The 67,833-nt window shown below is 40.8% G+C and overlaps 4 protein-coding genes and 3 non-coding genes across 10 annotated transcripts; 6 read left to right on the top strand and 1 right to left on the bottom strand.

The window, feature by feature from the left end:
• The first annotated feature begins 14,515 nt into the window (after positions 1–14,515).
• On the top strand, positions 14,516–16,168 carry LOC111965056 (CD83 antigen-like). The gene is made up of 5 exons (XM_023989035.2): positions 14,516–14,855; positions 14,949–15,085; positions 15,233–15,467; positions 15,631–15,731; positions 15,868–16,168. The coding sequence occupies exons 1-5, from the start codon at positions 14,516–14,518 to the stop codon at positions 16,018–16,020; spliced, it is 966 nt and encodes a 321-aa protein (XP_023844803.1). The 3' UTR covers positions 16,021–16,168.
• A 26,826-nt stretch (positions 16,169–42,994) lies between these two features.
• LOC111965055 (CD83 antigen) lies at positions 42,995–47,007 on the top strand. The gene is made up of 6 exons (XM_023989034.2): positions 42,995–43,188; positions 43,520–43,647; positions 45,130–45,364; positions 45,534–45,637; positions 45,739–46,030; positions 46,583–47,007. Exons 1-5 carry the CDS (start codon positions 43,152–43,154, stop codon positions 45,889–45,891), a joined length of 657 nt encoding a protein of 218 aa, XP_023844802.1. The 5' UTR covers positions 42,995–43,151; the 3' UTR covers positions 45,892–46,030; positions 46,583–47,007.
• A 2,566-nt stretch (positions 47,008–49,573) lies between these two features.
• Positions 49,574–49,645, top strand: trnae-cuc (transfer RNA glutamic acid (anticodon CUC)). Its single transcript has one exon. It is a non-coding gene; the product is annotated as a tRNA-Glu (tRNA).
• Positions 49,646–50,666: 1,021 nt separating this feature from the next.
• Positions 50,667–50,748, top strand: trnas-aga (transfer RNA serine (anticodon AGA)). Its single transcript has one exon. It is a non-coding gene; the product is annotated as a tRNA-Ser (tRNA).
• Positions 50,720–55,255, top strand: cfap418 (cilia and flagella associated protein 418). 2 transcript variants are annotated; one of them, XM_023989031.2, is made up of 6 exons: positions 50,720–51,091; positions 51,372–51,468; positions 51,774–51,829; positions 52,273–52,341; positions 52,835–52,930; positions 54,477–55,255. In XM_023989031.2, the coding sequence occupies exons 1-6, from the start codon at positions 50,910–50,912 to the stop codon at positions 54,634–54,636; spliced, it is 660 nt and encodes a 219-aa protein (XP_023844799.1). In that variant the 5' UTR covers positions 50,720–50,909; the 3' UTR covers positions 54,637–55,255. The 2 variants fall into 2 exon arrangements, with proteins under 2 accessions (XP_023844799.1, XP_023844800.1); XM_023989032.2 differs by having other exon boundaries at positions 50,723–51,091; positions 52,276–52,341.
• On the top strand, positions 51,920–52,001 carry trnas-aga (transfer RNA serine (anticodon AGA)). The gene has a single exon. It is a non-coding gene; the product is annotated as a tRNA-Ser (tRNA).
• Positions 55,256–55,897: 642 nt separating the features above from the next.
• On the bottom strand, positions 55,898–67,358 carry LOC111965053 (T-cell differentiation antigen CD6-like). Of its 3 annotated transcripts, none has more exons than XM_070443965.1 (14): positions 67,288–67,358; positions 67,077–67,183; positions 65,890–65,970; positions 64,419–64,718; positions 63,829–64,143; positions 60,973–61,032; positions 60,684–60,830; positions 60,069–60,182; positions 59,826–59,942; positions 59,537–59,683; positions 59,217–59,300; positions 58,932–59,066; positions 58,629–58,730; positions 55,898–56,048 (listed from the first exon to the last, which is right to left on the bottom strand). In XM_070443965.1, exons 2-14 carry the CDS (start codon positions 67,126–67,128, stop codon positions 55,906–55,908), a joined length of 1,797 nt encoding a protein of 598 aa, XP_070300066.1. In that variant the 5' UTR covers positions 67,129–67,183; positions 67,288–67,358; the 3' UTR covers positions 55,898–55,905. The 3 variants fall into 3 exon arrangements, with proteins under 3 accessions (XP_070300066.1, XP_070300067.1, XP_070300068.1); XM_070443966.1 differs by having other exon boundaries at positions 60,684–60,827; XM_070443967.1 differs by lacking the exon at positions 59,826–59,942.
• Between the last annotated feature and the right edge of the window lie 475 nt (positions 67,359–67,833).

The following is a 67,833-nucleotide window of genomic DNA, read 5'->3' as shown; positions in this document are numbered from 1 at the left end:
CTGCTACTAGACCTTAGATGCTGCCTTTGATAGCCATCGATCACCACATTCTTTTGGAGAGACTGGAACCAAATTGGTCTACACGGACAGTTCTGGCCTGGTTTAGATCTTATTGTCGGAAAGATATCAGTTTGTCTCTGATGGTTTTGTCCTCTGACAAATCAACTGTGTACATTTCGGTGTTCCTCAAGGTCCGTTTTAGGACCACTATTTTTTTCACTATATATTTTACCCTTTGGGGATGTCACTTCGAAAACATAATGTGTTACTTTCACTGCTATGCGGATGACACACAGCTGTACATTCAATGAAACATGGTGAAGCCCAAAATTGCCCTCGCTAGAAGCCTTGTTTCAGACATAAGGAAGTGGATAGGCGGGTGAAACTTTTCTACTTTTTAACTCGGAACAAAACAGAGATGCTTGTTCTCGTCCGAAGAAAACAAGTCTTCTGGTTAATCTGACAATTAATTCTTGATGGTTGTAAAGTCGTCTCAACATAAAACTGTGAAGGACCTCGCGTTACTTCTGGATCCTGATTTCTCTTTTGACGACATTCAAGACTGTTTCAAGGGACAGCTTTTTTTCCTCTACGTTAATTGCAAAAATCAGAAATTTTCTGTCCAAACCAACAGGATGCAGAAAAATTAATCCACTGCTTTTGTTACTTTAGGTTAGACTACTGCAATGCTCTACTTTCCGGCTACCGGATTAAGCACTAATATAACTCAGTTGGGGTGCTAAATACGGCTGCCTGAGAATCCTGACTAGGCCAAGAATTTGATCAATATACTCATGGCTAGTTCCCTACACTGCCTTCCTGTTAAGGCAAAAGGCAGCATTTCAACAAGTTTTTCCACTGTTACCGTTAAAACGTTCGGGCTTGCTCCTACCTATCTTTCGGAGTTGGGTCTCTGCGCGTACTACCACACGCACGCTACGGTCACACGACGCCCACCCGGCACTCCTAATTGGTCCCTAGAATTCTCAAACACAATAGGCTGACGAAGGGCTTTCTGTCCTATAACTCATTTTATGGAATAGTTGCCTACCACTGAGGACGCAGACCTCGGTCTCAACCTTGGTACGTCTTTCATGAAGACATTATCTCTTCAGTAGGTCATATGAATGAAGTGTTCGGCCACAGGATGTGAAGGGTGACGGGAAGGCTCTGAGCAACCGAACCACCACTTGCTGTCTCTGCTGGCCGTTCCCCTCTCTCACTGGTTCCTCTGCCTCTAACCCTATTACAGGGGCTGAGTCACTGGCTTACTGGTCTCTTTCATGCCGTCGCCTAGGAGGGTGCGTCACTTGAGTGGTAGTTACTGGACGTGAATCTTCCTGTCGGTTGGCGCCCCCTGGTTTGTGCGTGGTGGAATCTTTGTGGGCTATACTCGGCCTTGTCTCAGGATTGAAGTTGGTGGTTGAAGATATCCCTGTAGTGGTGGTGGGGCTGTGCTTTGGCAAAGTGGGTGGGTTATATACCTTCCTGTTTGCCCTGTCCGGGGGTATCATCGGATGGGGCCACAGTGTCTCTGACCCCTCCTGTCTCAGCCTCCAGTATTTATGCTGCATAGTTTATGTGTCGGGGCTAGGGTCAGTTGTTATTATCTGGAGTACCTTCTCCTGTCTTATCCGGTGTCCTGGTGTGAATTTAAGTATGCTCTCTCTAATTCTCTCCTTTCTCTCTTTCTTTCTCTCTCTCGGAGGACCTGAGCCCTAGGACCATGCGTCAGACTACGGGCATGATGACTCCTTGCTGTCCCCAGTCCACCTGCCTTGCTGCTGTTCCAGTTTCAACTGTTCTGCCCTGCGCTATGGAACCTGACCTGTCACCGGACGTGCTACTGTCCCAGACCTGCTGTTTCAAACTCTCTAGAGACCGCAGGAGCGTAGAGATACTCTCAATGATCGCTCTGAAAAGCCAACTGACATTTACTCTGATTATTATTTGACCAGCTGGTCATTTATTGACATTTGAAACATCTTGGCTGGAGTCCGTCACTCCTCAGCAGGCCAGGCTTGGTCCTGTTTGTGGGCGAGTCCCAGAAAGAGGGCCAATTATCTACAAATTCTATCTTTTGGGATGGGCAGAAAACAGTTTTCAACCAGCGATTGAGTTGTGAGACTGCTGTAGAGCTCATCACTCCCCCTAACTGGGAGGGGGCCAGAGACAATTACTCGATGCCGACATCTTTCTAGATGATTTACACGCTGAAGCTATGTTGCGCTTGGTGACCTCTGACTGTTTCATCCTAACATCTTTGATGCCGACGTGGATGACAATATCTCTATACTCTCTACACTCGCCAGTTTTAGCTTTAGCCAGCACCAAATAATTTTGTAAAGTATCACAAGCACATGTACTGTGTGTTCTGAAATACTGTTTTAGATAAAATGTTCACAGACATAACATTGATCAATATAAACGTTTTAAAAAAACGTTTTCATATTAAAAATAACACATGGAAATGTGTTATATAAATTCCAAATACTGCATAATAAATAATCTGGCAATGATTTGAAGCACAGCACAAAATGTCTGTCGATTAAATGAATGAACTATATTCATAAATAACTCACATGAACAAGATGTTAAACTCTATCACCTCTTAACTGACATTTTCGTCATTGTCAATCCTCATTGAGAATCATCCCAACACAGGCCGGAAATATATCCCTGTAAACTCAAGCATATCACACACGTGTTCTTAACATTTTTACTTGTGTGTGTGTTGGCAATCAAAACCCTGATACAAAAGCGTCACAATGTTTGGAGACAATTCTTTTTAATGCATCACCACCACATCACAGGACAGATTAGAAAATGAGCAGAGCATGAAAATGGGTGATTATCTCTCATCAAAAGCCTTATGGTATACAACTATGCTACGAAAGTACACACACGACATCAACGGACAAGAAAATAAACCTCATTAAAATGTTTGTGTGTTAAATGGTTGTCAGTTCATATAAAAGTGTTTGGTTTTATGGGCTGGAGGGAGGTAAGAAGTATTATAATTACCAAGTGTTAAACACTATTGTACAGTACAGCTCTGGTGAAATCAATTGAGTCACATGTCTCTAAGCTTATTCTCTGATCTAGGGGTGAGTAGGTATAGCTATATTTGTACCAATACAAAATGGTCCAAGGCAAAGTATTATGGTTATTTAAAAGGAGACTACTTTAAAATACATATTTTTAATCTCGCAAAATATATTCCTTAATTTGATGGGACATAAACACATACAATTTGACATTGGTCCCAAGGCATAGTGAAGTACTGCCATCTTGTGACAACAAAGGGTCCATGGGAGAGATGATTGGCTTGTAACGGACAAGTTCACAGCATGTTTTTCTAGCTAATTGTACATTCATACTTTGTCATTTGTGCTTTTTAGAATTAATAGGTAATAAATAGCTTAATAAATATATTTCATAAACAACACTGTCTACATGGCACAGCATGAGTCAGTGCAGTTTATACTGTAGGTGGTCAGCAGCAAGAAACATTCTGTTGAATTTTGTGTTTTGTCAAAAAACACTATGGCTTTCTTTCTTCCTCTCTTAGGTGAAACTACATGATGTAAACATCACCCATCCTACAGGTACACTTGGTTTAGGTAGCAGAGTATTGAGACAAAAAGGTAGAAAAGTGCATAGAAGACATCAATGAGACTAAAACATGCAATTAGTCTGGACATGGCAGCAGAAGCCTTATTCTTCCTTTAAAAAGCAATAAAAGGTCCTGAGTAGATAGATGTTTATAATACTATTTGTTTAACTTTGATGTTAGCTGGTGTAGTGTGTCCCACCAACTACAAATGCCCAACTGTTCTTCATTGGCAGGATAAAGGATGTCATCTGGGTTCTTTGTTGGTTCTAGATTGTTGGTCCCCAATGTGAGAGCCCCCTCAGACCACATCTACAGTACAAATTGTATGATCATAAGGATCAGGAATGTCCAAAGTCCTAAAATATAAACAAACAGAAGACAGTTAAGTAATAAGTTATTTTGTTTATTTAAAAATCTCTCATTGTAGTTAGAACATCAGGCATTTTCCTGTAGCATCAAAACTTGTTTTTGATAGTAATAGAGCTCTGATCTATATTATAATAAGCTAATGATTATAAGCTTCAAAAGAAGTGCATCGTCCTCCCACATGATATTGTCCACTTTATATTCCGCTGTGTTTTGTATTTTTGTTAAGTAGTTCCAAACAGAGTCTGATCTCGAGACCACATACAGATGTAGGATCTTAATTTGAGCCAGTTTGCAACAGCAGTAAAATAATCCTGCAGCAACAGGAAATGTGAATTATTATGTGGATTATAATTAATGGACATTTTTTGTAAGGGTTGATGAATTCTTCGTTAGGGCAAATCAAATCTGGAAATAAAACTTTAGAATACTTTTTGAACTTTGAATACACAAGTCTCAGCAACAAAGGAGTGATCAAATTAAGATCCTACATCTGTATTGAGAGTCTCGGTCTTGTCTCGGTGTCACATACATTTTTACTTCGTCTTGATTCTGTCTCGGACAGTGAGGACTCATCATATCTTGCTGAGACCAACCGAGACCAGCAGAGTGAAAAACTCTGATAAATAATTATCAGCTCCCACTCGCCAGGCCAAATAACCACACTCCTTTCATGACACATTAATATCTTATTGCCTATTGAAACCTGGGCTTTCTACTTTACTCATAACACTAATGTCCTTTACCTTCATAGAAATGTATCCTCAAATATTGTCGCGCTTGTCAGAAATTATTCGCTGGTAGGGAAGAGTATGGGACATTGTTTGAAAGTTGCATGCTCACTATTAGTAAGGAGAAACGGAGGGAAGTTGTAACATATTTTGTCTTTTCATCCATTATAGACCTGTTTTGTTTGTGCTAATTTGTAGTGGCTCTATTTGCTGTCAGACTATATATTTTTTTACCATTCTGAATGTCTAAAGAATACATATCAACACAGAAATAATGGACATTTTGAGCTTTTATTATGCTGGAGATTTGACACAATTAATGGTCTTGAATTGGACTCGCATTTTTCTGGTCTTGGTATCAGACCCCTAACCCCCCTCCTGGTCCCGGTCTTAACTTGGTCTCGCCTCACCTCTGGTCTTGGTCTTGACTCAGATTCGATTTGTCTTGGTTTTGAATTGGTCTCGATTTAGGTGGTATCAAACACAACACTGGTTTGGAATGGCACAGTTACTATTGCATCTTGTCAATGCAATTATGTCATTTCACTGCCAAGGCAAAGCCTAGGCCTATAAAAGTGCAGGTCCAGCTACTCAGTGGGTATAACAATAAGAGGCCACTAAAGGGACGCCCAAGAGAAGATGACAGTGATGAGGTGGTAAGTCGTAAGGTGCGTACTGCGCGCCAGGCTGCCACCACGGCCGTGTCCAAACAGAGAGTCTCACGCCTACGGACTGGACATTCCAAATTACCATGGCAATTATGCATCATAATACTAATATTAATGCAACATGCAGCCAGCAATCTGCAGTATCCAAGGTACAGTATCCTATCAACTGCACTGCAGCACTTAGTCTATGGAAGGCCTGTGTGGAAAATCTTCAACGGCTTATCTCATGACCCGTAGTCCTGTTTTTCCCAACTCTTAAACTAAGCCTCAAATCCTTTTAAATAATGGAGGTCAAATAAAGCAAGGTACATCATTATGCATCACAAAATTAATTTTCTATTGTAGGCTACTGTTTAAACAGATATGGATAACATGGTTTAAGCCTGACGAAACATGTGCCAGCGACACAAGCAGCAGCGGGAATATCGCACATCTCGCTGACTTCTGTAACGGTCCAGAAAGCAAGTGCCTACAAAAACAGTAGCCTCCAACAAGTTGCTCCGGAGTTGAGAAGGTTGATAGCCTATACATAGGCTATTTGTTTTGCAGGAGGGGGGGAATTGCATTAAATCAATATACTAATTTGCAATGATTTACCGCCCTTAAGGGCAGGGTGCCGCTAGTATGTATTTTTTGATAACAGTGCCACTTATTTGTGCAATCAAAATGTAATCCATTATATAAAAAAAACATACTTTACCATAATGTGCGATATGATTGTTTGCAGTGTTAGTGGTTGTCATAGAGACAGCTGGTCTGCTTATCGCTGATGGAGCAAAAAGAGTGACATGAGCAATATGATGACAACAACGCTTTATATGAACATCAATGGTAGGTTGTGTTATACACCAATAACATCAGGAGCAACCATACCTGAGAAGTGAAGCCTGGTCTCTTCATAAACCCCATCCTGTGAAAGAGAAAGAAAGGGGTAAATATTTAGAAATGTTTACTAGGTCGGCACTTCGCAGGCAGTAACAGAGGAGAGGAAGGTGAATTGTATGAGTTGACCTACCTTGGTGGAGCAACCAATAGTTAATGTGACATCGGCACAGTCACTGAGGATGACTTTGCCAAAGAACACGTCCTTGCATGGAAAACTGCATTCACCTTGGCCATTTTTGTAGTAGGCAATGGGCTGTAGCAAAAAAATTATATTTCACGTCATGTCTCAATTGAAATGGCCCCTGCCCCTCTGCATACTCTTGATGATACTATCAATGGTGAGATGTAAAAAAATAGTGCTAATAAAAATGTCTGACTTCACATTGTATCTACTTGTCATAATCACATTTACAGTACCAGTCAAAAGTTTGGACACACCTACTCATTCAAGGGTTTTTATTTTTACTATTTTCTACATTGTAGAATAATAGTGAAGACATTAAAACTATGAAATAACACATATGGAATCATGTTGTAACCAAAAAAAAGTGTTAAACACTTTATATTTATATTAAACACTTTATATTTGAGATTCTTCAAAGTGCCACCTTTTGCCTTGACAGCTTTACACAGTCGTGGCACTCTCAACAAGTAGTCACCTGGAATGCATATCAATTACCAGGTGTGGCTTGTTAAAAGTTAATTTGTGGAATTTCTTTCCTTCTTAATGCATTTGAGCCAATCAGCTGTGCTGTGACAAGGTAGGGGTGGTATACAGAAGATAGCCCTATTTGGTAAAAGACCAAGTCCATAATATGGCAAGAACAGCTCAAATAAGCAAAGAGATACGACAGTTCATCATTACTTTAAGACATGATGGTCAGTCAATACGGAACATTTCAAGAACTTTTAAAGTTTCTTCAAGTGCAGTCGCAAAAACCATCAACCGCTATGTCGTGTCTTTGGCATCATTAAACTGAAGACTTATTTATCAAATAACTCTAATTATTACGCGATTAAACTGATTAATCACGTAACTATAATTAACTAGGAAGTCGGGGCACCAAGGAAAATATTCAGATTACAAAGTTATAATTTTCCTAATACAACTTTTCAGATATTTTAATCTTATCAATTAGTCTTCTTAATTAATGAATTATTTAACCTCACGTTAGTCTCATTCCAAATGTCGTAAATTGTTGGTTATCTGCACGAACCCAGTCTTCACTATGAATCATCCATACATCAATTGTCTTAAATCATTTATTTACTAACTAAGTAATTCACAGAAATGCATAAACAAACAGTAAATAGTTACAAGGAAATGATAACAGAGTTTCCCTAGTGGGAAAAACCTGTATCGCGGCTTGGTGGACAAAAAGGGAAGTGGGGGTCAACTGAGATGAGACACTACAAAGTTGATAATTATAACAATTGAAATGATAATCCTTTGCACATGAACGCTTACTCATTCGGGAACAATTACAATCAATATATATATTTACGCTCTGTGTGTCGTCGGGATCTCTGTTGAAAAGTTTGTTTCTGTTGGAGAGTCTGTCCGCCCTCTCTCTCTCTGTCGTGGTTAGAATAGATGTTTCGGCGGTTGTCGGTCTTCGGTTCAATGATATCGAATTCCTAGCTGCAGACTAGTAATTAATATCAAAGACTTTTTCTTATTCCGTCGGTATCGATAGTCTAAGAGTTTAACCACGTGGGATTGTTAAAAGATTCAGCAGTCTGGTCTCAAACCTTGGCCCTCTCGTTATCGAGGTAAGCTGGTCTGCAACCTTTGTCCTCTCGTAATTGAGAGAAACATGGTCTGTTGAGAAATTCTCAAGGTGGGGGTTTTATTCGGAAGAGCAGAAAAAGGCTGTCTCATGACGCCAGGTCCTAACTGTGTTCATGGGGGCGTGCCAGTGACTTAAGTGAAACTTTACACAGAAATACAATTCTCTCACATTACATCATTACATAGCATCCCATAATTTCACAAATAGTTTAATCTTTCCTCATTTATCCTGTACAACAATTAGATGTAAGCCTCATATCTGAGGCTATTGTATAAACAGCGTTATGGTAATGTTGCCGTATTGTCTCCCATGAGTTTCACAAAATTGTACCAAACTGACCAGTTCGTAGCTGGATTCTTCACCGATCTTTTATACCTTCTCTAGAAAATAAATGTTGTTCGGACCTCAAGTTCTGTGAGGTGGAAGAGATTCCTTTGTTCTCTCTATGAAACTTCACTCTCTCTCTATACTGTGGCCATGAGGAGATAATCTCCTCCAGGAATTTACGACCTCTCTGACCACAGCAGCCTGGGTGTAGGAGACAGGGGGTTAGGGGGATGGTGCATAGAAAAGGGCTGGTGCARRGGGGGGGGGGGGGGGGGGGGTAGTGCTCGCTGTACCCAAAGAGGGCAACGTCATGACAGCTATGATGAAACTGGCTCTCATGAGGACTGCCACAGGAAAGGAAGACCCAGAGTTACTTAAGGATAAGTTCATTAGAGTTAACTACACCTCAGATTGCAGCCCAAATAAATGCTTCACAGAGTTCAAGTAACAGACATCTCAACATCAACTGTTTAGAGGAGACCGCGTGAATCAGGCCTTCATGGTCGAATTGCTGCAAAGAAACCACTACTAAAGGACACCAATAATAAGAAGAGACTTGCTTGGGCCAAGAAACACGAGCAATGGACATTAGACCGGTGGAAATTTGTCCTTTGGTCTGAGGAGTCCAAATTTGAGATTTTTGGTTTCAACCGCCGTGTCTTTGTGAGACGCAGAGTAGGTGAACGGATTATCTCTGCAGGTGTGGTTCCCACGGTGAAGCATGGAGGAGGTGGTGTGATGGTGTGGGGGTGCTTTGCTGGTGACAGTGATTTATTTAGAATTCATGGCACACTTAACCAGCATGGCTACCACAGCATCCTGCAGTGATACACCATCCCATCTGGTTTGCACTTAGTGGGACTATCATTTGTTTTTCAACAGGACAATCACCCAACACACCTTCAGGCTGTGTAAGGGTTATTTGACCAAGGAGGAGAGTGGTGGAGTGCTGCAGCAGATGATCTGGCCTCCACGATCACCTGCCCTCAACCTAATTGAGAATGCTTTGAATGAGTTGGACCCCAGAGTGAAGAAAAAGCAGCCAACAAGTGCTCAGCATATGTGGGAAGTCCTTCAATAGTGTTGGAAAAGCATTCCAGGTGAAGCTGGTTGAGAGAATGCCAAGTGTGCAAAGCTGTCAAGGAAAAGGGTGGCTAATTGAAGAATCTAAAATATATTTCGATTTGTTTAACACTTTTTTGGTTACTACATGATTGCATATGTGTTATTTCATAGTTGTGATGTCTTTACCATTATTCGACAATGTAGAAAATAGTAAAAATAAAACCCTTGAATGGGTGAGTAGGTGTCCAAACTTTTGACTGGTACTGTATAATAGATTACCTTTTTGACAATGGTCCAGCTCTGATCACATTGGGGATCCACTGCTCCAAATGGTGCTTCAAATGTGTTTGTACCCTCTTGACATGTGTAGGAAACTAGCTTATCCACAACAGGGGCTGTGAACACAGCAACTGAAAAGTGAATAAATAAAGACATGAGTGAAATTGGGAATCCACTTTACGCCAAGAAAGGATGTCAACCCAGATCCACTGTATTATGCAGCATATGAGGCAAAGTGTCAGTTTAAAAGGTCCAGTGCAGTGAAAAACATGATTCACCTGTGTTTTATATGTATGTCCATACTATGAGGTTGGAATAATACTGTGAAATTGTGAAAATTATGATAATGCCCTTTTCGTGTTTGAAAATACGGAATGAAATTGGTGGGATGGCGTTTTGGCCTGGGTGGTGACATCTAGGCAGTAAATTAATGACTAGACCATTAAGAAAGAGAGTTCCAAACCTCTCTGCCAATAACAGCTAGTTTTCCATTCCCCACTCCGACCACTCCCAGAAATTGCTCTTTGTTAAGAAGCTATTTTTGTTTCTTTTTGGCCCTTTTAATGGAAAATAATCACAGTAAGGTACTTAATTGTTACCCAGAAATTATTTGATATTGAGATAAAACAGCTGCATTGGACATTCAGAGATGGTCACTATAGTGTGATGACCTTTCCTGAGACCTTAAAACATGTGTTAGCTCCCCCAAGCTAAGCCATAAGTTCAAAGGGCTAACTTAGTCATGTGAAAACAACTTAGGCTCAAATACCAGTTGCATATCAGCACATGGGTACACACGGAAAAGTGACGTTTTTCAATGAAATTCACGCAAGTGGGGAAAAGCGGGATATGGAAGCAATCTTTCTCCATTTAAAGCTGCCAAGCCTGATTTCAAGCAATAACACACATAGTAATTTTTGTAATTATAACTGGATTATAGCTCCCATCCAAATGTCGTGTATTATACATACTCCTTGGCCAGTTAATTAGGTACACCACCCGGTTCGCTTCTACAGACAGTGTGTCACATGGCCGTGGCTTGCTGTATAAAGCAGGCAGACAGGCATTCAGTTACTGTTTGATTGAACGTTAAAATGGGCAAAACAAGTGACCTAAGTGCTGAGGAGCAAAATTTATTTTATGCATAATTGTTTTGTTTTTGCTCAATCTGATTGGGTGGGCCTGGCAGGGCCTGGCTCCTCAGTGCCCACGCCTGTACTGGTGTGGGGAATGATTTCCTGGCACACATTAGGTTCCTTGATACCAATTGAGAAACAATTGAACACCATGCCCCAAATAATTCAGGCTGTTCTGGAGGCAGAGAGGGGTCTGACCCGGTTCTAGATGGGTGTACTAATAAACTGGTCACTGAGTGTACACAGTATTCATGTCATTGTCATCAGTCAACTCTACTACACTCAAATGTTACTTCCACCATTGAAATCTAGCAATGGCTAACTATCCTACCAGTCTGTCTTAAAGGTCAACTGCCCTTTAAAACCAACTTCTCTGGTTTTAAACAGCCTATGTGGCATTGATAGTACTCAGAAACATTCATTCGTGTCAAAATTGACAAAAGTGTAAATAGGATAATTTGTGTCATAAAGTCAGTCTCGTCCAACAAAAGTTTTGTAAGTGAGTTTGTCACCACTTACTCATGGGTTGAGTATAGATTATGGTCATGCCCACTTGCCCAGTGCCCACTCACACAAGAGAAGCAGCTGTACTGATTGCGCTCCATTAGCTGTGCACACTCTATCCAATCATAGCAGCCAGAACCTCCAGACAGTGAGACAGACCTGCCCATTACACAGCACCTCAGACTTGTTTACATAAGACAACACATCGCCAATGTTATGCTGAAATAACCCTTGGCCCTAAGCCCTTTATGGAGTGGCGCTTTCTGATGTGTTTGATAGTATCAATCACTTGAGTCTGCCACTTTATTGGGCAAAATTAGAATTGACACGATCAGAGCGCACTTGTATCCCAAGTGCAACTTGTTAATATTCCAAAACCCATTTGCGAGCATCTTGTGTCCCCCCCGAGACCTGTTTTGTAACATGATTCCCTATGAAACACTGCCAGACAGACTTACACTCTGGTAATAGTGAGAAATGTGTAAATATATATATATATATATATATATATATATATATATATATATATATATATAAAACGGCACCGAAGCACACACATCGCCACTAGCTAGTGACTTGATAAGCTTACTGTGTGCCTGCTAGCTACTACTTGCTAGCTTAATTGACAAACACAGAGTTGAAACTTAGCTAGCTAGCAAGTGATTTTGGGCACTGATAAACAGTGTGTAGCTTGTGCTTTATTGATGATAGTTTGACAGTTTGCGGATTATGAAATTGTATACATTTTATTGTTCTCAAAATCAGTCCTGAGCATGCAGCCAGACTTTCCCTACCCAATAGACTGTATGCAGTGCACAGACTAGTTTTTCATGCAACAATTTTACTTGAAAAATACTGCACCAAACAGCTTAGCTAGATTCAAAATTGTGTAACTAAGACCTCTGCAAAAGCATCTAAATTAATTACAGATTTCTTGATTTAGCTTAGATTAATTATGACTGTTTTAAGGAAGTGCCTATTTTGAGGAAGTGGCTGTGTTGATGCTACAGTGCCTTAGGAAAGACAAACAGTACCTACCAGGGTATGATATGCAAACATAACACACCCACATCAAACCACACCGCAAAGACAACTCTTGTATGGCTTTAGTCATGGCCGCTAGCATTTCATAATGAGCTATCTTCAAAACGAGACCAAATCAGGTAGTACAGTCACCATTTAACGAGTCTTGGAATGCTAATTGCATACCCTGCACATAAATTGTAGTTTTTTAAGGGTTATGCAGTTGGTTGATAACGAATATCACCAACATATGTTGTATTGGACATTTCAAACAACATTCCCAGTTAATGAGAAAACAGTCATGGTGTTTAATTTAAAGATGCAATATGCAGAAATCGCTCCACCATTTCCTGGTTGCTAAAATTCTAATAGTTCACCTAATTTTTGTTAATGTGACAAAACAAGCAGCCATTGTGTAGAAAATAATTTTAACATCTAAACCGCTGTGAAATATCAAATCACATTTTATTTGTCACATCTGCTGAATACAACTGCTGTAGCCCTAAGGTAGACCTTACCGTGAAATGCTTACAAGCCCTTAAGCAACAATCCAGAGTAAAAAAATAAATAAAAAATAAATAAAAAGGAAGAACATTTTCTAAATCAAATAAAGGAAAACTAGTCTGTACCCCAGTAGGGCATGGCCATTGTGAAATGCCATTCCGTTATTGAAATTAGGAGTATCTCCATTTAACGTTGCCATTGTAGTCCTTGCGAACAAAAATGTGATACCTTTTTTTGAAAAACGCATCACACGGAGAGGAAGTGGTTAATAGCTAATAATCCTATGTGATGTTTTTGCTTAAACTGATATTTGTATAATTCGTATCAGTGAATATCTCTAAATGTAACCAAACATATCCAAAATGGGGACATGACAACCACTTTGCACTGCTTGACAAGACACATACCAACCATGTCTGTTGATATCTTGTAATTGAACAAATTTGAAATAAGACACTTTTTGTACTTAAAAAAAAGTTCGATACAAACGAAAAAAATACCTCTTCGGCACCTCATGTATTTTTCGGATGCTTATACCTTGTTATGGAGGTGCCGAATAGGCATTTTTTCGGTTGCTTGTGTTTTTGGATATTACATACCGGCCGTGTCTGCAGCCTTCAGTAGGCCTAAATGACAATAGTTGCTAATCGAAACTCCTTATTTGGTGAGTAACGATCGTATTTTTATAGTATTAAACTTGAAAGGCTGGTGAATGCCAAGTTGAATGGCTGCTTCCTGGGTATAAAGGAGATTTGGCATTTAAACAATGTAATTCTGGTTCAGGGGATTCCTGGCTCTGGCTCGGGGATTCCCTATAATATTTTATGATGCGCAATCAGCCAGGGGAGTTTAGGGGATTTTCAGGCAATGGCCAACCGTGAATTTCTCTTTCAGTTTGCAGAAATAAGTTATCTTTATATGTAGGCTATTATGATTTTTTTCTAATCAAATCTGAACGCCTGCTCTTCTACACTACAGATAAACCCGCTTAACGCCAGCAGGCAGACACATAACAAAAAGCGTTACACAGGGATGCTGGCCCATGCTGACTCTAATGCTTCCCACAGTTGTCAAATTGGCTGGATGTCCTTTGGGTGGTCGACCATTCTTCAAACACATGGGAAACTGTTGAGCGTGAAAAACTCAGCAGCGTTGCCGTTCTTGACAAAAACTGGTACACCTAGCACCTACTACCATACGCCGTTCAGAGGCACTTAGTCTTGGCCATTCACCGTCTAAATGGCACACATACACAATTCAAGCCTCAATTGTCTCAAGGCTTAAAAAACGTATTTGACCAATCACCTCCCCTTCATCTACACTGATTGAAGAGGATTTAACAAGTGGCATCAATGAGGAATCATAGCTTTCACCTGGTCAGTCTGTCATGGAAAGAGCAGGTGCTCATAATGTTTGTACACTCGGTGTAAAGTCTTGCAGTGACAACTGTAATTTTACGTTTGCTTAAGTTGAACAATGTATGAGAAACATAGCCTACCCAAACACATCAGGAGAGTGCCGCGACGTATCAGCATGATGATCAAGATAACAAATTGCAGTCGAGCCTGTGAAGAGAGTACACGCGCAACTGAGAGGCTCGCCCCTTATTCCAAATGATATGCCCACACGTACTGTGACTGAGCACCTTCAATTTAGCGAAATGTCGGGGATCCGTTCAGTACGAAAGAACGGTGTTCAACGTACTGTACTGACCGGCATGATTATGGGGACCCAGAGGGAGATTGTATGGTGCTACGAGTTTTGCGATTTCAAATGGTCACATCCAGGCCACACCCACCAAACAAACAGAACTCAAGACGGCCTCGCTATGGGAAATCCCCAGCCTTGTAGTTTCACTTTCATTTGGCTTTATATAAACTGCCACTCTTCTGTTCTCGATCATCATCTTCATTGCTGTAGTTCTACAAATATGTTTTTTCAACTCGTCTGGATTCTAGGTATGTTGTCATTTATTTTTTTCAACGAGTTTGATATTAGTCCAGCTGGACAGGCTCACCTGAAATTATAATTGATTTTGTGTTTTTCTATAGCTGCCTCCGTGCAATGTGGGCTCACACAGAATATGCTTACCCAGGAAGTGAAGTCAGTTTGTGGAGAGGACTCAATTCTGAAATGTAAAGCAATATGTAAGCCTGGGGTCCAATACCGGGCGGTGAGGTGGTATAAGGTAAGCTTTCAATTATTGTGATAGCACACTGTGTTTTGAACCATCTGACCAAATTCTATACAAGTGTAATATAAGCAAAAAATATACAGCACTGGTCCCAGACCAGCTGTTAAGGGCATAGAGTAACCTCAMACCCTCTTCTCCCAGCTGGRTGAGGAGCCCTCTAATAAGGAGTCTGGTCTATTGATGAAGAGGCTATCACCTAACAGCACCACCCTATGGTACGCAGGCCTGGAGCGTRAAGTGGAACTTTTGGCTGATGATTCTTTCGAYATCTTGCTGCCCAATGTAACGGCTGTTGATAGCGGGAGGTACAAGTGTCTCCTGGCAGCACCTGTAGGAGAGCAGAACCAGGAGGGCCAGGTTCACCTCAGAGTGACAGGTGAGTGTGTTCTACTCTCATTGTGTGCTTGTTTTGGTATGTAGACCTACTGAATACTGAATGTGAGTGTTTTAAATTGGACCCAGAGAGTTCATCTATGCTGCTAAATATTTAAAAAATGTTTCCAGTGATGCTCAAAGATTTGTGGATAATTTTTTTGTAGGTTGCCTTGAGTCCACAGACCAATCAGAAGAAAGGGATACCATTCTAGTTCTTTCCATTGTGGGGATTGTGGCGGCATTGCTGATATTCACCATCAGCTATGTGAGTTACAACACTGCCAGCTGTTCCTCTGACTTATTTGTTTTTTAAACAGATGAAAGAAACTAACATTTTATGGTGATGGTTTCCATGTATTTAATTTTCCTTATTTACTTAATAATGCTAATCTTTACCATAGGTCATCCTAAGGAATATGTTATTGCAAAGGAGTAAGAAGTATCCACAAGAACCACTTCTAGATGCACCCCTTGAGAAGAAAGATTTAATGTTGATCTACACTCCGGGGCCAAACTGGTCGAGACAGGGTTCCATAAAACATGTCTGTGTGTGAGAGCCTGTTCTGCTAGTTTGGGCTCATTGTATACTTGAATGTTAAGAGGAAATGCAGAGAAAGACTAGGGCACGTTTGAAGCTGTGCAAGGAGCCTAAGAGTTATGTCTACTTTCCAGGATAATAATTCATTTTTAGAGCAGATGGAGGCAGACAACCCTCTGGCCGGTCCTGTAGAACTAAGATGTTTAGGCTTTTCAAAGAAATGAAACAGAAACAGTAGCCTATACCCTTTCACTCAGGCAGCAAAAAACAGCAGTACAGCCAGGCTAGGGCAGCAGTTCATCAGCAACGAGTGCCTGTCTGCAACATCCACGTGCCTGTGATGCGCAAGGAGCAGGGCCTGGTGAAGGGACGCCACGATCTAAGCACCAAGATCTAACCCCAACAAGGAACTTCAGGAAAGGGAGAAGGAATTAATTCATGATAAGGGGTCATTCTGCAGGGTCACTCCATGGCAATGTTGGGGTTAATACCATTTGCATATCAGTCAACCCAGTCAATTGAAGTTGACATTGATGTTGAACTTGAAAATGACCAATGTGTACTGCATGGCATTTCATGCCTAATTAAATTCCTGTATTGAAATGGAATTGATCTGAGCACTGTTTCATGGGGCTCACCCGTGTTGGAAGAGTTTGGTGGGACACGCTGGACTCTGCAAAGAGAGATGAAACCAACCAAGACTGCATTCCATCTGAGCCAAGCAAATCTCTCAATGAACTCTACTGTTCAGGCATTATTGATACGTTTTTGTGAGGCCAAAACAGTATTTTATTAATCTTGTATGCAGAACCAAAAAATACTATTTTCCTCCAAGCATTATGAAAGTGGGCTTGGGTGAATATTTCGTTTTTGAACATGATCAGCAATTCTGTGTATACATTGAAAATAAAGAAGTCGTAAATAATTTTGTAACGTACTGTATCTGATGTACATGTGCTATGGTTCTTAGATAAATGTTCTTTAACTTTTTCTTAAGACGAGTCCTCACTTTTTTAGTCACCACAGTAGTGATGTTTCTCTTAGATAAATTGATTGTTACTCAGAATAGTTCATGTTATTAAGATAAATAATTTACCCTACCATTTTACAGAGGCTTACAAACTAGATACATAACTATTTTTCTGCATAGTATACTGTTTGAGGTGCTAAATGTCTAGTGAAAAAATCTCTACTTATTTCACACAATGCATTCTGTAATATTTTATACTAGTTTTTTATTTATTTTATTTCACCTTTATTTAACCAGGTAGGCTAGTTGAGAACAAGTTCTAATTTGCAACTGCGACCTGGCCAAGATAAAGCAAAGCAGTTCGACACAACAACACACAGTTACACATGGTACATATACTGTACCTTGATATTAGTAATTTCCATCACCTGTCAATGTTGTAATGTGCACATTTTAAAAGGGATGATCACAATAGCTATTGGTAAATACATAAGTATCACTAATCTTTTGAGTGACAACAATTCTGTGAAGTCTCTGTCATTGTGATCGACAATCACATTACCCCAAACACATTACAAAGTAATAACATCATACAGCATACAGCATAAAATGGAAGCCAGGTTACATTCGATCTAAATCAGTGGTGGAAAAAGTACCCAATTGTCATACTTGAGTGAAAGTATAGATACCATAATAGAAAATGATAAAATAATGTATATGTTGAAAGATAATGATAAAATAATTCCACTCTGAAACCTTATAACTGTATGAAATTGATTAGAATCATAAAATTATAATCTGATGATATGTGTAGTTTTAGTCAGAATTAGGTTAAACAATGTATCTGTATAGTGGAAAAACACAGACTGTCTGAGCAAGGCGTAGTTTAGGATTTGAACTTGTATGTGTGTGCCGAAGAAGAAAAAAAACGAGAACAGTTCAACTGTGTTTGGACCGACCTGGCTAGGCCTCTGAGGAACCTATGATAGCATAGGGAGTACTTTTCAAGGTTTCCCTAATCTCGGGGGAATGGAACTGTCGGCTGGGCAGTGAAACACAGTGGTGAGAACTATAGAGAAGGATAAAACACCTACTGTTTGTGTGGAAGTATGTGTGTAGGATACCTACTGTTTGTGTGGAAGTATGTGCACAGCTATAAAATGGATGTCTTTGTATAATGGACTTTAGAACGTTCTCTGAATAAACTGTATTATCTTTTTGCATAAACTGAGTCTTTGACTAATTATTATTAAACCCATGGTCTTACAGATCTCGGGGATTGGTCAGAGCTATTTATTGTCAGTTATTATCATTGGGATTGAAAATTCTCGTGACAGAAAATTACTCAAGTAAAAGTGAAAGTCACCCAGTAAAATACTACTTTAGTAAAATTCTAAAAGTATTTGGTTTATTTGGTTTTATACTTAAGTATCAAAAGTAAATGTAATTGCTAAAATATACTTATGTATCAAAAGTAGAAGTATAAATCATTTCAAATTCCTTATATTGAGCAAAGCAGACGGTACCATTTTCTTGTTTTTAAAATTCACGGATAGCCAGAGGCACACTCCAACACTCAGACATTATTTACAAACGATACATTTGTGTTTAGTGAGTTTGCCAGACCATAGGCACTAGGGATGACCACGTGTTCTCTTGATAAGTGCGTGAATTTCACAATTTTCCTGTCCTGCTAAGCATTCAAAATGTAACGAGTACTTTGAGTTGTCAGGGAAAATGTATGGAGTAAAAAGCACAATACTTTCTTTAAAGTATTGTAATGAAACAGCAGGGAGCATGTCTCGAACCCTCGACCTTCTAGCCCGATGTCCGACGCGCTATCGACTGTGCCGCTTGCGCATGTTGGTGCGGCAGAGTCAATTTCCGCGCTTATAAACCCAGGTTCGTTACACTACTCCATCCTTTCAAAGAGCGCGTCCTCACGCTAGCTTGCGACTCTACGTCTTACAGGAACGCGCTCACCGGCCAAGCACACGCACTGTCGAGGATGCTAGGTCCGATCACTTCTGACACCAGTGTAGTGAAACAGCAGGAAGCAGGTCTCGAACCCTCGACCTTCTAAGCCCGCGCTATCGACTGTGCCGCAAAAGCATACTCGTGCGGCAGAGTCGATTTCCGCGCTTATAAACCCAGGGTCGTTACAGTATTTTTACTCAACACAGACAAAAATTGTGATTTTGCTTTCATCTGTCAATTTTCTGATTTTGGGATATTTTGCAATAACATGTACAAATAGATAAGCAATAATGTATATAAATACTTTATTTGTATCATTTTATCCCAACTCCGTCAACTACACCTACCATAAATGTCGTTCTTGATAGCATGTTTCATGAAGAACTTCAACCGCTATTTTTTTAAACTCATACATCGTTCAAACGCTTATCGTTAGCTAGTCCATACATGGCTATATCATTTGTAGACGTAGTGCTTCGTGCTGAAAGATGAGTAATTTCCTGACATCCGATTGGTTACTGGCATTTAAAGGCCCTTTCCGGCAACCTGATTGGTTCAAATTCCTCACGTGCAGCACTTCCTTGTTTGAAAATATCTCCCGCGAAGAATGCATGTAAAGAGTGACAAAATGAGAACATTTTGAAGAATATACCTACAGTATGTGAATACAAATAGACGATATCAGTTAGCCAATGCGAGAAAAGTAATGAATGAAAGAAAAAAATAGCCTGATCCGCCGATCGAGGCAGTGGCAGTGGCAGTACAGGAAAGGAGGTAACAGGTGTTGTGCGGAAAAGCTCCCCCCTGCCAGAAGCCCCCCCTTCGCGTGAACGCGCTCGCACTCAATTCTTCATTGCTGCGACTTGCTTGCTAGTTGAGATTTCTGATCACGTTAGGCTGCGTTTCATTAGATTTTTATGTCGGTTTGATCGTGGGGGAGGCACTAGTAATGCAGTTTTCGGTTTGGCTATTTGTTTCAAGTGTATTAGTCTATAAATAAATCTCTTTGCCAAAATTCGTCATCTCTCCCATGACTAATAGTTGTACCGAGTAGTTGTACTAGCAGCGATCACCCAGACAGCAGCCAGTCAACAGTGGCTTTTATTTTTATGTCACAAATAAACTAACTTGTACATTATTTGGTTTGCGCTAAGTGTCTAAACCAGGGGTGTCAAACATACGGCCCGCGGGCCGGAACCGGCCCCCAAGGAGGTTCGATCAGGCCCGCAGGATAATTTGAAAGTGGAAAAAATGCATAAAAGACATGGAATTAATATTTTTAATTCGCTGCAATTCATGGATTATCCGCTAAGGGGCGCACTCTTTCCATCAGAGTAGAAGACAAGCTGCATCACTGAGACAGACTGAAAACAGCAGACGGTATCAATGCGCCATCTGCTGCTTGTTACGACGTTGTTAATACCTTGGTCTCTACCTCTCCGCTACACCCTCATTAGCCAAAATGTCGTTATCTCAAACTGAGAAAGTAGATAAAGGGAGTGTTGAATTTCAAGAGAAAAATGGCCACGCTCCTATTATATTACAGAGATGCACGGAAACTTCGTGTTGACTTGTGTGCTCGTTGTCAACAATCGACAGTTGTATATAAGAAGGAATATAATATCGACGCCACTACGAGACTCATCACAGCGAAAAATATGACGGCTTGCAAGACAACTGAGAAGAGATAAGATTAACGAATTGCTGGCGGGTCTGAGGAAACAGCAGTCAACTTTCATCCAGAGCCGAGAAGTCAGTGAAGCAGCGGTAAAAGCCAGCTACCTAATTGCTAGCGAAATAGCATTAGCATCGAAGCCGTATTCCGACGGTGACTTTGTTAAACGATGCATGATGAAGGCGGCTGAACTTGTATGTGCCGAGAAGCGACAAGCTTTTGCCAATATTAGCCTGACGAGGAATACTATAGCAGAGAGGATTTCGGAACTATCGGCAGATTTAGACAGTCAATTGAAAGAAGAGTCAAGTCATTTATTGCATTTTCCGTGGCAATGACGAGAGCACTGACACACAGACGTGGCCCAACTGGCCATATTTATCGAGGAGTTGATGAGACATTGACTGTTACTGAAGAGTTTCTTGAGTTGGTGCCAATGATGGACACCACAACAGCCGTGGACATTTTCGGCTCTGTCGTTGCTGCATTGGACAGAGTTGGAGTGGACTGGTCCGCGCTGTCAGCCTGCTACAGACGGCGCGCATCCATGGTCGGAAAGAAAGCAGAGTGTCGCGCACAAAGTTCAAAGACAAAGTACAAGCCCTTAATGGAGGAGATCGTTTCTGGACATTTCACTGTATTTTGCACCAGGAGGCATTGTGTTGCAAGTCGCTGAAAATGGACCACGTCATGGAGGTGGTTGTTCGCACTGTAAATTTCATCCGGTCCAGAGGTCTGAACCATCGTCAGTTTGACAAACTTCTCAGCGACAGCAACATTACCCACAGCCTGCCATACCAACTGAAGTGAGATGGTTAAGCCGAGGCGCTGTGCTGAGGCATTTCTTTGATCTACGAGAGAAATCGGACAGTTCATGGAGAAAAAAAGGAAAACCGGTGTTGGAATTACAATCTCAGGAATGGCTACGGGACCTTGCATTCTTGGTTGATATTACTGAACACTTGAACAATCTGAACAAAATGTTGCAAGGCCGCAAAAAAGTTGTCACACAGTTTTCTGACAACATACATGCATTTAAGTTGAAGCTGACTTTGTGGGAGATGCAACTGGCAAATGGCAACCCTGCTCATTTCCCTGTCTGAGAGATGTGTGTGTGACCAGACCTGATGCGGACATGAAACGGTACAAAGACAAAATTGCAGGACTACTGCGGGAGTTTGAGAAACGTTTTCAGGTATTTGGTGAACTTGAGACAGAATTTTCAGTTTTTCGCTCACCTTTCACAGTTAAAGCTTCTGATCTGCCGGTCGAATTCAGCTAGAGATATTGATTGCAGTGTGATGCAGATTTGAAGGGCAAATTTGCCTCTGTAGGTCTGGACAGATTTTATCAGTATCTACTACCAGGGTACCCAAATTAACAGCCCTGGCTGCTAAAATTTTGTGCATGTTTGGGACAACCTACCTTTGTGAACAAATTTTCTCAGTGATGAATATCAATAAAACAAAAATGCGTTCAAGGCTCACAAACAAGCACTTAAATGCATTCTGAAAGTGACAGCTAGTCAGGACATGACACCTGGTGTTGATGCACTTGTACAGGCCAAAAGATGCCAAGTTCAGGAACAAATACAAGTCCAGACTAAACTAACACCTTTAAAATGCTCCCTTAGATACTGTTTGCATTGAAAGAATACAGCTCTGTGAAGATGAATCCTTACTGTGGTGATTTAAAAAAATGTGCACTTTAATGTTAGTCAGCAGCTTCAAAACAAAAGTTGTGTGATGGAATTCTACTGTTCATACAACTCCATAAATTTTCAGTATGTATGTATGTGTATGTATGTTTCATGTATGAAGTTTACAGATTTACAGGACAGGCGAACACTTTCTTCATTACACATTTAAAATCACTCTCCTTAGTTTGTAAGGTGTACGCAGGGATTACATTTAGATTTTATATGCGATGTGTAAGTGGTTAAAAAATTCCTTTCTTTAAAAGTCTCATTTAATCTTAAAGTGCATTACTATATTTTTCAGTACCAATTAAAGTTTTGTGCAAATTGTACAATCAGTGGGATCAGTTGCAATGCATATTTGTGAATGATAAAAGTAAATTGCACATTTGTCTAAGGAAATATGAGGTGTTTCATGAAATGTTTTGTAAAAGGATAGTTCATTAAATTTCAATATTTTCCTAATGTTCTTGTGCTTCTTTACACCAAAACAAAGGAAAGACATGATATTTTGGTTATTTATAGCAGAGTATGGTATAATTTTAATGGTCCGGCCCACTTGACATCTCCCTAGGCCGTATGTGGCCCACGATGCGAAATGAGTTTGACACCCCTGGTCTAAACACTGGACTGAAAATCACCATAGACCCCACCAACCAGTGATTCTGTAATTATGTCATGATAGAATATGCAGACTGTGAAGTTGATCATGATGCATTTAGGAGTGTTTACACTTCCTCCAGGCTACATTTACATTTAAGTCATTTAGCAGACGCTCTTATCCAGAGCGACTTACAAATTGGAAAGTTCATACATATTCATCCTGGTCCCCCCGTGGGGAATGAACCCACAACCCTGGCGTTGCAAACGCCATGCTCTACCAACTGAGCCACGCGGGACCAGGAGGCTACAGGAGTGCTCCAGGGTAGAGGGGCATTTGATATAAATATGAGGATGGTTCTTCTAGCCCATGAACTTGGACTTGGTTATGCAGCTCTAAAGAAAATAAGCAAAGACCTAAGGATTCCTTTCTTGCGTCTCAGCTCATATCAGAGACATGACAGAATGACAGGTAAATAAAAAGGGAGAGTTGCCCAATATTGTCAGGTGACTTGCTGTGTATAAATAATATTTATTTCCTTGCTCCAAGGTGGCGCACTGCATCGCAGTGCTAGCTGCGCCACCAGAGTCTCTGGGTTCGCGCCCAGGCTCTGTCGCAGCCGGCCGCGACCGGGGGGTCCGTGGGGCGACGCACAATTGGGTAGGGATATCCTTGTCTCATCGTGCTTCAGCGACTCCTGTGGCGGGCCGGGCGCAGTGCGCGCTAACCAAGGGGGCCAGGTGCACGGTGTTTCCTCCGACACATTGGTGCGGCTGGCTTCCGGGTTGGAGGCGCGCTGTGTTAAGAAGCAGTGCGGCTTGGTTGGGTTGTGCTTCGGAGGACGCACGGCTTTCGACCTTCGTCTCTCCCGAGCCCGTACGGGAGTTGTTGCGATGAAACAAGATTGTAATTACTAGCGATTGGATACCACGAAAATTGGGGAGAAAGGAGGCAAAAAAAATAAAATAAATAAATAAATAAACTGAGTGATAGGATAACATAACTATAAATGACATGTTCCCGGTGCGCCAATTCATTTTTCTCAGTCTTCAAAGGACGTACATTCACATTATTATACACACATTCACACAGGTTCTTAGGTCTTATAGTCAGACTTTGAGGCTTTTTTTATATCTTGTGTCGTTTTAATCTTAAGTGTCATTTTATGTTTAAATATATGCAAAATATTCACCCGTCATACATGCAAAGTGTTTAAAGAATTCCATGAAATGACAATATTTCGATTAACTGATCTGTAAAAGTCTGACCATTGAATGTCTTATCACAATAATTTTAAAAAACACATTCTACCTTGAAGCAATGTGTTGAAAAACGGATTCTCGTAATATGCAAATTAGTGCATATTTAAGGACGGTTTGCCTCATTTGCATATTTTTATTTTAAAATAAGTAGAACTTGTAATACAATAATATCTTGTATTTATGTATACTTTCAACTGGTAAAGTTTCAGTCTGATGAGACTAAAGAATTTAAAAAATCCCTATTAACCTGTGGTGCCTGGTCTAAAGTACTTTACGCCACTGATCTAAACATTGAAAATGAAAATCCTTTACAAAATTCCATGTAGCTTCAAAAATGTAATACTATAGAACAAAATATTTGTTTTTTTATTGCATCACCATATCACAGGACAGATTTGACATGAGGAGTGCATGTATATGGGTCATATACAATAACAGTGACATTTTTTCATGACACCTGTGTGATCATAGCACACAACACATTATTGCACAATAATAAAAATAATCTTAACAGAATTAAATCAAATCAAATGTTATTGGTCACATACACATGGTTAGAAGTTGTTAATGCATACAAATGCAAAGCAACAGACCTAAAAAAGAAATAGAGCTTATTTGCAGCTCATGTAATACTAGTGTGTATCAAATTCAGTTTGTCAGTTAATATAAGAGGAATTAGAATAGATGTTTGGTAAGTCTCCATGAAATGTGATATCAACCAACAAGAAATGTATTTCCTTACCAATAATAAAATGCTTTTAACATTTTTATCCTGCTAATTTTGACACTGGTCCCACAGTACCTTTCTCATGTCACAACAGCATTAGGATTTCAGACCAGCAACTCTCCAATTGCCAGTTCATTTCATCATTTCCAAGCCCAAGATGAACGATTAACCTTGAGCACTTTCTGTTACTGCATCTCTAAAATCGATAGTGCCTAAAGTATTCATACCCGTCGACTTATTCCACATTTTGTTGTGACAGCCTGATTTTTTTCTCTCACCCATCTACACACAATACCCCACAGTGACAAATTTAAAACCTGTTTTTAGAATAAATAAATGAAATACAGAAATATCTAATTTACATAAGTATATGTTAGCTTCACCTCTGGCAGCGATTTCAGCTGTGAGTCTTTCTGGGTAAGTCTCTTAAGAGCTTTGCACGCCTGGATTGTACAATATTTGCACATTCTTAAAAAAATTCTTCAAGCTCTGTCAAGTTGGTTGTTGATCATGGCTAGACAGCCATTTTCAAGTCTTGCCATAGACACTGGTCCCACAGGTTGAGTACCTTACTCAATGGCATTAAGATTTCAGACGAGTAAGTCGCCAATTGCTGGTTCATTTCATCACTTCCAAGCCCAAGGTGAACTGATGAACATGAGTGCTTTCTGTTACTGCTTGGCATTGCTAACATCTACTGTAGCTAACTGTTATATTAACAGTTTTTCCCACAAATATGTAAGAGAGAAATGGCAATGTACAGTGTAACAATTACTGTAATGTTGGCAAAAATACCTAGAAATACCATACCTTCATTTTACACTTATACATCAGTAATATGTATAAGTGTAAATCTATTTTCAGTAATAAATAGATTGGAAATACTTGTTACTACATTAATACTACAACACTAGCTATATGTCCCAGCATTGTGATGCAGTGCAGTTTCAAATGTTAGCAGCAAGAACACATTTTCACAAAAAAAATCTATGGCTTTTCTCCTTCCTCTCTTAGGTGAAAAGACTCAACGTCTCCTGCATCACTGGTAAACAAGTTTAGGGGGTTATTGGAGTATTGGAATTAAAAGGGAATGCAGGAAAGTGCATAACATTGAGTGCTTCACAGAACTACATAATTTTCATCGGTCTGCAATGAAACTAAAAACCTACATGGTCTAAAAGCTGATTTCCTTTCCCTTTTGAGAGGTAGAGCAGCAGTCCCTAAAGGGATAACCTGTCAATAATCCTACTGGCTCAATTTTAAGATAATGCCTCATTCAGTGTTCTTCATTGGCAGGATAGATGTCCCAACAGGACGTCATCTAGGTTTTTTGGGGGGCCTACACAATGGATGAAGCCTCCTCACCTTCCTTTGGACGAGATCTGCAGTAACAGCCGATGATCACGCTGATCACAATAACCAGAGATGACAGGACCAACAATATCATTAATCCTGAAATATAAACGGAGCATAACATTTGTCAATAAATGAATGGGAAATGGATCTGGAGAGGCTTCAAGAGAGGAAGATCACCTCCAAATAAGGTAACATTGAGCATAGTGTATGAAAAGCACTTAAATACAAGTTATTATTATTATTATGACAGTACAACATTTTTCCAAAAAGGCTTCTTGTATGGTATTTAAAAACATCTCATTTTAATATATCCATGTGAAGAACATCAAGAATTTCTGAGATATTGGAGTGGGGCAGATTCATGATACACAATACAGTTAAATAGAGTAGATGGTTTTAAACTGATAGTCACATTGTTGCATTCCACTTATATTTACATAACAGTTCCACATGTTTGTGCTATCAATCTATCCCCAAATGTGTAAAGCATAAAACATGTCATGAGCTCATTTGTTCTAGCTTTCAAAAATAGGCACATTCTTTTCCTCTACCCTGCAACTCTTCCCCAGGTCCTTAGTGTACAAGATAAAGTAGTCACTGTTTTTCTGTCAATATACATGGTAAAATAATGGTTAATAAACAACTCTAAGAGGGGCCCTACAAAATGTGTGATTTCTTCACCCCCCCCCCCCGGTTTCTGTATTATATTTTCCCAAATTATGTTCTTAGTTATATTTTTCCTGGTTTTAGATTTGTTTTGCTTTTTCACTCACAAAATTACAATTATTCATAGAGAAACAAAACATTTGGATGTTCTGATTCCATGTCAATGATTACCTTACATCAGAAGACCATGTTTTTTAAAGTGTGGTAGAAAACAACCTTTTTGTTGTTGAGTGTAATTCCCCATTTAATTGCACATCTGGCTCTTTAATTGCGCATCTAGCAAGTGAGGAATGTGCCATCTAATGTGCTGGTCAATCAATAGTTCAGTACGGCTGCTGCTCATTTCATGGTAAAGTTGGCAAATAACATAATAGATACAAATTATATCCAGTGCATTCGCAAGGTATTCAGACCCCTTTAGTTTTTCCACATTTTGTTACAGCCTTATTCTAAAATTGATTTAATAGTTTTTTCCCTCATCAATATGCACACAATACCCCATAATGACAGAGCAAAAACAGGTTTTTAGAAATGTTAACAAATTTATTAAAAATAAAAAACTGAAATATCACATTTACATGAGTATTCAGACCCTTTGCTCAGTCATTTGTTGAAGTACCTTTGGCAGCAATTACAGCACCAAGTCTTCTTGGGTATGACGCTTCAAGCTTGGCACGTCTGTATTTGGGCAGTTTCCCCCATTCTTCTCTGCAGATTCTCTCAAGCTCTGTCAGGTTGGATGGGGAACGTCGCTATTTTCAGGTCTCTCCAGAGATGTTCAAATCGGGGTCAAGTCCAGGCTCTGGCTGGGCCACTCAAGGACATTCAGAGACTTGTCCTGAAGTCACTCTTGCGTTGTCTTGGCTGTGTGCTTAGGGTCGTTGTCCTGTTGGAAGGTGAACCTTCCCCCCCAGTCTGAGGTCCTGAGCTCTCTGGAGCAGGTTTTCATCAAGGAACTCTCTGTACTTTGCTCCGTTCATCTCTCCCTCGATCCTGACTAGTCTCCCAGTCCTTGCCGCTGATGCTGCAACCACCATGCTTCACCGTAGGGATGGTGCCAGGTTTCCTCCAGACGTGACGGTTGGCATTCAGGCCAAAGAGTTACATCTTGGTTTCATCAGACCAGAGAATCTTGTTTCTCATGGTCTGAGAGTCTTTAGGTGCCTTTTGGCACACTCCAAGGGGGCAGTCATATGCCTTTTACTGAGGAGTGGCTTCCGTCTAGCCACTCTACCATCAAAGGCCTGATTGGTAGAGGGCTGCAGAGATGGTTGTCCTTCTGGAAGGCTCTCCAAACTTCTTCCATTTAAGAATGATGAAGGCCACTGTGTTCTTGGGGACCTTCAATGCTGCAGACATTTTTTGGTACCCTTCCCCAGATCTGTGCCTCGACAAAATCCTGTCTTGGAGCTCTACGGACAATTCCTTTGACCTCTAGGCTTGGTTTTTGCGCCGACATGCACTCTCAAATGTGGGACCATATATAGACAGGTGTGTTCCTTTCCAAATCATGTCCAATCAATTGAATTTACCACATGTGGAAACATCAAGGATTATCAATGGGAACAGGATGCACCGGAGCTCAATTTCGGGTCTCAAAGGAAAGGGATACGTAAGTAAGTAAGTAATCTGTTTTTTAAATTTTTATAAATTAGCAAACATTTCCAAAAACCTGTTTTCGCTTTGTCATTACGAGGTATTGTATGCAGATTGATGAGGGGAAAAAAATATTTAATCAATTTTAGAATAAAAAAACAAAAAACACTTTACAGCCTTAAAGTCAAGGCGTCTGAATACTTTCCGAATGCACTGTACTTACTCATGGTATAGACTAGTCTGCCAGGTAAGCCTACTTTGCAGTTAAAACTTAATTGAGAATGTTTTGGGGAAAGTATTTCTGTATCACATCCACTGACTACACACAGCGTGATAGACAAACTCGAGCACCAAATAGACAGACTGGGGCTAAGGTAATAGGCATATATTGGAAATTAATAGGCATATATTAATAGGCATATATTGTGTTAGGTTTGGCATTTTAAGACAATAGTGGATAACCAGGGGTGGGATAATGTCAATGTTGCGTTGATTAGATAGTAAGTAGCTGGGAGTTTGCAGTGTCTGATACTTGTGAGATTTGTTTATGACAGTTTGCCGTGGAACACGTGACAATTGCATGTACTTTCAGAATTGTTTGGCGAGCTACTGGTAGCTTGCGATCGACCTGTTGGGAGACCACTGGTGTAACGAATAACATAAAACTCTATACTTAACCATAATGAGCATGTTGAACGTTTGTAGAGGCAGTGCTGGCAGTTTTCGGAGGCAAAGATTGGTTGCTGACACTTATCCCTATAAAAGGAGAAAATAAATAATATGAGCAATATGATAAAATAATGACTATGAAGACTTATGGTATAAGGCACTGAAATCGAAGGAAACCTTACCAGAGAAGTGGAGCCAACTTTCTTTCCCTCCACAACCCTCGGGCATTATTGCTTAAATATGCTAATGATTCTAAACTGTGGGAGGGTCTCCTCCTACAATTTTTCTTCATTTTAAACTCAAAAGAAGTGTGTCGTCCTCCCACCTGGTATTGTCCACTTTATATCCCACTGTGTTTTGTATATTCGGTTTTTGTGTTTGGAACAGTGTACTACTTGAGTCTGGTCTGGAGACCACAAAGATGTAGGATCTTAAATTTGAGCCAGTTTGCTACAGCAGGAAAATAATCCTTAATTAAGAGGACATTTGAACTATGTGGATTATAAATGTGGATTATAATTAATGGACATTTTCTGTAGGGGTTTATAGATGTTTCGTTAGGGAAAATGAAGTTGACATTTTAAAAGTGGGAATTACAAGCTGTGCATGCAAATCCTCTGCAAATCCTCTGCAAAAGATCCTACATCTGTATTGATTGTCTCGGTGTCGGATACATTTTTACTCAGTCTTGATTCTGTCTCGGACAATGAGGACTGGTAATCTGCCAAGACCAGCAGAGTGAAAAACTCAAATATCAGCTCCCATTCAGTCAGCCCATAAAACCGCTTCGCCAGGCCAAATATCCACACTCCTTACATGACACAATATATTTTTGCCTATTGCAACCTGGGCTTCCTACTTTACTCGTAAAGTAACTGTCTTTTATTTTTATAGAAAAATATCCTCATTTTATCGTGCTCATCAGAATTTAGATGATTCGGTGTTGGGTAGAGTAGGGGACATCGTTTGAAAGTTGTACGCTCACTATTAATAAGACCGTGGGAAGACCGTGGGAAGTTGTAACACATTTTGTCTTTTAATCTATTATAGACCTGTTTGGGTTCGTGATAATTTGTAGAGTGACTCTTGTGAGAGCGAAATTACAAGATTGTTATAAAACTGTTATTGCATCAAATGGTTGTTTTATGCAACAGAATAGGGGTCTCTTAGAACTGTATTGTGTCTGTGTGAAATGAGAGTGGGCCTCTGGGGCTTAATGCTGACAGTAGATGTACGATGCCTTAGGCCACATTCCATTCATGTGAGGGAGATTGCTCCGGGTTGACTGGAAGGTACCAGGGAGAGATGGCTCGGGTATGGATAATTATGAGAGGAACTTTGTTTTGGGGGCCAGACCCTGGTTTCTACACAAGGAGAACAGTCTTTACAGCAGATACTAATAATTCACACGAATCCTAACCACACATCTGTTGTTTGTCATGTAGACTTTGCAATAAAAAGTGTTTGTATTCTTTGTCTCATGGCTCTCAATAAATCATCTAAGTGTGGTTCGTCAACCAGCCATCGTTATTGTAGAGCACCCACCACCACTTGTGTCTGTGGTGGTGGTATTTTAAATTTAAATGTTTTCTCCCCAATTTCGTGGTATCCAATTGGTAGTCGTTTTTTTTCTTGTCTCATTGCTGCAACTCCCGTACGGACTCGGGAGAGGCGAAGGTCAAGAGCCATGCGTTCTCCAAAACACAACCCAACATAGCCGCACTGCACATCCAACCCGGAAGCCAGCCGCATCAATGTGTCGGAGGAAACACCGTACACTGCGCCCGGCCCGCCACAGGAGACGCTAGTGCGCGATGAGACAGGGATATCCCTGCCAGCCAAACACTCCCTAACCCGGACAATTGTGCGTTGCCCCATGGGCCTCCTGGTCACGGCCGGCTGCAACAGAGCCTGGGCTCGAACCCAGAATCTCTGGTGGTACACTGCAATGCAGTGCCTTAGACCACTGCGCCACCCAGGAGGCCTGACATACTCTCCTTATTAATAAGTGAATAAAGATTTAGTTTAAGTATAACTGACTTGTGTGATGAGTTTGTCTCTCTTCATTTGATAGTAAAGAAATAACCACCACACTATTTACCCTCAGCATAATTATTTTCACCATTCTGAATGTCTAAACTCCATTCTGGGTGTCAAACTCATTCCATGGAGGGCCTAGTGTCTGCAGGTTTTTGGCTTATCCTTTCAATTAAGACCTAGACAACCAGGTTAGGGGAGTTATTAATTAATTAGTACCCTTAAGTCATCGATCAAGTACAAGGGAGGAGCGAAAACCCACAGACTCTCCACTCTCTCTTTGTGGAATGAGTTTGACAAGTGGTCTAAAGAATCCATATGTTCTTCTGAAATATGAACATAGAAATACGGGTGTTGAATTGGTCTTGAAAGCAAGTGCCTACAAATACAGTAGCCTACAAGTTTTTGTAAATGCTCCGGAGTTGAGAAGGTTGGTAGCCTAGGCTATTTGTTTTGCAGGAGGGGGGAATTTCATTGAATCGAAATATACATTTCCAATGATTTCCTGCCCGTAAGGGTGGGGTGCCGCTAGTAATGTATATTTTGATAACAGTGCAATCAAAATGTAATCCATTATCTTAAAAAAAACATACTTTACCATAATGTGCGAGTTGACCGTTTGCAGTGTTAGTGGTTGTCATAGAGACAGCTGGTTTGCTTATCGCTGATGGAGCAAAAAGAGTGACATGAGCAATATGATGACAACAACGCTTTATATGAACATCAATGGTAGGTTGTGTTATACACCAATAACATCAGGAGCAACCATACCTGAGAAGTGCAGCCTGGTCTCTTCATAAACCCCATCCTGTGAAAGAAAAAGGTGTAAATATTTAAAAATGTTTACTAGGTTGGCACTTGGTAGGCAGTAACAGAGGAGAGGAAGGTGAATTGTATGAGTTGACCTACCTTGGTGGTGCAACCAGTAGTTAATGTGACATTGGGACATTCACGGAGGATGACTTTGCCAGAGAACACTTCTTCGCATGAAAAACTGCATTCACCTTGGCCATTTTCATAATAGGCAACGGGCTGTAGTGAAAAAATAATCTTTCACGTGTCATGTATCAATTGACATGGCCCCTGCCATAACATTTGTGACATTTAGCAGATGCTCTTATCCAGAGTGAATTACAGTAGTGAGTGCAGCAATTTTCATACTGTCAATGGTGATATGTAAAAAAAGATTGCTCTAATAAAGATATCTGAGTTCACATTGTATCTACTTGTCATGACCACATACTGTAGAAAATAGATTACCTTTTTGCCAGTGGTCCAGCTCTGATCACATTGGGGATCCACTGCTCCATATGGTGCTTCAAGTGTGTTTGTACCCTCTTGACATGTGTAGGAAACTAGCTTCTCCGCTACTGAGGCTGCGGACACTGAGACTGAGGACACGGAGACTGAAAAGTGAATAAAGAAAAAGGACATGAGGGATTGGGAATCCACCTAACACCAAGAAAGGATAATGTCGACCTAAATCCACTGTATTATGCAGCATACTAGGCAGTGTCAGCTTAACGGAGGTGGTCACTATAGTCTATTTGTATTTATTCTGGATCCACATTAGTGGCTGCCAAGGCAGCAGCTACTCTTCCTGGGGTCAAATCACAAATACATACAACACACTACTCTACCATAACATATCTACAATACAAAATCCATAATACAGCAAAATAACAATATTCTAATGTATGTGTGTGTAGAGTGTTAGCATGTGTTTGTGAATGCTGTGTGTGTGCCTGTGTCTCTTCACAGCGCTGTCCCATAAAGTGTTGTTTTATCTGTTTTTTAAAATCTGATTTTACTGCTTGACTGAGTTATATGATGTGGAATAGAGTTCTATGTAGTCATGACTATGTATTACTGTTAGTGTTCCCGGAGTTTGTTCTGGTCTTGGGGACTGTGAAGAAACCTCTGGTGTGGCATGTCTTGTGGGGTATGTATGGGTGTGCGCTAGTCGGTTAAACAGACAGCTCAGTGATTTAAACATGTCAATACCTCTGACAAAAACAAGCATTGATGCAGTCAACCTCGCCTCCACCCTGAGCCAGGAGAGATTGACATGCATATTATCAATGCTGGCTCTCTGTGTACATCTAAGGGCCTGCCATGCTACTCTGTTCTGGCCCAATTGTCAAGAAAGCGGAGTACTTGTGTTAGCTCCTCCAAGCGAAGCCATAAGTTCAGAGGGCTAAAAGAGTCTTGTGAAAACAACCTAGGCTCAAATCCAGTTGGTTACATCAGTACATAAGCCTACTGTATACTTATTGAAATGACAGGTGGTCCTTGTGGGAACACTGCAATGATTGACAAGACACTTGACATAAGATGTCAACAGTCATGTCAGGTATTGAAATACAGAATAAGAATGAGAGTATTTACATTATAAGCTTGTCCCCAGGTTATTGCGCACAGAACATAAAAGCCTAGGACATCAATGACTCAAAGTTGGCCTTATTGGGAATGACAATAGAATTCTAATGGGAGTGACTTTACTGAGTAAAGTAGTTGTCATCATTGAATTTTTGTGAATCACAAACTGAAGGTTTGTCTAGATAGCAGGTTAGGAGAACTAACGTGGCAGGTTAAGATAATTAACATAGCAGGTTAGGAGAATGAGGTTAAGGTTAGGAAAAGAGTTGGGGTTAGGCATAGTTAAAATGCTACAGTTGTCAACAACTGGTACTGGTAGCAACAACCATACAAACCATCAGTATCATTATGTAACGGATGTGTAATGGCTAGCTAGTTAACGGTGGTGCGCGCTAATAGCCTTTCAATCGGTGACGTCACTTGCTCTGAGACCTTGAAGTAGTGGTTCCCCTTGCTCTGCAAGGGCTGTGGCGCTTGTGGAGCGATGGGTAACGATGCTTTGTGGGTGACTGTTGTTGATGTGTGCAGATGGTCCCTGGTTCGCGCGAGGGGACGGACGTAAAGTTAAACTGTTACAATTACACCGGACAGGAACTTGTGGTGCGCACAAGACGTGTACATGGAGGGTTAGGGGGAAGGTGTTGTAGGAGATGATTGGTTGGTAGATTAAGCCAACTAAACCGATGCCTATGTGTCAGGAGTTTCTCGCAATCTTTCTGTATTGGCTAATAAAGGCCAAGCTTGACGGGTTGGTCCACCAGACTCTTCGCGCATTTGGGCGGAAGTGTCTGGGAGTGAGATTAGCTACATTACAATGCAAACGGCATGTCCTAAATGAGGTATGACTAGGCGGCTGTTGATATCCCCATTGAGCATGCGTGAACTATTTTCGGGATGTATTTTTTTATGAAATTGCCTAACAACACACGGGAGAGGCGAAGGAGAGATGTAACCTAATCTGACACAGCCCAATTACTCGAACGAACACAGTCACACACTAAGAAACTGGGTGATGGTTCTGTGTGGAACCATAATGACAAATAACCCTTTGAGCCCTTCAATGGTTCTTTGCAGTTCACAAAAAGTGTTTTTGCTCTTTTAGTGATAACAGATATCTGTTAATAATGGCGAGACGCTCATGTTTCCACCCTAACAATGGGAGTCGTTGTCCCAAAGGCGGAAAGGCAGGCGACAAGTTTAGGTCCAAAATAAGACCATAGAAACGCATTGGGCTTATTTTGGACAGATTTTGGCGAGTGAAACCTCTCGCTTTGCCTCTTCCTCTCTGTAGGGGCGGCAGCTCATTCAAATATTTTGGGGTGTGGTTTGCTCAGATCTCTTTTTGTGCAACCGCGGCTTGGTGGGGTTGTGTTTCGGATGACGCATGGCTCTCAACCTTCGCCTCTCCCGAATCCGTACGGGAGTTGCAGCGATGAGACAAGACTTTAACTAATACCAATTGGATACCACGAAATTGGGGAGAAAATAAAGAAATAAAAATATGGCCAGTGAAGGTGTCTTGTGACAGACACCTTGCATCAAATGAGAACTGTGGTCTAAATCAGTTGTTCTCAAACCACTTCTCAGTATCCCTCAGCTGTTCCAGAGTTTGCACACCTGATTTAAATCAATTAACACAACAACAGAACTTATGGAAATGTAACAATATAATGGCTAACCACAAAAAAAAACTGTTTTGTTCGTCAAAAGCTTATTTCTACATTGAGAAAGTATCTATAAAAAAAAGGTCCACAAAGACTCTATAAAGAACCATAACATTTGTTTGTATACTGCACCAAAAAGGGTTGTAGCGATAGTGGAACCCCTTTTGAGGGGATTGACATAAGTGTGACTATTAGCATATTTAATCTAACAAGTGATTTCATTGGCTAATTGACTTGTCATGTGATTATAGCTTCACGTATTTAACCCCCGATGTGTGTTTCTTGGCAGCTGCCCACAGGATGTGAATGTTGTCTGGAGGCATAGCGGAGCTGAGTGGGCAGAGAGCTTATGGTTATGTTTGGTGAGAGCACAAGGCTAATGATGTTTGAGCTTTAATGGAGAACTGGAGAAAATGGAGACCTCCCTCCTGGGCTGCACCACTTCATATGCCCCCTTTTTTTTTCTTTAGTTTGTTGGTGTTTGTGATTATTATTATTTTTAACTATCCTGGTTTAAAAAGTGAAATGTAAGAGGAAATTATATTTATGAAATGTTTGGAAACTGAAACTTGATAACTGACAAGTTGAAACTGATTGAAAACTATGCCTTACAAAATCAATGTTAAACTGTCATTTGTTGTCTGCCTCTGCTTTCACACTGCCTGCTCAAACCAGACCTAGAACCTGTCACTTTCCACCTTGTGACACTATACATTTTTTATTTTTTAAATAGATATTTATAGAACAAAGGCGGCAGGCAGCTTAGTGGTTTAGAGCGTTGGGCCAGTAACTGAAAAGGTAGCTGGTTTGAACACCACATCAGTCACTGGCTTTATCAATAAGTGCATCGAGGGCGTTGTCCCCACAGTAACTGTACGTACATACCCCAACCAGAAGCCATGGATTACAGGCAACATTCAAACTGAGCTAAAGGGTAGAGCTGCCGCTTTCAAGGTGCGGGACTCTAACCTGGAAGCCTATAAGAAATCCTTCTATGCCCGGCGACGAACCATCAAACAGGCAAAGCGTCAATACAGGGCTAAGATTGAATCATACTACACTGGCTCCGACGCTCGTCTTATGTGGCAGGGCTTGACACATGTGTGAGCGTGCGTAAAATGCATCTGATGCCTGGAATGGTGACTGAGTTTATCAGGAAGTGTATAGGAGATGTTGTACTCACTATTAAAACCTAACCTAACCAGAAACCATGGATAGATGACAGCATTTGCGCAAAACTGAAAGTGCGAACCACCGCATTAAACCATGGTAAGGGGACTGGGAATATGGCCGAATACAAACAGTGTAGTTATTCCCTCCGTAAGGCTATCAAACAGGCAAAACATCAGTATAGAGACAAAGTGGAGTGGCAATTCAACGGGCTCAGACCCGAGACGTATGTGGCAGGTCTACAGACAATCACGGACTACAAAGGGAAAACCAGCCACGTCGCAGACACCGACATCTTGCTTCCGGACAAGCTAAACACCTTTGCCAGCTTTGAGGATAACACAGTGCGGCCCGCTACCAAGGACTGTGGGCTCTCCTTCTCCGTGGCCGACGTGAGTAAAACATTCCAGGAAAATAACCTCTCACTCAACGTCAACAAATATTTCTGACAACATCTCTTGACCGAAAAAAGCTTCTGGATATCAGAACAGCGATTACTCAGCTCGTACTCAACAAAGATTTTTTCTTTAACGAGTTGGACACGAAGGATTTACTTCAGACACCAGACAAGGTCCAAATCCCCATAATTCGCATGAAGAAGAGAGATATAGGGCACGTAGGTCGGGGTGCCTTGTAAGAATCCGACGGCAAGTGGGTAACCTGCCTCTACAATCGGTCCTATTAGCCAAAGTGCAATCATTGGACAATAAACTGTATGAGTTCCGATCAAGACTATCGTACCAACGTGGCATTAAAAACTGTTGTTTCACTGAGTCGTGGCTGAACGACGACATGGATAACATACAGCTAGCTGGGTTTTCCATGCATCGGCAAGATAGAACAGCTACCTCCGGTAAGAAGGGGTGTCTGTCTGTCTATTTGGCAATAACAGCTGGTGTACAAAATATAATATTAAGGGTATCGAATGATAAGTTATACACCACACTATTTACCAAGAGAGTCTATCTTTATTTTTTCGCAGCCGTCTATTTACCGCCACAAACCGATGCTGGCACTAAGACCGCACTCAACGAGCTGTATAAGGCCAAAAGCAAACAAGAAAATTCTCATCCAGAGGCGGCGCTCCTAGTGGCCGGGGACTTTAATGCAGGGAAACTTAAATCTGTTTTACCTAATTTCTACCAGCAGGTTACATGTGCAAGGAGAGGAGAAAAAAAAGAATAAAAAAAATACCCTAGACCAGCTTTACTCCACACACAGAGACGTGTACAAGCCTTCCCTCGCCCTCTATTTGGCAAATCTGACCATAACTCTATCCTCCCGATTCCTGCTTACAAGCAAAAACTAAAGCAGGAAGTACCAGTGACTCGCTCAATACGGAAGTGGTCAGATGATGTAGATGCTAAGCTACAGGACTGTTTTGCTAGCATAGACTGGAATATGCTCCGGGATGGCATTGAAGAGTACACCACATCCGTCACTGGCTTCATCAATAAGTGCGTTGATGACCTTGTCCCCACAGTGACCATACGTACATACCCCAACCAGAGGCCATGGACTACAGGCAACGTTCACACTGAGCTAAAGGGTAGAGCTGCCGCTTTCAAGGTGCGGAACTCTAACCCGGAAGCTTATAAGAAATCCCGGCTATGCCCTCCGACGAACCATCAAACAGGCAAAACGTCAATACAGGACTAAGATTGAATCCTACTACACCAGCTCCGATGCTCGTCGGATGTGGCAAGGCTTGCAAACTATTACGGACTACAAAGGGAAGCATAACCGCGAGCTGCCCAGTGACAAGAGCCTACCAGATGTGTGCTTTGAGGCAAGCAACACTGAAGCATGCATGCGCACCAGCTGTTCCGGACGACTGTGTGATCACACTAGGTAGCCGACGTAAGACTTTTAAACAGGTCAACATTCACAAGGCCATATGGATTACCAGGACGTGTATTCTGAGCTTGCGCTGACCAGCTGGTGTCTTCACTGACATTTTCAACCTGTCCCTGACCGTGTCTGTAATACCAACATGTTTCAAGTAGACCACCATAGTCCCTGTGCCCAAGAACACCAATGTAACCTGCCTAAACGACTACCGACCTGTAGCACTCACATCTGTATCCATGAAGTGCTTTGAAAGGCTGGTCATGACTCACATCATTGTGTCAGGGAGGTCCAAAATGTCCTTTACAGAAAAGCCCGTCTTTGTGTTGGTCAACGACATATTCTGGGGAAACGTATGCAGGAAAGTTGCTGCACCAATTTGGCAATCCGCTGTTTTAAAAGACAAAACACAAGCTAATCGACAACGATGAGACAGCCTATAGGAAGGAGGTCAGAGACCTGGCAGTGTGGTGCCAAGACAACAACCTCTCCCGCAATGTGAGCAAGACAAAGGACCTGATCGTGGACTACAGGAAAAGACAGCTGAAAAGGCCCCCCATTATCATTGAGAGGGCTGTAGTGGAGTGGGTCGAGAGTTAAGTTCTTTGGTGTCCACATCAACAAACTATCATGGTCCAAACACATCAAGACAGTCTTGAAGAGGGCACAACAACACCTTTTCCCCCTCAGGAGTCTGAAAAGATTTAGCATGGGTCCCCAGATCCTCAAAAAGTTCTACAGCTGCCGGTTGCATCACCGCCTGGTATGGCAACTGCTCAGCATCTGACCGTAAGCTCAGTACATGGTGCATACAGCCCAGTACATCACTGGGGCCAAGCTTCCTGCCATCCAGGACCTATATACTAGGCGGTGTCAGAGGACACCAGTCACCCAAATCATAGACTGTTCTCTCTGCTGCCCCACGGCAAGCGGTACCGGAGCGCCTAGTCTAGGACCAAAAGGCTCCTTAACAGCTTCTACCCCCAAGCCATAAGACAGCTGAACAATTAATCATATGGCCACCCAGACTATTTACATTGACACCCATCCCTCCCTCCATTTGTTTTTACACTGCTGCTGTTTATTATCTATGCATAGTCACTTTACCCCTACCTACATGTAAAAAATTACCCCGGCTAACCTATATCCCTGCACATTGACTCGGTACCGGTACTCCTGTATATAACTTCATTATTGTTATTTTGTGTTATTTTTATTATTTTTTACCTTCGTTTATTTAGTAAATATGTTATTATTAACTCTTTCTTGTACTGCATTGTTGGTTAAATGGCTTGTAAGTAAGCATTTCACGGTAAGGTACCTGAAATACCTGTTGTATTCAGCGCATGTGACAAATAACATTTCATTTGATATGCCCTTGTTACTGTTATTTTATTGTTGCTCTTGAAATGATTTATGTTTCTATTTTCTTATTTGTTTGTTTTTCAGTTTATTTAGTAAATACTTTAACACTTATTTTTCTTAAAACTGCATTGTTGGTTAAGGGCTTGTAAGTAAACATTTCACTGTAAGGTCTACACCAGTTGTATTCGGCGCATGTGGCAAATAAAATGTAATTTAATTTTACGCCTAGCCAGAGACAGATGAGGAAACGAGACACCCCACTCCGTTTTTTCTGGCTCAATTGAAGTCAATGAACTAAGTCGACGGGGCCCAGCTGCTATCACAACGGTGTCTATAGGACAGGAACTTACCTTTAATTTTTCAATGGTAAACGGCCTGAATTAATTATCTTAATTTATCCACCATCTTTGGCCCAGCTACTAATAAACTGCGAAATAAAGTAACGAGTTAACGTTCAGAAATAACATCCAGTGACAATGGTACATTTCCGTTTTCTTAATTGTAACGCTATGAATGAAAACATATATATGACAAACAACCTACCCAAACACATCAGGACAATGCCCCGTATCGCCATGATATGTTCAACAAATGCAAGTCCTGTTGAGAAGGGAATCAGTTTATATAATAGTGTAATGAAACAGCAGGGAGCAGGCCTCGAACCCTCGCGAGGTCCGGCGCGCTATCGACTGTGCCGCTTGAGCATGCACGTGCGGCAGAGTCGATTTCCGCGCTTATAAACCCAGGGTCGTTACACTACTCCCTCCTTTCAAAGAGCGCGTCCTCGCGGTAGCTTGCGACTCGACGTCTTACAGGAACGCGCTCACCGGTCAGGCACACGAACTGTCGTGGATGCAAGGCCCGATCACTTCTGACACCAATGTAATGAAACAGCAGGGAGCAAGCCTCAAACCTGTTTGAATGTTAAATGACGAGATAGAGGCATTGATGCGAGTAACCAGTTTTGTTCAGTACATTACAACACATCGAGGTATCTCAAGCACACCGGTAAAACATTGGAGTTGCAGTAAACATTTACCAACAGATGGAATCACTGTGCCATCTTACACCCATAACAGAACCCTCGACCTTCTAGCCCGAGGTTCGGCGCGCTATCGACTGTGCCGCAAAAGCATGCTCAAGCCGCAGAGTCGATATCTGCGTTTATAAACCCAGGGTCGTTACAATAGGCTAAAATGGAAGTGAAACTATGGGGATTCTCGTAGAGTGCAGTCTGCGAAGGATTAAAAATACTTCACCTCGTGTCTATCCTGTGTGAGCCCACCTTGCAAGTAGGCAGCTATAGACAAGCAAAGTAAATCATCATTTCAGGTGAGCCTGCACAGTTTGATATCAGTCTAAGTCATTGTTTAAAAGAAATGACAACATACCTAGAATGCAGACGAGTTGAACAAACATATTTGTAGAACTACAGCAATGAAGACGATCCAGAACAGAAGTCAATCAGTTTATTTAATAGGCTAAAATGGAAGTGAAACTATGGGGATTCCCGTAGAGTGACGAAAGCAAAGGACTAAAATCATGCTTGTGTTTAGGACTAAAATCATGCTTGTGCTTCGTCACAGTGGGTGTGGACGGGCCCTTCCCGGCAGTCCTTCTCGATTATTTTCTGTTACGTCCCCCCTAGGAAGAAGTAAACATTTCGCGCCCCCCCCCAACTCCCCCTGCCGCGACTGTAAATAGTATAATTTGTTTATAAAATTGTTATAAGTACACCTCTGCATAACATTGTATCCTTATTAACATTAAAGAAAATAAAAAATAAAAATATAGATCAACTTACAAAGAATAACTTTATTAACATTGTTTTTTAGTCTGTAACAGAAAAGACTTCAAGTGCATCAATTTGCCTGAAATTCAAAAAAAAATTCAAGCCTTGTTTAAACTGTAATTTGTTAATGACCATTTGATACTGAAAAATAAAATATAATCAATAAATAATAATAAATTCAAATTGATCAGCAACATTAACTCAGGAGCACAATATATGAAACCCTTTGACCTATAAAACAAAAATGAATAAAACAATTTGTGCTGATTTTTTAAAATCAAAATGAGGAAGTCAGGATTAATGGCTACAATGAGCACGTTTTGCAGAGCACAGCTTTTCGAAGCGGGGTTTGAAGCATGATACTGCAACTCTCAGCTCCTGCTCAATGTTTAGCTGGGACCTGTACTTGGTCTTCAGTGCAGCAACAGCAGAGAAGCCAGTCTCACAAAGATAAGATGTTGCAAAAGGAAGAAGAATGCCCATGGCCCTCTGCCCTAAGAGTGGATASTGCCTCTCTACACTCAGCCAGAATTCACTCAGTGTCTGTGATGTGAACCTCAGTCTCAATGTGGAGTCAGACGTCATATCAATGAACTGGTCCTCCTCTGCAGAGCTGAAACCAGTTGGAGCTGGTGCATTGAAAGGATCTCTCACCCAGTCATATTGGGAACTGTTTTCAGGGAAGTACTTTTTAAAGAATCACATCAGTGATGAAATATGCTCCTTAATATATGGAATCACTGAGGTGGCATCATTGTCAGTAGTGTCAACAAATTCATGCAGGTTCTCGAATGAATCAGTATTTCCTGATTCCTGATCAGTATTTTATTTTTTGCAGCACTTGCGTCATCCAGCATGACAGAGACCATGTCTAATGAAGCAGTATCAGCTCCTCTGCTATGGAGTGTTTTTTTTGCACTGAGCAATTTGGTACGCCACCTTATATGATGCTAACAGTGCTCGCTGATTTACTGAAGTAGCATTCACAAAGCGGGATGATTGTTGGCAATATTCGGCACGTTTTCGCTGAAAAAACTCAAGCGGCTGATCAGCGTGATTGGGGTGTAATGTCTTTCAGTGACGCCTTAATTTATTTGGCTTCATGCTGTACGCTGCCAACATTTTTAGACACAGTAAACATACCGGTCTTTCCTCGTCTCCCACCGTAGTCACAGTGAAGCCAAGCGCTACATACGCGTCGTCATATTTCCTCGTCTTAGCTTTCGGGAGACTTACGTTTGTCTCATTATCTCCGTCTCTCTCCGCCTTTCTTTTCATCCCTGTTAAATATTTTTCCATGGTGTCTCTTAAGGGTTTGTTATCTGCACTTCATATCTCCTGCTCTGTGCTGTGTGCTCTTGTTCAGTGAAAAAAAAACTACTCCCTGCGGCAAAAAAAAGCATGTTCCCCGGGGTCACACGCGCCCCCCCCATGGCATCGCTCCGAGCCCCCCCAGGGGGGCGCGCCCCACTATTTGAGAAGGACTGACTCTAATACCAACACTCCTTGCTTGGTGGGCAAAACAACGAAAAAACGCCACCTGCTGGAGGGAAACAGATTTCCCGCAGATTTTGGCCTTTCTCTTCCTCTCTTACTTTCACTTTGACGGCTACTTTTACTTTTATATTCTAGTAGGATATATCTACGCCTTGAATTAGACAGCGAAATTTAGAAAACGCTGTGCTGCTGAACAAAAAATGCGTACCCTAGTCTTTCTCCATGCCTTTGCACTAGGTAAGTTCAAATTTCATGTTAGGGCTAACAAGTCTTTATGTCCTCCCTTACAAAAAAAGATTGCAGTTTTGAAACTGCAGTAACTTCAGTCGACTGTGGTGTTTTTACGCAGTAATTGCAAAATATCTGCAGTGTACTGCAGTTGAATTTCAGTTGTACTGCACTCTAACTGCAGTTATATTGCAAATTTACTGCAGTAAAAAAAAAAGAAGGTTATTTTGGATGCAGTATTTGCAGCATACTGCAGTTATACTGAACTCTGACAGCCATCTTTTTTTCGTAAGGGCTGTCCATCAAGATTCGTTTTGACATTTTCCTTCCGTTTTTCCAGTTTGCGTACACAGCAGGATTATGAAGGATGTTGAAAATATAAGGTCGATATGCGGCGAGGATTCGGTTCTGAGATGTAAAGCAAATTCTGTACCTGGGGTCAAGTACCGGTCAGTGAGGTGGTACAAGGTAAACTACTTTGCGTTACTCTTTTCCAGGGCAGTAGTGTGGCTTGCTAACGCTGACTAAAGCCCTGGATCAGAGTCCTCAGGGCTGGTATTGTGCCGAAAATCCCCCGCCTGGCAGAATTCTCCCCCCACCTTCGCGTTCTTTATTGCTGCTACTTGCTTGCTTTCCTGCTCTTCACTCTGTTGTCAGTTTAGCCTACATTTCACCCGTACCTAAATCCGCTACTGATTTGTATTAGTCTATAAATAAATCTCTTTGCCAAAATTCGTCATCTCTCCCATGTCTTATTCGACAAGTACTTTTTAAAGTGTAAGGATAATAATTCAGCCATAGTTGTTCTGAAATGTTTATTGCTTGCCAACATTTTACTCCTATGTTTAATATAACCCACATACATTAATTATTAATTTTGGTTGCCTATCCTGACGTGAAGTTTGTTCTATAGAAAGTATTTGACTCTGATGTGTTCCACAGAAAGTATTTGACTATAGTCACAAAATTAATGAAATGATAAGGGGGGAGAATTCTGACTGGGGGGAGATTTTCGGAACAACATTTGTTCGCTCATTATAGGCAGGATTAGGCGGATTGATGAGGGCGACATTTTCAGAGCTAAACTGACCAAAACACACCTCCAACAACACATACAACCTCACATAATTATGAGACACCACATTAAAATAGAGACACCAAACCATCTTCCACATGTTCAGGCTATCCTAACTTCCAATTCTTAAAAACTTCATCTATAACTATACACATTTGCACAAATTAGCACTAAATCACTCACCAACAGTAACTCTTGAACCATTCATGCTAGATACACCAAACCAACTTTCACAGGTTTAGGCTATCCTAACTTCAAATTCTTAGAAGTGGTTAACAACTATAACTATATAAATTAGCATAAAGCAACTCACCAACAGTAACTCTTGAACCATTCAAACTAGAGACACCAAACCAATCAATACATTTTTACAGCTACCTACTTTTTCCAACTATAACCCGTCATTACCATTACTACTGCAGTCAGTACCACTACACTAACTTATTTCAAAACCATAGTTTAAAACAAGTTAGCAAGCACACCACATTTTCTTCAGGAAATGTACATTTCCAGTATTGTAGATTGCCTTTGTCTAGCCACTTAATCATATCAATCTTCGTCCACTCTTTCTTCCATCTACAGATAGCAGAACTCATAACTTTTATGATTCCCAGACAATTTAACCTCAGGTTTGTCTCCTGCTGTCTGAGTTAATTTCAGCAATTGAACCATGGAATTTGATTTGACTACTAGACTATCTGCCTTTTGTTGTTTTTCTGGAGATCTTTGGCTGCTCACACATAAGTGTCTCATACTAGTGATTTACGATCTGTGATGTCCTCAGTCCTCATTGTAATCATCATTATTGAAACTACAGCACTGGCTCCAGACCAGCTGTCAGGGGCATAAAGTAACCTCACACCCTCTTCTTCCAGCTGGGTGAGGAGCCCTATAATAAGGAGTCTGGTCTATTGATGAAGAGGCTATCACCTAACAGCACCACCCTATGGTACGCAGGCCTGGAGCGTAAAGTGGAACTTTTGGCTGATAATTCTTTTGATATCTTCCTGCCCAATGTAACGGCTGTTGATAGCGGGAGGTACAAGTGTCTCCTGGCAGCACCTGTAGGAGAGCAGAACCAGGAGGGCCAGGTTCACCTCAGAGTGACAGGTGAGTGTGTTCTATTCTCATTGTGTGCTTGTTTTGGTATGTAAACAAACTGTATATTGCATGTGGATGTTTTAAATTGGACCCCCAGAGAGTTCCTCTGTGCTGATATATACTCTTTTAAAGTTTCCAGTGGTGCTCAAGGATTTGTGTATTATTTTTTTATTTCCAGGTTGCCTTTACAATAAGTCCACAGACCAATCAGAAAGCAATACCATCCTAGTTCTTTCCATTGTGGGGCTTGTGGCAGCATTGCTGATATTCACCATCAGCTATGTGAGTTGTCCACTATCCTCTCATTCAGTGGTGATAGTTTCAATGTATTTCATTTAAGGTTTTTTATTTTATTTACAAACACAATATTATTTTTACCATAGGTAACCGTTATGAATATGTTACCACCAAGGATCAAGAAGAATCCACAAGAACAACTTCTAGATGCACCCTTTGAGAAGAAGGATTTCATGTTGATCTACACTCCGGGGCCAAACTGGTCAGGACAGGCTTCCAAAAAACATGTCTGTGTGTGAGAGCCTGTTCTGCTAGTTTGGGCTCATTGTATACTTGAATGAGGAAAGGCAGAGAAAGAGTAGTGCACTTTTGAAGCTGAGCAAGGAGCCAAAGAGTCATGTCTACTTTCCAGAGAGTTCACATCTAGAGCAGATGGAGGCTGTCATGTTTTGTCATTGATTATCATGTCTTGTCCCTGTGCTTCCCCTTCTATTCGTTTCCCTCTGCTGGTCTTATTAGGTTCTTTCCCTCTTTCTATCCCTCTCTCTCCCCYYCCCTCTCTCCCTCTCTCGCTCTCTCTCTCTATCGTTCCGTTCCTGCTCCCAGCTGTTCCTCATTCTCCTAACTACCTCATTTACTCTTTCACACCTGTCCCCTATTTCTCCCTCTGTTTTCCGCTTCTGTCCTTGTCGGATCCTTGTTTGATGTTTGCTGTTCTGTGTCCTTGTTCCGCCCTGTCGTGTTTCCGCCTTCTTCAGATGCTGCGTGTGAGCAGGTATCTATATCAGCTACGGCCTGCGCCTTCCCGAAGCGACCTGCAGTCTGTGGTCGCGTATCCAGTTGTTCCCCTCTACTGCCTAGAGGATTTCAGTTTTCCTGTTTGACTTTACCCGAGATTATATCCAGGATTATCGTTTTTGTTATAGACTGGAATAAAGACTCTGTTTCTGTTAAGTCGCTTTTGGGTCCTTATTCACCAGCATAACAGAGGCAGACAACCCTCTGTCCAGTCCTGTAGAACCAAGGCTTGGTTTTTCAAAGAAATTAAACAGAAACAGTAGCCTACACCCTTTCTGATAAATTGAAAGTATCACGGCCATTATGACAACCTTACACAGAATGAAAGTTAAAGTGAGAGCTTAGTCTTTAAAATAAAAGAGAGACCACGGCTCCCCACCCATTATAGAATCATTAAGTTAGTAAGTGGTGGCTAAAATAAGAGAGGTAATTATGACAAAAAAATAATAGGGTGTGTTTTGTTAGAATGCAGTGATAGTGTTCTATTGTAATTAAGGTATAGCCATGCAATATATCATATTCTATTGCAGTGACTGGTGTGAGCCCCTGGTTGTGATGGATCCCTGGGTGTGGACTAAGATTGCAAAATAAATACAGCTTTGGTCTACTCAAAGGCATTTCAATATCTTTTATTTGAACGTTACCGATAGGCATACATCAATTACAAGCTCTTGTTAAGCTTTTTGGTTGGATGCAGTACGGCATGAGCGCCACCCTTACCAGCCAGGTGTCTATAACACAGCAATGCCTTTTTTTATTAAGGTGGGTGTATCCAGCATAGGTTTCCTTTGCTGGAAAAAGTTAATCACACATAATCTACCATGTTTCAACTGTTTAAAGCAGTGTCTGCATGTTATTTGTAAACTTTTATTAGATACCCTTTTTTAAGTCTTACTATTACATTAATGGTTTGGTGTGCAGGCTATGAAAAAAATGCCTTTGTTGAATGCATCTATGTAGGCTTGTTGAATGCATCAATGTAGCCTACCATACATCTGGCTGAGACAAAGGCAAAATAGTGCACAACCAGAAAAAAAAAACTTAAAATACACATACCTTCTAGCTTAACACTCATTAGGCATAGGCAATGGCAGCTACTTACATTTGCTATTCCACGTGTAGTTGTGTTTACTGAACTTTCTAATACTAATTCATTATCCTTTTTGTTGTACTAGCTACATGTTATGTCATTGTATGTTGGTTATTACATGCTGACAACAGCAGGATGTTTTGGGGGGGACTATGTCCACAGTTGAATTTCTCCTCACTGTGCAATATACACTGAACAAAAATATAAACGCAACATGCAACAGTTTCAAAGATTTTACTGAGTTACAGTTCATATAAGGAAATCAGTCAATTGAGATACATTCATTAGGCCCCAATCTATGGATTTCACATGACTGGGAATACAGACACGCATCTGTTGGTCACAGATACCTTTAAAAAAGGTAGGGGCCTGGATCAGAAAACCAGTCAGTGTCTGTTGTAACCACCATTTCCCTCATGCAGCACGACACATCTCCTTTTGCATAGAGTTGATCAGACTGTTGATTGTGGCCTGTGGAATGTTCCGCTCCTCTTCAATGGCTATGTGAAGTTGCTGGATATTGGTGGGAACTGGAACACGCTGTTATAAACGTTGATCCAGAGCACCCCAAACAAGCTCAATGGGTAACATTTCTGTGAGTACGCAGGCCATGAAAGAACTGGGACATTTTCAGCTTCCAGGAATTGTGTACAGCTCCTTGAGACATGGGGCCGTGCATTATCATGCTGAAACATGAGGTGATTGCGGAGGATGAATGGCTCGATAATGGGTCTCAGCATCTCGTCACGGCATCTCTGTGCATTCAAATTGTCATCGATAAAATGCAATTGTGTTCGCTGTCCTTAGTTTATGCCTGCCCATACCATAACCCCACCGCCACCATTGGGCACTCTGTTCACAACGTTGACATCAGCAAACCGCTCGCCTACACGACGTCATACGGTACAGTTGAAACCGGGATTAATCTGTGAAGAGCACATTTATCCAGCGTGCCAGTGGCCATCGAAGGTGAGCATTTACCTGCTGAAGTTGGTTACTACACCAACCCTGGTGAGGACGACAAGCACACAGATGAGTTTCCCTGAGACGGTTTCCGACAGTTTGTGCAGAAATTCTTCAGTTGTGCAAACCCATAGTTTCATCAGCTCTCCAGGTGGCTAGTCTCAGACGATCCCGCAGTTGAATAAGCCGGTTTGGAGGTCCTGGGCTGGCATGGTTACACGTGGTCTGCGGTTGTGAGGCCAGTTGAATGTACTGCCAAATTCTCTAAAACAACGCTTATAGTAGAGAAATGAACATTAATTTCTCTGGCAACAGCTGTGGTGGACATTCCTGCAGTCAGCATGCCAATTGCACACTCCCTCAAAACTTGAGACATCTGTGGCATTGTGTTGTGTGGCAAAACTGCACATTTTAGAGTGGCTTTTTATTGTCCCCAGCACAAGGTGCACCTGCGTTATAATTATGCTATTTAATCACCTTCTTGATATGCCACACCTGTCAGGTGGATGGATTATTTGGCAAAGGAGAAATGCTCACTAACAGGGATGTAAACAAATTTGTGCACAACATTTTAGAGAAATAAGCTTTTTGAGCATATGGAAAATTCCTGGGATCTTTTATTTCAGCTCATGAAACACGGGACCAACACTTTACATGTTCCATTTCTATTTTAGTTCAGTATAAGTAGCTTTTTTAAATGTAACCTTTATTTAACTAGGAAAGTCAGTTATGAACAAATTCTTATTTACAATGACTAGTGCTTGACTTCGATTAAAATAGATGACGGTACTGTTTATATTTAGGTGCAGGAACTGTACAATACCTTTGAGCTAATATTTTATGAGGTGCAGGACCTCATGCAGTAGAAAATCGGAGGTGCTGGTACTCAGTTCTGGTGAGCTCCTGCCCAAGTCAAGCACTGCTTGATACTCAATATATTTGGATAAATTCAACTTCTCACTTGTCCAGGTTAATTTACAATCATGAATTTTAGATATGCAAATAATAAACCAGATTGCCTGGCTGAGTAGCTGTTGCCATTTATCACTATTCTGGTTAAATAGCTGTTGTTTCATGAGCCATGTTACTTTCTTTTAAGTTCGAAGCGTCGACATGAGCAATACAACTGCTCCCTGGTGGTCTAGTGGTTAGGATTCGGCGCTCTCACCGCCGCGGCCCGGGTTCGATTCCCGGTCAGGGAACATACTGTTTTCCTTTGCTCTGAACAGTTATTTCTGTACTTTAACAGTTTGCACCAATGTTCTCTTTATAATGCTATGTTAATTTTATATCAGTGTAGGCTGCTGAGGGGAGGACGGCTCATAATAATGTCTGGAATGGAGCAAATGGAATGGCATCAAACTATGTGTTTGATGCATTTGATACCATTCCACTGATTCCGCTTCCAGCCATTACCACGAGCTCCTCCTCCCAAATTAAGGTGCCACCAACCTCCTGTGAATTCTGGTTAAACAATAAGGATTGAGCCTTGGGGTACTCCCTTGGTGACAGGCAGTGGTTGAGACAGCAGATTTTCTGACTTTATACACTGCACTCTTTGAGAGAGGTAGTTAGCAAACCAGGCCAAAGACCCCTCAGACATCAATACTCCTTAGCCGCCCACAAGAATGGAATGGTCTACTGTATCAAAAGCTATGGCCAAGTCAATAAAAATAGCAGCACAACATTGCTTAGAATCAAGGGCAATGGTGACATCATTGAGGACCTTTAAGGTTGCAATGACACATCCATAACCTGAGCCGAGAAATCAGATTGCATACCAGAGAGAATACTATAGACATCAAGAAAGCCAGTCAATTGATTATTGACAAGTTTTCCAACACTTTTGATAAACAGGGAAAAATAGAAATAGGCCTATAACAGTTAGGATCAGCTTGATCTCCCCCTTTGGCAATATGCTACAATCCCCCGAGGTGCCTTATTGCTATTTTTATTTATTTATTATTTAACTAGGCAAATCAGTTAAGAACAAATTCTTATTTTCAATGAAGGCCAACACCTGCCAAACCTGGACGACGCAGGGCCAATTGTGCGCTGCCCTATGGGACTCCCAATCACTGCCGGTTGTGATACAGCCTGGATAAAATGGTTACCAACGTAATTAGAGTTTTGTGCTGCAGCCTGATAAATCATGATATCAGTCTGATATATTTTTCATTTGATGCTGGATATTACCGGTTTCCATCTACAATAATATCAACAGTTGTCGTGGCCGAGTGGTTAAGGCGATGGACTAGAAATCCATTGGGATCTTCCCGCGCAGGTTCGAATCCTGCCGACAACGTGATATTTTTCTCCTGTGGTTGGCAATGCCCAGGCGTTTACATTATATCATAGATATCCAGTATCTGTTATTGTATCACTACACATAAATCGCTAGCTACACGGTATCAATCTTTACCTACTTGAAATGAGGTTACGTCTGTCAATCAAGCACTCCTGTTCATGACAACAGTTAATAACCAGCAGTACCCTGAAGCTATGGCGGACGATTTGGACGAATTGCTAGATGAGGTTGAAACAAAGTTCTGTCGCAATGTTTCGTTGACGCCACAACTTCAAGCTCCCTCAGATTTATCGACGGCTGGGAAATGTTTAACGCAAACTGGGAAAGAGAGAAAACACCGGTGCGTAGTAAAATGCAAGTGTTAACAAGCTAACGTTAACGATAGCTAGTACGGGGGAATGGACTAACGTTAGCAAGCAAGGTTAGCAAACCAAGTTGTTGACCATAACTGACGCAATGGAAGCTTATGCAACGTAACTAGCTATGTAACGTTAGCTAATTAGTTGCAAACGCCAGCCTTCCTAAAATGCATTGTTATTTCATCAAGCATGTTAGCTAAATCATGTAGTTAGGTAGGAAACGTTAGCTTGCTAAAACTGTTCCTCGCTTCACACCGCCAGCACCACTGACGATACACCCAGAAAAACGGACAGCGAAGATATAGATGCCCTTCTTGAGGACATACTTGACGATGACTTCGATTCCCTTGAGTTAAACGTGAGTAAATAACGTCAGCTACTCCGCCTTGCAATGTTGAATGCTGTTTCTTTTTTTTTTTTTGCTAACAGCATCTACTGTCCAGTAGTAGCTAGCTAACGTTAGCTGGCTGGATATCACACGTATGTATTAGCTAGCTATAATTAGATAAATACAAGGCTATGTTTGATTGTTTTTAGCCTGTTTCCAATGGGAAGGTTGCCATCATCTTTGTCCTTCTGACTCCAATGCATTAGCTAACGTTACATTGCAAAAGGGCTGTCCCGTAGGTAGTCTCATATTTGCTTAACTTTACACATTTGCAGACTGGACAGCTTCCTAAAACGACAAAGACGAAGTCATTGCCACAGGCGTCAAGAAAGTAAGTTTTCTAATAATCCTTTTGAAAAAGGATTTTCACTATTTCATGCGAACATAGTTAGTTGTCCTGTCCAAGTAGTATATGTAGGCAGTTGTCGTGGCCGAGTGGTTAAGGCGATAGACTAGAAATCTATTGGGATCTTCCCGCGCAGGTTCGAATCCTGCCGACAACGGGTTGTTTTGTGTTGCAGCCTGTTGAATCATAATATCTGGTTGTATCATTCTGTCAGTGGTATACTGCAAAAAGGAAGATGTGTTCATTATTATTGAAACTCAGTAAATGTTATCTAAGACATCTGTATATCTCTGTTACATGCAGTCAATGTAATTGTATGTTTTACAAAATGGTAATTCACGGGGAGCCATAAAATCTAGTAGTGAGCCTTTGGTAAAGCATGTATTTGATAAAAGCTCTCTTTCGATCCCCATTTGTTCTTATGTGAGCAGGTGCTGCCCAGTTTTCCTTGGTGGAAGCTCGATTGCAAATGGTGTAGGAACAGCTGTTTCACAAAGGTAAAGTGCTGTTTAATTGTAGTGCAGGGATCATCAAYTGGATTCAGCCGCGGGCCATTTTTTTTCTTGAGCGGATGGTCAGGAGGTCAGAACATAATTACGGATAATTAGTAAACTGCAATTTGACTGCAAGAAGCCCAAACAGATATAATATTTAACTACAACAGACTAATATCAAACCTTGCTTACATTTGTGTATGATCACATACTGTATATCTCTATATTATGCGTGGGAATTCTTTGGAACAGATTTCCAAAATTAAAATCACCTGGTGCTGATTTGCTGGTGTTTTTACAGTCCAACAATAAAAGGATAAAATGTATTTATTTATTTATTTTGCTCAGAAAACGTGCGGGACCAAATAAAATCACCTGCGGGCCGCCAGTTGGGGAACCCTGTTGTAATGTTAAGTGTGTGCGTGTGTGCGTGTGTGTGTGTGTGTAAGCATGGATCACATTTTAATTTGACTCACTGTTTAACCTGTGCTGACAGGTCGTGTGATCAGCTGAGATGTATCTCCTGTGACTTTCGGGTGGCCATGTTTGACGATCATGAATGGGACCCCTCTTGTGATTACCTCTTCTTCAGGTGAGCCTACTCTCGTTGGGCCTGATGTATCTTTATGGGGTAACAAACTCTTTGAGGAATTTAAATATTGTTATTATCTTGAAACAAGTTGGAAGTTGATACAGAAAACCAAAAATCCCAAATATCTCAGATTTGAACAGAAGAGGGCAGTGTAAACTTCCTTATTTTGGGACTTCGTGAAAATAAACTGGAATAATCTTAATTTGATTCTTAATGTAAAATACCTTTTAAATAGGGATTATGACTTTCACCTTGATTGATATCCACACTTTCAGAGAAACAGGTAACCTTTTTCCAAAAAATATGAATACACAGTGGTTTAATTGAAAACTTTTTTTAACCGTGCTCTGAGATCGGTGCATGGCAGATAGGAATTTCATAGGACAACTGGTACTAGTAGATGGAGACTGACATTAGAAAGGCAGTTAAACAACACAACAATGCCACCTTGGGTGCCTCTCTGGTTCAATATTGTGTTGTTTCACTGACAGAGAGCTTGCCCATGATGACAAAGACTGACACTTAAGCTTAGTTAATGAAGTGAAGTGGAAGACCTCATAGCAGTAGCGCTGTAAGTATGCAGGCGTGGGTATTTGGTGCTCTTAACACCAAGACAGGAATTAAATTCTTCTAGGCTACACGAATTTGATACTATTGGTGAGAGTCAACTTGAAATGCAAACTAAGAAAGAAAATAGACAGAAGGGCTGTGCTCAAATGGGAGAAAAACATTTTAAAATAGAAAAACAACGAAGGCTATCGCAACCACAATGTTGTTGGTATTTTGGTGCAGGTAAATTATGGCACTTGGAGTAGCATATACTTTGTGAACAGCCTCTTTCTTTCATTCGAAAATATACTTTAGCAAGTGCCTTTACATTTTTGGGGAAATTTTCCATAGTGTAGGATCGCAGCAGCACAGCTTTGTTGAATCCAGACTTTTGTGTTGACAAAATGGAGGTAGTAGGCCTAGTGAAAATCCAGTGCAAGAACAGCGAGCAAGGAGTACTCACAAGACCCTACCACGTTGTTGTCTTCCTAGAGCATGTGCAGTGGGTGATAGAGTGAGTGATACGTTCCAAGCATGTGGGTTTTGCTGTCGGTGTTATCACAGCAGTGAACTAATTATCTGTTCTGGTGGACACTTAGGTGGTTTCAGGCTTTGTGCTGGAGTATAGAGGTTTTACTAAGTTGCTGAGAGCCCAGGGCTCCTCTACAAGACATGGGGATTCATTTATCATTCAAATGTACTTGTTAAATGCAACATAACGTATTGTGCAAATGATGCTTCCACCCAGATTAATTCCTTCACCTGTAAATTGCAGGTTAACTCTTGAATATTTGTGATGTTTCCAATCATTCCACAATCTTTCAGGGGTTCTTGGAGGCTGGTTTTGTTCCATGCACATGACCAACTTAAATGTGAAGTACTTTGTGAATTTAGTACTACTTGTCCTATCTATAACTCTACATACTAATACTGTGAGAGATATTCACCTACTGCTCATTGCTTAGCTAACCAGCCTTGCCTCGTTGTATCTCTGCAGGAACAACATGCCAGACTGTCAGAAGCTGCGGGCCAAGCTGAGGAGAAGAAAAGGGGCGCGGGCGTACGCCTGCCAGTGTAGCTGGCACTCTGCTCGAGACCTCACTGACCTGAGAGAACAGCACCAGCTCAAGTGGGTCTGCGGGAAGCATGAAGTATGACAGCCTTCTCGCTATCTCACACACACACATCACTTTGCAGTTACTTGAAAACCAATGTCCTCTTGTTATAGACATCCCAACACACAGTTTTCTGCCTTGAGAATGATGTAGGTCTTTCTCTGCATTACATTTAGTGTGTTCTGGGTTTAAAGGTAAATGAACAAGGTAGGTCTTCTGCTATCTTTAGAGATGTGATTTTAGCTAGCTCAGTTTTAAGAGCAGGTACAGTATATGCCAGACCATACTTGTGTGAAAACGGTACTTGGGAAAGATGAGGCGAAATTGAATGAGTCTTTTATGTAAAAATACATTTAAAAAAAATAGTAATGAAGACATTCCATTATCTGGTAGTATTTCATATACAATGCTGTTACATGCTTTTCTGTAGCCTTTCCTTCTCGGTCTTAGTTTCTAATTCCCCTGTCCTTTTGTTTATTTCCTCTTCTGTCCCTTTGAGTGAAATGCATTCTGTTTTAAGGGATTTCTGATCTTACCATTCATGTATTGTGTATAACATGAAGGTGAGGTTAGTGTGAAGTTAAATGACGCAAACCTTTCCTGATGCATCTGTGTTAGACATTTAGACAAACATTAAACATTAAAGCATTACTTCACTCTGGCAGTCTAGTAGTTGATACTTTATAAATGAATCATAATCAAATGAAGTAGTCTGTGGATAGTTTATTATATATCTACTAATTCATTCATCATTAGGGAACCCCCCCCCCCCCCCAAAAATAAGCTTAACTTCCAAAGACATTCATTTGTTGTGATAGCCCGGTCAGAAGTAGATATTTTGGATTGCAAAACGTGCTCATATTATGTACAAAACATCTGCATATGCGTTTATACACTAGGCTATTCACATCAAGTCATAGTTGAATTAATGTTGTATGCACTTAATTTTTGTTGCTTTTCTCCTTGATAATATTAACACAATTGAATTTCAAGTTTAAAAAGTTTGATTGACTGTGCTTTGTGTGGCTCAGGTCACCATATGAATCAATATCAGTGACAGTGCTGTTTGTTCACAATGCTGGTCATTCTGTGCAGTGGAGAAGCGAAGGGGGTGAAGACCGTTGGGCCAGTAACCGAAAGGTCGCTGGTTTGAATCCCCACGCTAACGAGGTGGAAATTAATCTGTCTGTGCCCTTGAGCAAGGCAATTAAACTTAATTGCTCCTGTATGTCTTTCTGGATAATAGCATCTGCTAAAATGTAAATGACTCTGTTTTATAGTTCTCACTTCACTGCTATGTTTGATGAAATGCTAGTAATTTGTTATGTCATCGTAGTCACTGTCAGAAAGAGACTGGTCCGGGTCTTCTTTCACGGTAACATCACCAATCCCCTCTTCATCTTGGACTTCTATGTTCTCATAAAGCTCAGAGGAAGATGAGCTGCTTGAATCATCTGTATAAAAGACTCACATTACCATTTACATACATCCACAATAGGCTACATGTTTTAAGCAATTTGCATCTACAATACCTTCAGAAAGTATTTACACCAATTGACTTTTTCCATATTTTGTTGTTACACAGCCTGAATTTAAAATGGATTAAATTTAGATTTTGTGTCACTGGCCTACACACAATACCCTATAATGTCAAAGTGGAATTATGTTTGTAGACACTATGTGCAATAATAGTGTTCAACATGATTTTTGAATGACTACCTCATCTCTGTACCCCACACATACAATTATCTGTAAGCAGTGAACTTCAAACCGATTCAACCACAAAGAAATTCAAGGTTTTCCATTGCCTCGTAAAGAAGGGCACCTATTGGTAGATGGGTAAAAATAAAAAAGCACACATGGAATATCCCTTTGAGCATAGTAAAGTTTTTCCTTACACTTTGGATGGTGTATCAATATACCCAGTCTCTACAAAGATACATCCTTCCTACTCAGTTGTGGAAGAGGAAGGAAACCACTAAGGGATCATTCATAATTAAAATTCAAATATTTCTAAAAACATGTTTTCACTTTTGTCATTATGGGGTATGTGTTTTTAATTTGTTTTATCCATTTTGAATTCAGACTGTAACAAAGTGGAATAAGTCAAAGGGTATGACTACTTTATGAAGGCAATGAACATTACAGACAGTACATGACTCTAGAATCTACTGCACAGTTGTGATCCGTGTAGGGGAATACAGGTACTTGGTGCCGCCATTGAACATGCCTTTATGTCAAGGACTAGGCTTAATCTTTCTCAAGGGAACCTACCCTTAATCGTAATGCATCAATGTTTGAACATTTTAATCACCCCTTTGCATTAACGGCATAGCCACAGCAAATAGATGAAATGAGGGTGCTGCAGCACCCCCTAATAAATTGAAATTAAGTCATAAATAATTCATACAAATCAGAATTAGTGAACTAGGCCTTAATTACTACTATATGAGCAGAGAAAAATATTCCTCTTCACTCACAGTCGCATAGCAGCCTAGGCCTACTCCCAACTGAAAGCCTGTGACTTGTCAATGTGATTTTGTTTCACTGAATCTCCATCTGTATATTTGGTTAATTCTCTGGCTGGGCAAATAAGTAGAGGTGGTAACTCGTCTATTTGTTTGCTCATCTATCACTGATTAGAAACATTTAGCATGCAATAATGTACCTTAAATCAAGCGAAGGCCTATTATTATGCTCAATAGCGTATAGGCAACTCCAAAAGCCTGCAGAGGTGAAATATGAACAGGAGACTCATGCTTTTGAAAATATAGATTGCTATTATTCTCTATCAGTATCATGATGAAGATACTCTCAATGTAAGACCCTACGCCTACTCCCTATCAAAGTGGAGTGAGGGTAGAAAAGAGATGAAACATGGATCAAAAAAGCATGGGCTTGCCTTGGGCTCTGTTTCAAAATCACTCTTTTTTTTATATGACAGCACTTCCACACGTTGCTGTGACGCAAGTTGTGTGGGAAAAATATGATGTATTTTATTCTGTTATATTTCATTATATTCTCAGCCTACTACAAAATATATGTGTGTTGACTGTGATCAGTGTAGCCCAAGTGTCTTGTCTGTTTAATGAACAAAATAACTTGATTTTATATGCATGGCACAGCCATGTAGCATATCGGCTGCACAGACCAGTAACATCATTAAACTCAAAATATGCCATTCTATTATTTTGAAAATAAATTGTATTGGTCCTATAATGTTTCTTAGGACCTGCCAAAAAGCTAATTCATTATGGATTTCTTTGTGATGGTGTATATTTTATTTATTTATTAAAACAGACATCCACCCACATCTACTCCCACTCCTAATTATGCCGGCATGTGCACGGGAGATATAAAAGGCTTATCCCGGCAAGAATGTGGTAAAAATGGGACTGTGTGAATTGGGTTCTAAAAAACATTGCCAGATAATAAAAAAATGACAGGCAAAATGCCGTAAAGTCTGTCTATAAAGGGTATTAGTGTCTGTAATCTAATTGACTCTGTCATTCTGAGGTGTAGCTCTCCGTAGCTTAATGGCAGATTAGAGTGAAAAACAGAGCCAGGCAATTTCCTCCATCTGAATGAGGACAGTCTCTTCCGCTCTCTCTCCCTCCCTCTGTTGGATTCAAGCATGTGCCTGCCAGAAATACTACCCTTTCCATTATTCACTGTGATAGTAAATCTGGCGAAAACTAAAGGAATTAAGTACAATTTAAATCCTCACAGATGTTTATGCCCCATACCCAATGGCTCCATCTGTCAGACTACCTTAGTTCTTTGAATTTAGTTTTGACACAACTTGAAATCACATTGGCTTATAAACTTAGAGAAACCTTTGAATATGATTTGTTCTGTTTCTTTCAGGGATTACACCGGTGGCGTCAAATTAATTTGGCAGGTTTTGAAACACAATATGACACCAGCAAGGAGACTGAGAATTAGTCTCTGCAGGGAACATTACACGGTTCAATGGAAATTCTGTCCACCTTTGAAACACACATGCACAGACTCATCAGAAATGTATCAGGTACCTTGATTTTGACTGCTCAGTAGGTGGCAGTTACTGTTCACAGGCTGTTGCTGATCCTGGTGTGTACTGGTTGATTGCACAGGGGAATGTGTATAGGTGTTCTCTGAGGAGAAAATGTGAAAATGTGCTCCCTGTGAAGTAATTACGAATCTACATATTTTCTCCCAAAAACTTTCAAGACAATACTTTCATGTACTGTTCTGTAGTGCAAAAAGCCTTTGCTGTTGTGTCTACCCCATTCAGTGTTTAGACACAGCCAGATGAATTGTGTGTTGTTGTTCCCCTGATTTTGACTTGAACGGACCTGACTGTAGATGCTGTTCCACTGCCATCCCCACGTTGTAGTAGGATTCCCCTGATGATGTACTACTACTCGATCCCAAGGATGGCTCTCTTCCACAGATCAAGTCTGTGAGGGCAGTTTCTCTCAAATCTGGACCTGGGTGGTTAGCATTCCACACAGTTACTCTGTTATCGTTGATTAATGAGAATGGATTTCATAGATGCACTGACTGACTCCACAAAAGCATTTTTGGACTACAATTATTTTATTTTTTGCAGCATTTGTCGTTGAGCATTTTAAACTGACCTGAGTCTAGCAGCTCCTTCCCCTGTGTCTCAATGTTCTCATAGCATTCCCCAGAAGAYGTGCTGGATGACACCAGCGAATGCACTGGACATACAAATGGTTGTTAGTGTTAGTATGTTACAATAGGGCTCTTATTCAACTTTTCTGTCACCATGGCAAGTTTCAGCAAATTATAACTTTTCTGATTCCTTGTCCTGCAAACGGTTGTAGAAAAGTCTCAGATTTTAAGTGGACATTATGTCCTTAGAAGAAACCTGTCGGACATGGACACAATATGATCATGGTAAAAATCTGGTTCACTCAACCCGACAGTAACTTACGACTTTGGGTGGCAGGGTTTTTTCTCTCAATGCCGTTGATTGTCTCAGCAATAATATTATATTTCTCAGGAGCGTCAGAAGTCTCTGCTGTCTGCGTGGTTTCCCATGGCTCTCTGCTTGTGCTTACTCCATTGTCAAGGACCCTGACTAATGAAAACATAAAAGAACATTTGGTTGGCACTGTGAGCAAGTCCTTGGACCACTTTCTCCCTTAATAGCCATGTGTCACTTCCCATCTTTTTTCTTTTAGAATTGCACTATTTATCCAAAACTATGAAGATGAACTGACCAAGTGCAGTAGCCATGGCAACAGAGGGTTGGTCATTGAAGTCATAGTTTTCATAGTCAGAGTCACACAAGGCGTCGGTGTCATTCTGAGAGGGTTGTTGGGAAAGGTACTGTGGAGCTGCATGAAAGGCCACATAGAGAAAATGTATTCTGACAAATGGGACACTTGAACTAATAAGACATTTCCTGAAATTGCAAGTAACTAAAGGGCACAGAGATGACAAGTGCATCGGTAGGAACTCACTGTAATCAGCTGTGTCTGTGGTGACTGTGAGGAGGTTGACTCTCTCCCCTCGGTCAGTGTGTTGAGACTGGATGGACAGCAGACGTCCATCTTGTCTTTGGTGAACCAGAAGTGCTAGTAATGAAGGGAAAGTTTTGCCTTTGAAACTTCTCTTTACCGAAGCTAGGATAATAGATTTGTTGGCCTTTGATGTTGGACAAGAAAATAAGGACAATACATCTCAAAACCAATTAAATATTTTAATTAGACCACCGTCACATATGACACATATTCAAAGCATTATCATCCCTGTGAAATAAAATGTGCTGCTTTTTTAAGTTGGTGTGAAAACAACACTGGTGGTGGGACTCGTTAATGAGCAATCAACCAACCCAGTGGTATGCATACTGTTCCAGTTGGGTGATTTCCTTTGTGTACTGTATTGAATCACATTGCGTTGTGTTGTTGTATTATCATACCATTGAGAAGAATATGTAATACCCTTCAGACAAAGCAATTTCTCAGTGTTAATTACTGCTCATTGATGATAGCATGTTTGTTGTTCTGGTGTGAACAAATGGGAAGAGTGACAGTTGAGTATGAGGCAATGAAAGAGAGAGAAAAACGATGACTCACCAGCTCTCCTCCTGTAAGACAGGAAGAGTGAAGCATTGGAGAGGAGTGTGAGGAGGAGGGCTATAGACAATGCGATGCAGCCCCAGACAGCAGCTGTGGGAGGAGAGGACCAGCTCTCTGCACTGGTGACTAGTAGAACTGAGCCTGCTGGAAACAAGAACAAATCATAGTGCAGAGTACAGACTAGATAACAAATTCTTCTTGACATGTTCATATGAGCAGAGCAGRCACTCTTGKTGTATTATTACACASATGGAGGGTCATGTGTGTCAGCATCTATTGAATGTACCTGTGGTTGAAGTCTGGGTGTTCTGTTCTGCTGTCTCGTTGCCTGGTTGAGATGGAATTCCTGTCAGGGAAATGGAAAAGTCCTAGAGGTGTTAGAGAACTAGAATGTATAAGAGATGCATGGCTCACTTCTCCTGAGTGTTCAAGGCACTCTTGTTTGAAAGACGGGGAAAAGGTTTGTTTAAAAAAACATTTGCTCAAAAATGTAAAATCCAAGAGGAGTTGTGTTTGTCCATCTGTGTATCTAATGATCTACTGAACCAATATCTGACTCTTATTCAAAAGTTAGACATTGCAGTCAATCATTTGGCAATTACTGCAAGGAATGTGTGTGTTTTTACTTAAAAAATGTACTTGAAATGTGTAGGACTCACAGATTGATGGATGTAGCCTTTTGAGTAGGCCTACATAATTAACTATCACTTGAGGTGTTCGAAATTAATCGGAAACATGGTCAACAAATGTGCTGGTTGATAAAATACCTATATTTATGGGAAAGATGTTTGAAAAGGGTATTTTGTTCTTAAATTATATTGTAAATTGGAATGGTAGAGTTATGTCCTTCGTGGAGTTATCAGAATTGTACGGGAAGGTCTGCTCAATCCAAGAGTACAACCAATTGATTACAGCATTGCCCCAAAAATGGAGGAGGCGGGTGGCAGTGGGAGGAGGTAGGGAACTGGTCTGTCTGCCCAATATAAAGGAGAAAATATTCTAAAATAAGTAAATATTTTCTAGAAATAGGCATGGAATAATTGATGAGACAACCCATATTCAAGAATAGCTTGATATATAAATCTCTGGCGGAGGAATAAAAATAGCATAAATAAGAAAGTATACCAGTTTCATTTGAGGACCAGGATGTTGACAACTGTGCCATACAGATTGCAAAATAGTTGGGAAGAGATTTTTGATGTACCGATTCCATGGTACAGGGTGTATGAGTTGATATATAAAACAACGCAAGATTCAAGACTTTGTGCTTTACAGCTAAAATTGTTATATAGAATTCTTGCCACCAACAATAGACCATTTATTTTGGTATTGCCCTCAGGTAGTTTGTTTCTGGTCTCAGGTTCAGGAATGGCTGAAAATGCATAGCATTGATCTAAAACTGATCCTAGAAATAGTACTGTTAGGAGATCTGGAGAGACCGGGTCAGTCAATTAATAATATACTTAGTAAAAGTATTTATCTTCAACACGCAATCTGTAGATTCTATTCGATTAGATAGATTGAAATTGTACGTTAAACATCATAGCATAGTTGAAAGATATGTGTTGCGTAGAAACACGAAGGACGGATGGGATGGGCTGAGGGAAGCTGAGGGTTGGTATGTGGAATTGGAGACAAGTGGGAGTGGAGTTGCTGGGTGAGAGAGAGAATGATGGTCAAAAGATAAAGGGAAAAAAAGTCTAAATAAAACATAATAAAAGTACATTTGAATGACACTAAGTGCCAGTGTTTTTACAACTAATGTCGGTTTGCCTGAGGCTGATGCCTTGCAGGTGTTTGTACACATGCATATACACAAATAAACACATACAAGAACACACACATACATGTAATAATGCCAGACAATCACACAAACATATAAAGTAGGCATTGCTGTTATGATTTCAGTTGTTCTTTATGTCCTTTGTTTTAAATTTAATATAAAAAATATATATATTTGCATTGTTGCTTGCTGTTTTCTTCTGTCTTTTCCTTTTTTCTCTTTAGTTATCTTGGTTGTTGGTGCATTGGGGGGTTCTTGGGGGTGGGGAATGGATTTATTATTTATTTTATTTTTCTTCTGGGGGGCTGTGGGAGGGGTCTCGAATGGTTAAAGGACAGCTATTGGGGAACTGTGGGGGGATCTTGGAGGGTTCTGGTTTCAGAAGATTGTGATCATGAAAAAGGAAACTATGACATATTTTATATCACTATCATGCACACGCACCCTCACACATAAGGATGGCTCTGTTGCGGAAAGACTGACACATGTTTGATAGTGTCTTGATGCTGTATTGTTTGTCCTTCATGTTCTAATACTTTAATGTTACCCCTTCCTTGTGTTTTTTGTAATAAATAATTATAAAAGAACAACAACAAAAAAACATGGTCAACAAAAAAAATGTCATTTAGATACAAGATTTAAAACCCATGGAAGTGGCGAACAACTGTTGTCATGTTGAGATCAAGGCCGTTTGGATGTTTTCTCACCAAGGAACTCTTGAACTTGGCTCCCAGGTTGAACATCTTTCATTGAGGGTCTTCCTCAGACAGAGCTGTTGCGACGTGCTATTGACATGGTTTGTCTACTTTCTGAGTGACATGCATTACTTAGGCCTGTGTGTTTTTGTGTTGCCTGTGTGTTTCTTTTTTTCCCTTCCCGTTAATGAAAATAACAATAATTAATATGCAAAGCAGCTGTCTCTTTTCGGCTTATGACCTCTCACATCACCTGATCGCTGCATTACTGTAGGTGGATTTGAAGCTTGTTCGTCAGTATCAGTGCTGAGTGTGACTGAGACTCTGAGTGCTATCCATTCAGACACACTGATAAGATCACGAGCCAAATCATTCTTGATTCGCAATCATCAGAACCCTGATTGTCGACAGCGTTTAGCGTGCTGAAAATCAGCGCTAAGATGATGGGGACTTGGTTCGCCACCAAGACACCGGATGTTCAATCATGGTAATGTGTTTTACATGTTATTACTGCACTATCCATATTCAGACCAATCTAAGGAGAATATACAAACACTATGTTACAACACAACTTAGCTTCCATTCACGTTTAAAATGTCATTTTTAAATGACATGATTGTGAATACAGTAACTGACAATGATAATATTATAGCTGCAGGCTTACCTGAACAAACCACTGCAGCGTCCTCTTTGTGTCCACAGTCGTTGACTGTCCCCATGGAGGGACACTCCCATAGGTTCCTCTCGCTCCCYCCACAGTTCACCTCRTCTAAGAGAACCWGRCCAACACCCGCTTCAAAGGACCCGTCCTGCCCGCTCACATTTAGGGCAGAGCCACAGCCCAATTGAGCACAGACCACGCCCCCATCTCTCAGGTCCCAACTATCGTCACACACCGTTCCCCATTTTTCCTCTCTCCACAACTCCACCCGTCCYTCACAGTGGTGTGAGCCTCCAGCCAATCGCACGGCCTGGTGCCCTGAGGAATGGACAGATCAACCAATCAGTTCATAGATCATCAGWTAACCTCGATAGAAGCTGGGCCTCACTCAGGATCATTAAAAAGCAGCTTGAAAATGGAAGCGTGCTGAAAGGAGGAACTTGTTGCAAAGCGTCCACAAAACACTTGGAGAGCAACCCATATGATGGCTTTCCATTGCATGCAATTTGCAGGCGTTACTGCAACAACGTGTTTGTGGTTGCTCAAGATAAATTGTGCCGATCCAAGCATAAGCTTTGCAATGAGGGTCTTACCACAGATTATCTCAGTCAGGTTAGAGCAGTCTGTGTATGAGAGCTCTGTACAGTTCTCCACCAGTAGGTCTCTGTAGACACACTGGCTCAGACACGTTGAGCTGGAGTAGTTTAATGTAGCTGTGCCATTCTGTCTGCGCTCGTACACTGCCCCGCAGCTCAGGTTGGTACATATGTCCTCCACCACTTTGGCCCACTCTGCAGACCCAAGGTCAAAGGTCACTGGCCTCCACAGCCCTTGATGGAGCACCTCGACAACCCCAGAGCAGTGCTGAGATAGCCTGGGGGGGTGAGATATGGCTGGAGGGATGAAGAGATGCAGAATCAATATGAGAGTGAAATACAGATGACTGTTTATATTTCCCCATGTAGTGTAGCCACATGTACAGTACATGTTATACAGCATAATACACACACATACCCAGACACATTGAATGGCCTAGCTGTTTGTTGGCCTATCGGTTGCTGTGCTCTTTGCAGACGTTCAGCAGAGCAACCACATCCTGTGAGTCATGTCCTGTGGAAATGTCACAGGGTGGTGAATTCGAAGGGGGACACTGAAGTCGACCAACCTGATTCCAGAAACACCACTGGACCAAATACTCACAGTAGTTTCAAACCAATGGACACAGGAGCCTTTGGTACTACATTTCACTCTTCAGTCTTCACTTTTTTCCCTGTTTAAAGGTGGTGGAATTGCACTTCATGTAACTCTGTGTTGTTATGTGTCGAACTGCTTTGCTTTATCTTGGCCAGGTCGCAGTTGTAAATGAGAACTTGTTCTCAACTAGCCTACCTGGTTAAATAAAGGTTAAATCTTTTTTATTTTTTAGGTTCAACAAATAGAGAATGAAAACCAGGTTAGTGTAGTATGATTATAACTGAATAACTGATTGATAGTATTTTTCTTAAAAATCTGAATCCACTGGACCATTTGATATCCTCTATGACACGAATGACAATTGACCCATTATTTTCTTATTTTAATTGTATGTTTGTGTGTTAGAGAGAGCATGTTTGTGTGGGATGTTCCTCCCATCATCATCACGCATCATCATCACCCTCAGAACAATGAAAATATCCTCTCACTATGGCTTAATTGCTGGTGACCTGTATCATTATAGTAAAAAAAAAAAAGCCTTTGCCTCATCTCATTTCGATCTCAGTATAATGGCTTGTGAGCAATCAAGTTCTCTGCAGGATTGTTGCTTGAGGTTGTGTCTCCTCCCTCTAAGAAGCACACAGACACCTTACCCATTCATCCCTCTATTTTAGCACCTAGCAATTTGACTGGATGGGCACGAGGGATTGGAATTTGGGGTTTAGGAAGGAATGGGGGGGGGTGGTATTCAGAGAGTAAGATCGATGTAGATTGCAGTGGCCTCCGGACCAAATAAAGCTTGATTGGAGGCTCGGGTTCTGAGGATCTTTTTAGCATAATACCAACCATTTAAATAAAATTGGAACTCACTTAGATTGGATGTCTTCTGCTCATCAGTCTCTCTCGACCCAGAGAAGTTCCCCGGAACAGAGTGGTCTTTATTTAGAAAGGCTGAAATATGACAAACAACAAACTAAACTAAAATAAATGATAAATTATTGTAGTTATGCATAGATGGGAATATTCATGCCGCTGTCCAATCAGTTATTTCAGCCTACTTTGTGTTAATGCTATATGAAGCCCAGGGCACGCAGCAGTACATCACAAAAAAGTTATTGAATTTGGCTCTAATCAGAATAATCTTTTTCATTTTGTAAACTGTCTGTTGGTGGTATTTCAAGGTGGCTACACAATAGTTCAATTAGAAGGATATAATATGGAGTCCTTAAATCACTATATTTACACTGGTTTTCATAACAGCTATTATCAACTGCCTCAATTGGTCAATTTAGTTGTTAGATGGGTATTCAATTAATAACATCTGTGGCTCATTGTTGAATTAATCAATGCAGATCATGCATCATCTTTGTGAAGCAAAATAATATTTTGTTCATGCTTTAACCCATGTCACAGCTCTCCTCAGAAAGCAATGCATTTTGAACTATCACTTTGTTTATGTATCACTCTGTGACAAATTAGTGATTCATACAAAAACTATTACGCTTCAGCCAATCATTGTTTACTATGGTTGGTTGATTTCAATTCCCTGCACTTTTATGTTGCGTCAAGCAGTCTTTGAATTTTAGCTAGCTATTGTTCGATGAATCGTATTGGCTGTTGCAGTAAACTCCTTGCTTTGGCAAGTAAAGTAATCCTCTGTAAGATTATGCAGCATTTAGCCTACACCTAATTGGCATCACTACGGTCAGACCCTTTATGTATGAATATTTTATTATTTGCTTGAACACACCAACACGTGCTGTCAACAAGTAGAATGAAACGCCATGCACTTGTTTATTCAGACATGAATAAGAAGCAAACAGAAATGAATTAAAAAATATGGTGATGTAGAAGCATAATAAAAAAGCAAATGTGACTCCACTGCCAACTATTTTGATGTGCATATCTTTAGTATTCATACAAACAATTCTAAAATACATTTGATGCTGTGTTTGATGTACATAGAGTACAACCGTCATACTTTCCATCAAAAGAGCCGCTGAAGATAATAGAACTGAATACAATCTAAGCAGAAATATTAGATTAAACTGTGTTACCTTGAGAGAGGACCAGAACTGGCAGAAGTATTGCCGTCCTGAACAGTTCCATCTCCCAGAAAACAGTCAGGCCGGGGTCCTTTGAGCATACTCCTCAACAGAAACAACTTTGTTCTTTTAATATTAATAACAATCAAATGAGAAATAATGCACGTTACTGATCTTATCATGAATCAAGCAGTGTGCTATATGTCAGAACTTGTGTACTCACTCTATTTCTGTTTGCACTGCTGCAACTTGTGGTTTCCATGAGCATCGTCTTTGACACAATATCAAATAGGCTTCTGTCTGCAGAGCACACTACTTTCTCAGACACATAGACTGGCTGTGAGATACACCCACTGTGTTAAACACAACTACAAGATGTTCAATTGTTGGCTAACACCCTCAACAACTAATTTTAACCTCCCAACACAACACTCAAAAAAGGTTGAATAAACAAACAAACTCAAATTCATATGCAATTTAAAAGAGGCTTACCCAAATTACTATTATCTCCTTATGTTGATAAAGAGGTGCATGTAAAATGAATTGGACCCAAATAACTCTGTTTGAGGATTCATGAGAACACAATAATACATGGCGTCAGACCGAGGCTCTGCATCTGTCCTCGTGCTCCTAGACCTTAGTGCTGCTTTTGATACCATTGATCACCACATTCTTTTGGAGAGATTGGAAACCCAAATTGGTCTACACGGACAAGTTCTGGCCTGGTTTAGATCTTATCAGTCGGAAAGATATCAGTTTGTCTCTGTGG

This window comes from Salvelinus sp. IW2-2015, linkage group LG6.1 (genome assembly GCF_002910315.2).
Source record: "Salvelinus sp. IW2-2015 linkage group LG6.1, ASM291031v2, whole genome shotgun sequence".
Lineage (NCBI taxonomy): Eukaryota > Metazoa > Chordata > Actinopteri > Salmoniformes > Salmonidae > Salvelinus > Salvelinus sp. IW2-2015.
The sequence above is the reverse complement of the archived record's forward strand: the minus strand, read 5'-3'. Positions and strand labels throughout refer to the sequence as shown.

Bases quoted from the DNA above. Each gene is read 5' to 3' on its own strand.
- LOC111965055 (XM_023989034.2), top strand. From the start codon at position 43,152: ATGCGTACCCTAGTCTTTCTCCATGCCTTTGCACTAG. The intron at 43,189-43,519 runs GTAAGTTCAAAT...CCGTTTTTCCAG, and splicing joins TCTCCATGCCTTTGCACTAG to TTTGCGTACACAGCAGGATT. The intron at 45,638-45,738 runs GTGAGTTGTCCA...TTTTTACCATAG, and splicing joins TGATATTCACCATCAGCTAT to GTAACCGTTATGAATATGTT.
- cfap418 (XM_023989031.2), top strand. From the start codon at position 50,910: ATGACAACAGTTAATAACCAGCAGTACCCTGAAGCTATGGCGGACGAT. The intron at 51,469-51,773 runs GTGAGTAAATAA...ACACATTTGCAG, and splicing joins TCGATTCCCTTGAGTTAAAC to ACTGGACAGCTTCCTAAAAC. The intron at 51,830-52,272 runs GTAAGTTTTCTA...TTCTTATGTGAG, and splicing joins TTGCCACAGGCGTCAAGAAA to CAGGTGCTGCCCAGTTTTCC.